The sequence below is a fragment of the Lottia gigantea genome (genome assembly GCF_000327385.1).
Source record: "Lottia gigantea unplaced genomic scaffold LOTGIsca_68, whole genome shotgun sequence".
NCBI classification, from domain to species: domain Eukaryota; kingdom Metazoa; phylum Mollusca; class Gastropoda; family Lottiidae; genus Lottia; species Lottia gigantea.
Window position 1 is genome coordinate 1,157,392 of NW_008710315.1, and position 72,089 is coordinate 1,229,480.

The window sequence follows — 72,089 nt, forward strand, 5'->3', positions numbered from 1 at the left end:
ATGATACGCATCCAACGGTACGATTATTAAGCACTTGAGAACATTTAGAAGTAAGGAATTGTGAAATAGAAATCTCAATTTTAAAAGTCAGAAATAAATTTTTGCAAATTTTGAGGTGAGAATCATACTTGAAAAATAAAAACATGACTCAATTTCTTATACACACAAGGATTCTGTGTCATTAGTTATAAAAGTGGGCTAAGAATTAATCATACCGTGATACATCACGATTATTTTTATCCAACAGAATGCATCGATAAGAAGGAAAGAATCACGGTTCGATTCATCAGTGAATCGTTGCAGCTCTACTAGAGACAGCCAAGAATCACCCTCAAAACACATTCCCCAATGATTATCATACTAACATCAGATTGTTTTTCAAAAACTGGAGATAAATCATGTTCATTAATAACACCTTCATCATAGATATTTCTTAAACCATGTACTGGACACAGATCTGGTATAATATCATTAATACTGGTACCACTAGATTGTTGTGTCACTGATCTAGGTCTCTGTTTTACTACACTCTTCTTTTTCACATTCACTTTTGGTAATCTAGACGCCATTTTGTCTTTATCATAGCCTTATATATTTTTATTCTATTACATAAAGCAATGTCTAAGAGGTAATCACAATTTTTTTGGCAAATTCATGTTTGATTTATATATGTCCTACTTAATGCTTAGCAAATCTTAAATTCCAACTTTTGTATTTGGTAAAACCAAAACGAAAGTAATGTCACAAAAACACAAAAGCATGATCACAGTGTCTGAAATTGTTATTATTGATTATATTCAGAGACTTAAATACTTTCACAAATACACAACTTATAAATAATCCTCCTTAGAATTTTATCCAGAAATGGTTCAAATTGTCACAATTGGCAATAAGAGTCAAAGTTTAAATAAAGTTGGATTCTGCTATTAGACACAATTGTCAGAATAAAACTTTTTCCAAATATATTTCATAGGTAGCTGAAATCTTGAAGAGCATTAAAATATACACATTTTGTATGTAATAAACTCAGAAGTAGTATATCCATATATCTTGTGTTATTTATACACATTTCTTTTCTTTAAGATATTGTAAAGAGGTTTTTCAAATTTCCAGTTTTAGCAAATTGATGCTATCAGTGTTCCCAATACACATAAAAAACTAGAAAAACCTCTTTACAATCCCTTTAATACATTGCATAAGCAATAATTTGGAGTGTAACTAAACACAGCACTATAAATCATATAGACTAAGTTGAACCTCACACTGATCTAATACCTTCTTAATATAATACATGGACCAAAACAATCCATTCTTAGTCCAGCAAATATTGTAAAAAGAACTATAAAGAAACTCCACACACTGAATTTCATGTAATATTTTAAAAGACTTATATACTAAAATCAAAAAGAATTATAAAGAAACTCTACACACACTAAATTTCATAGACTGAGAAGTCAAAGCTCATATATAATATTTCAAAGACTAAAATCCTATAAGAATTATAAAGAAACTCCACACACACTGAATTTCATAGACTGAGAAGTCAACCTCTCACAATGCCAGTATCAACATAATATAATATTTAAAAGACCTAAACAGATCAAGACAGTAATATATCACCATGTAATAATGATGGAAAAACCATTAGTCTAGTCACATTTCCTCACACATGCAGGCCTAGATCAGATAATTCTTATTACTAACATCTGGTCTGTTTTTAAAGGAAAAGGTCCTCATATTAATATTCTTTTTACTTACTGCTCATAATAAATTTGACCTGTATCACTTTTCTGACATTCAATAAATTTGATTTTATCTTGCTTTTATTTTTAGTCTTGTAAGTAAAACGTAAGTAAAATAAGTAAGATTCCCAGTCTGTCACTAAAAAAGGTTGTAGCTTACAATGTAAGTGTCTTAAGGGGACAGGTGTGCCACTTTGAAGGGTTGATTTTTGTCTTGAATATATGTAAATAGCCTTGGAAGTACTAGAAATGTACCAAAATCACATAATTCTTTTAAAAATACTTCAAACTAGGAATTTTACTCAATATTTCTATACTTGTCTTTTCTATATATCACAGAATATCTTAAGTTGACGAGTTGTCATTTTAACATTCAAACGCAGATAATTCTAGACACACATGGAATTGAAGGCTCAAATTTCGACAGTAAGCTGTGAACACTATTACTGATTAGCTCTGGTAAAAAATTCCAGTTTCTGAGACAAAGGTATGATTAGTCAAAAATGGCCTACCTGTCCCTTTCAACTCCGGTTGGTCAATACTATTATTTCAACCAATCAGTTAATATTATTGAAATGTTCATACAAAAAGATTTTTAGGGGTTTTTCTATGATATAGAATAGTTTGAATTAATGAAATTGGATACCTGACTGAAAATCAAAATTATGCAAATAAATGATATTAGCATTCCTGATACAAATTCAAAGTTTAAAAAATCTCTTTACAATCCCTTTAATTCATAATTCTTCTGACAATAAGACCCAAAATTTAACCTATTACACTTGATATTCTATGTCATTTCTTTAATCTTTTAGTAGGTTATATTTCAACTATTTTACATCAAAAATCATACTGTCATTCTACAAAAAAAAGTCAAAACTAAACTTTAGTTCAATCCAACTTTAAAATAATCTCTAAGAGGACTTCTCCCTTTAAAAATTTCAAAAGACATAAACTCATGAATAATACATTTTGAAAACATTCTTTACTAGAACAACAGAACAATGAAACCAAATTTACAGTCATGAGAATTGCTAAAGAATTAAAAAAATTTACAATATTATGACATCACTAATGTAAATACCATTTAAGACAAATGATTTTAGACTTTAAATTGATGTCAATTTTTTCTGGAAAACTATAACCTTGTCAAAAAAAAAATTAGAACAAGCTATAATTCTCACTGATACACATACAAAGGCTATGAAATCACTTTCTCTTAAAAGACATTCAAAAACATAACACATAGTCAGCTATCTTGTCAATGCCAATACCTTGACTGCAATAGCCACTATTCTTGTATCAGCAATTTTATTGGATTTTATGCCAGCAAATATGTGTACAGCCAATCAGATTCCTCTGCAGAAAGACTGTCAAAATTATGGCTTAGTATTTACAGATTTACAGATGGTAGTAGACCTACATACAAAATCATTTCCTCTCAAATTAATATTTACAAAATGAAATGAATGGAGTTTTACGTCCTACTCTCTGCACCATATGGACTAATGAAGACGGACAATGCCATGCAGGGTACAATGAGGGAAATTTTGCCAGGACAGCTACATTAGCCTGCTCTTTTTCGATTTCTAACTGTCGAGGGATCGTTAATGTGTACAGCCTGTAGCACCAGGTCCGCAGTTTATTGTCCCATCCGAACGACTAAATGCTTCTTCCATGTCAACCCCTCTTACCTGCATCACTGACAGGGGGAAACCGGGTTGAAATATTCTCTACCTATGCTGGGATTGAACCCTGGACCTTCAGGGATTTTTTTCAGCAAGCGTCTAACTCACTGAGCCACCGCGGCTCCAAATTAATATTTACAGCTGTAGAGACTAAGTAAATAGAACACTGTACTGACTGACCTTTCAATATAAGCTTTACTCAAATCAAACTGTTCACTTCAAAAAGAACATATATTAATGATATCACACTCCCTTCAAATATATAATGTCAATATACAGGTAACTTATTAATCAAACTGAATGATTAACTTAATAAAATTTATTCACTTACTTATAATAGGAAATATTAAAGTTTATGGTATAAATAGGTCATTCATACTCTAAACAATGTATATAAAATACTTCAAAAAGAAATTCTAGATCTCATGTGACCAAAACTTTATAAGATTTACCCTATCCAGAATTTAACTAATTGATGTAGTTTGTATTATATCCACACTCTTAAAAAATATCACATTGGTCTAAATCAACTTGGAATAATGACACAATTATTGTGGTACATTTTATCTCATACACTCCAGGAATCATGGAGGGACCTGTTCAAGAAATAATATTGTGTATTATATATTTTAATATAATATCAATCAGATACCAAGGGTCATTATCACACAAAATAAATTTTTCTTCATAGAAAATTCCAATTGTAATCCAAATTTACAGCTCCTTTTTTCAATATATCCTTGCAACACACAAGCCTAACTTCCATGAAATAGCATTTCAACAGTTTTAATTTTCTTTCAATATGTTCATAAGAACACAATTCAAAAAGCTCTTGAATTCTACTGCAATTTCAAGAACACAATTCAAAAAGCTCATTAATTCCACTGCAATTTCAAGAACACAATTCAAAAAGCTCATTAATTCCAATGCAATTTCTTTCAATAAATGTTCACAAGAACACAATTCATAAAGCTCTTGAATTCCACTGCAATTTCTTTCAATCAATGTACATGAGAACACATTCAAAAAGCTCTTGAATTCTGCTGAAATTTCTTTCAATATATATTCACTCTGTCTGGTAACTTTTAACTTTTAACTTTTACTTTACAAAATTCACCAAGTACACAGAGCTATAATTTCATTTTCAACTCTCAAGGAGAAATCAAAAACTATGTTGACTATGTTAAGTGAAGACATAAAAAATCCCGGATACACCACTTGCCTTACATTAAACAAACATTAACATGTCCTACAGCTACCTAATCAATAGTTAGTTTTTTATTGGTTAGATCAGTAGCTTGCCTTAAGTCAATCTTGATTTAGATTCACAATATCTTACACTGCCACAGACGAACACTTGATATGATCGCTTGCCAAGCAAGGTAACACACACCCACTGGCAGCTGTGTTTGAATATGAACACTTAGCACAACAAGAACCATCAAGTATCTTTCACCAGAACCATCACGTTTCATCAGAACAATCACGTTTGTTTCATCAGAACCATTATGTTTGTTTCGTCAGAACCATTATGTTTGTTTCATCACAACAATCATGTTTCATGAGAAGCATCACGTTTGTTTCATCAGAACCATCATGTTTCATCAGAAACATCACGTTTGTTTCATCAGAACCATCATGTTTCATTAGAACAATCATGTTTGTTTCATCAGAACAATCATGTTTGTTTCATCAGAACCATCATGTTTCATCAGAACCATCACGTTTCATCAGAGCCATCATGTTTCATCAGAACCATCATGTTTCATCAGAACCATCATGTTTCATCAGAACCATCAGGTTTCATCAGAACCATCACGTTTGGATGTTTAGGAAGTAAATTGAAGGCCTGTCAAAGCCGCCAGCATAGAAATTTTCATTATCCAACCCAAACATGACTGGCTAAAAACTGCAACATTAATAAGACTCCTGTCAAAAGCAAATCTATGCCACCAATAAAAGACTAATAACAGGCTTTTAAAATGTCTAAACCAATTCCCATCTCATGAGAGATAAATTCACACAGAATTACATTCAAGGCACCAAACGAACACAATTTTCCCACTTATAAGCACTGGATTAATTGACACATCTCCTAAATCTCTTATTGCTTAAAAAACCTCATAAATGACTTGTTTCTAATGGTGTAGGATAGTTTCCTATTCTCATATACAAATGATATATCATGTCAAAATTTAACCTGAGTGTATTGTTTTTATTATGACCTATATTTTAGTAATATCATTATATGTTATACTTAAATGTATTGTTTTAATAATACTTCCTCTACTGGTTTTAAAGGGACAGATGCGCCATTTTTTGACCAATTGTACCTTATTCTCAGAAACGGGAATTTTTTAGCTAAGCCAATCAGTAATAGTATTAACAGCTCACTGTTGAAATTCGAGCCTTCAAATCCATGTGTCCAGAATTATCTGTGTTAGAAAGTTGAAAAGCGATCTTGAGACACTGCCATAGAAAAGACATCTAGAAATAGGAAAAGGAATTCCTTGTTTGAGATATTTTTGAAGGAATTATGCTTTTTTCATATATATATTCAAGACTCAATTCAACCTCCAAAAAAGGTGCATCTATCCCTTTAAGGATTCACATTGTTTTTAGTTCTTCAATATTGTATGATTGCAATTTGGATTAGAAAATGCAAATTTGGACTGATGTAGATTTGAGTGAGTTCAGTGAAGAATTCCGATATTTTCTGCATGTGACAGAAGTTCATATATCATCCATCATTCTTACTTTTGAAGGAAAGCCTTCTATTAGGAACTGATTTTATTAAATTCATGTCAAATCAGCCATTCGAAATTCTTCTACATATGGTTTGTTTTGTAAATATCACCACATGCACGAAACCCGTGAATATTATGCATACAGTTTTTTCAATATTTTTTGTATATTAAGTGTCTTCATCTTTGTTCTGTTGTCTGTTAATACCAGCCTCATGACTTACCCCCTGCTAAGATATATTCTCATGTTTACTCCCTCTTCTTCATTACATCTGATGATGAAACGTGTAATTTGTGTTGAAATGCTACATTACGCACAGTATGTACTTTATTAAAGTGTGTTATACCATAATATATTCCCTTGTGTTTTCTGTTACAAATGGAACAGCTAATTAAAGAGATTGTAAAGAGATTTTCAAAATTTTGTATATGTATCGGGGACACACATAACATCAATTAGCACCATTCCAGTTTTCAATCAGATGCCTACGGTTCCTGCAATTCCACTAAAACTAAGATAACTGATACAGCATATAATGCGATTAATGACGTCATTAAACACTTATTTTTGTGGAATTGCAGGAACTACAGACGACTGCAAATTGATGCTATCAGTGTCTGCGATACTCATACAAATTTTAGAAAATCTCTTATAATCCCTTTAAAACAACAACATAGATAGTCCGAAACATCTGCCCCTATTCCAGCCTCTGATGGATATTTTCCACCCCTCCAAAGGTGCATTTTAGCTGACAAAATATTGAATTACCTTTAAGATGATTGTAAATTACTGTTGGGCATTACTGTAACTTTCGTTTTGACTCTGTGACCTGTGAACTTTTGGCTATTCACGCAATTTTAAATGGCCGATGCTAGATCAGTTCCGCATAAAAAACTTTGATGGAACCGGAGTCTCCGGTCTGGAGACATGAAATAAATGGAGTAGGGAGAAAATGATGGTATGACAGTACTACAAAAATATTCATCTTTCCAAATATATCTGGGTTTTGCAGATCAGAGGTATCTAAATAGGTTTAAAAACCCTGCACCTGCAGAGATGCAGAATATCCCCATTTAACAGGCCTTATTTTTTCTGTCCCCATACCAGCTGACATCTGTCCAAATAGCTATCAGAGGCGGGAATATAGACAGATGTTTGGGTCTACAACATAGAGAAAGTTAACCCTACCTTATTAAAAGCTGTAGTTCTATGTGTTGGTGGTGAAGCAGGGGTTAAATGAGATAAATGTAAACTCTGATCAGTTTTACTACCAGGTGTAGTATCAATAGTACCGTCTTGTTTTAAATCTACAATTTCAAAAAATATAAAAATATGAGATGTTGTCAGATCTAAATGAAGGTATAAAAATAATTTCAAGCCATCTGATTGGTCAATATTGTCACTGTAATAAGACCAACCAATCAAAGTCTTCTCATAAATTTCAGTCAGCTCCTAACAGCATGAATTTCCACAATGAAATTAAAATTAGACCAAACTTTCATTTGGTTTTTCATTAGTGTATAATTTTAATACAGCCACTTCAGTTAGGGTCTGAAGATGGCCTTCTTGAACATTCATCAGTTTGATGACACTGCCAGCCAATTAAATTCCTTCCCTTTCCATCGCTGGGATTTTGTGACAAGAACAAAGGTTGTATTCTGAGAAGCCTTAGACACTGAAACAGAACGAAAGTTTGGTCTAATTTTACTTTCGCTGTGTAATTACATTGGTTGGTTTAACCAATGGGAATTCTTAAATTGTTGTCAATTGTCAACAACTGAGCATTATTGCTTTTAAAAATAAAGAAATCAGTTCACAGAAAAACATGAAAAAGCAGGCAATACAAAAGAATATTGATGTATAATTTAGCAATATAGCTGAAACTAGACTGAAGAATATATAAAAATCAACATGCAAGGAAATGATAAAATAATTATCAACATATGGGAATTATATGGGGTTAATGTAAGTATAAAATCTGAAAAATAAATTACATCTAGCCATTTTGTTTATTGTATAAGTTAAAGAGATAGATGCGCCATTTTGGTGAGTCTTGAATATATGTTAATAGTCTTTAGAAGTACTAAAAATATACAAAAATCGCACAATTCCTTCAAAAATGTCTTTTCTATATATCATGGCAGTGTCTCAAGAAAAGATGAGTCTTACCAAATAATTCTGGACACACATGAATTTAAAGGCTCAAATTTTGACTGAGAGCTGTGAACACTATTACTAAGAAAAATTCCTGTTTCTGAGACTGAAGTACAATTGGTCAAAAAAATGATGCACTGTCCCTTTAAGGTCTATAATAATCATTTGGAATACTCAAGAGATAATTTCCAGATGGAACTCATCATTATTATCTCAGTAGACATTCACTTCAAATATCAGTTAATTCTGAGTACTTCGTTTTTGACATGACATATTCATGCTATAAGTAATGCATATTATGTATTTATAATAACCATTTGAAAAGTGGCGGCGCCATAAAAACAGGAATTATGACTCAAACCTTTCTTTTAAAGTTCAACCAAGTACAATTGGCTTTCTATTGTAAAATGTCAGTGGATGGAATAATCTTCATTTTCATTTATGCCCTATCACCTGCATCATCTGCATTATTTTCAACTCTTGATTAGAATGATATTACTATTTCAAAATGTACGTTGGTCCATGACTAACAGAAACTTGCTTCAGGCTGAACATTTTTAAAACTACATATTCTGCATTAGTCAATACCATTGAAATGATTGGAGTTTAAAGTCCTACTTTTCTGCACCTTATGGGCTAATGAAGATGTGCAATGAGGCCTGCTCTTTTTCGATTTCCAACTGTCGAGTGATCTTCAAAGTGCACAGCCTGTAGCACACAGGGCCTTGTTTATTGTCCCATTCGAACTACTAGATGCCTTTTCCATGTCAGCCCCTCAGATCTGGTTGAAAAATCTGAAGGTATTTTCTCAAACTATGCCGGCATGCGTCTAAATCCCACCGCAGCTCCCAATACAACTGAAGACCCATTAATTACAATGGAATGTAATATGATTTTATCGGAAACGGGAATGTGCGGATAAACGAGGCTCCACTGTAATTATCAGGTATACAAACATTGGAAGGGTATTTTTGTGGACCACATCAGTTGGTATTAATAGGTTTTGGGGATCACACCATGCTTATGTGATATCAATAACAAACCTGTCACTTGTGTTGTTTTCTTGGTTTTAGTCATAGTTGAATATTGTTTTCTTCCCAATGTTGGTGTTTTAGATTTACTCCTTGCTATATAAGACAGTACATCATTATGTTGTCATTCTTTGTTTTGATGATATATTATATGTTATCATGCAATGTTTTCATGATGTATTTAAAGATGGATTCCCTAATTTTTATCATTTACAAAATCAAGTCAAGTAATAATATGTTTCAAAATCAAAAAGAATCTGTTACTGTTCTTCAATAAACTGAAATGCTTAAAGTTTTTACAAGATGTTTGAAACATTCCCTCCTAGCTATCAATACAAAACTTTCCTATTAGTTGGACACACATAGCCCTTTAATATGAAACATTCCTTCATGATGCTATAAGTTTAAAACATTCCTTCTTAATAGTCAGTATGAAACATCCCTTCCTAGCTATTAGTTTAAAACATTCCTTCTAAAGATATTAGTTCAAAACATTCCTTCTTAAATATTAGTTCTAAACATTCCTTCCTAGCTATTAGTTTAAACAGTAGTCCAAAACATTTATTCCTTGCAATTAGTCCAAATCATTTATTCTTTGCTATTAGTCCAAAACATTTATTTCTTGCTATTAGTTTGAGACATTCATTCCTGGCTAATAATTCAAAACATTCCTTACTAGCTATTAGTTCATAACATTCCTTCTTAGATAATATTGATATAAATATATATCTTCTTAACTATTAGTTTAAAGCATCTTCCTCGCTATTAGTTTAAAGCATGTTTTCCTTGCAATTAGCCCAAAACATTTATTCCAAGCTATTAGTTCAAAATTTTGAGCATCTTCCAAGCATTGTAATCATACTAAGCATAGCATTGTGAAAATCTAATCTTAAAAATTAGTGTCTATAAAATGCCAAATTCATGAAATCCAAAACTTCTAAATAATCTTATAATCTGTCTTAATCATTAAACCCAATTGAAACTTGTCAAGACAACAGCATTCTCAATACACATTCCAAAATGGTACCTGGTAGGGTCTTAGATTTGGCAGATTCAGGAACACTCATACTTCTATTATAGATCTTAGACTTGCAGGCACCACCAGTTTTGGGTGTTTTCTTTGGTAAAGTTCCGTAATGTGAAGCAGGAGTTGCTGGAGATGGTTGTCTGGCTTTAGCAACTTCAGCTGCTATATCTGTACCATGTACACTGTTGCTTCTTCTCATTCTCGGAGCACCTTCGCCCATCTTCCTACGCAAAGCTGGTGATTTGGAAGACTTGGCTTCCTCAAATTCAATTTGAAAAGATGTGGCTTTTTTATGGACAATATTTTGTGTATTACCTGTTTCAAATTGAAAATGATTGGTGTCTAAGGGGCTGTTATCTTCTGAATCTAAACCACCAGTGTAATTTTGAAAGATGGGTGTTTTTGGTTCAAGTGGTGAAGGGAGAGATCTGTTGTGTGTCGAGTTGTTAGGTGAAGTCAAGGATGTTGGCGTACTTGTATCAACTGAATTGGGATATTGTGATTCCTCGCCTAGATACACAAAACACCAAAAAATAAAATAAAAAAAAAAGAGAATGGTTACTACACAGAAAATAATATATAGCAATTGATGCACAATTATCACTCAAAAAATGTGATTCTTACTTCTCAGCAGTGAGTCAGTCCAAAAAATGGGAAATACTGATGATGGATCAATATCCAAAACATCTCTTGATAAAAGGCATTTTTTTACTTTGAATTTTAACTTCGAAGAAGACTAAATATCTCAAACAGGCTCAGATTATTCATTGTGCTCCAAGCTATTTCAATTTTGTCCATTCGACTTTTTAAATTAAGATGTCTTACTCAGAGAGAGTTTTTGTGCCGAGTTATTTCACCAGATGATCCAAAACTCAGAATCAAACCAGGAGAATATTGAACATTTTTTTGAGTGATAAAAGAAGCGGTGCATAGATAAACAAAATAATATAACATACAAAAATATAATAAAAATAAATATACCACATGCAATGGAGAGAATGAATATAGGGGATATGATACATTTGGTTGAAGAATTATTTTGAAATTTTGACATCAGATTTTTCTGGAAATGTCTTTTAAGGATAATCAAAGATGCAAATTCAATTTCTGCACTTGATTAGACTGATGAAGACAGGCAATCAATGCAGTGCCCAATTAGGGAAATTTTGTTTATAATCTCAACATTGAGACCTTCCTACTTTCATTATTGAAACCAGGTTGAAATTTTTTTACCTAAACCAGAATAGAGACCCAATATCCAAATAAGCAAGCAAATGTCTACTCCTCTTAGCCAGGAACAATGACATGCATGAGATTTCTTGGTATTTAAAGTGATTGTAAAGAGGTTTTCTAACTTTCAATGTGTATCTGGGACACTATTAAGCATAGATTTGCACCATTCCAATATTCAATGTGTGGTTCCTGCAATTCTATAAAACTAAGTATTTGATGACATCATTAATTGTGAAGGTCCTTAAGTGACACAGGCATATTTCGCGATTAGTGACGTCATCAAACACTTAGTTTTAGGGGAATTGCAAGAATCACAGACGTCTGACTGAAAATTGGAATGGTGCTAATTGATGCTTTCAGGGTCCCCGATACACATAAAAAATTCAGTTAATCTCTTTAAAATCCCTATAAATTAAGATTCACATTTGCACCACTGCCATTTTACCAAACACCATTTAAACCCATTGCTTATATATACCCATACTAACACCAGACAATAAAATTAAAGACTAACTCACAAGAAGGTTGTGGTTCTATAGATGAAAACTGGTTTGATTTGGGAGATTCGTCCACAAATCTGTTGTCACTCAGTATGTTCTTCTGTTTTTGTTCTATTTCTAATAATTCTCGTTGGCATTGTTCCCGCTGTCTCTCTTGTGCTTCCAATTGTTCCTAAAAGTAAAACCATAGCATGGAATTATTTTTGACAAGAACACTATTTCTGGTTACTTTCAATTGGCAAAATACTTTAAGATAGGACTGTTGATTTGGATCTATTTGCCAGACAAGATCAACAGGGCAGCTCAAATGACTGATGGTCAATAACCTCTACCAGACATCAACCATAGGTCTGTGACGTATTTGAAAAAAATAATTTAAGTTTAAGGACTTCTGAATAAAATTGCAAATAGAAAAATTGACTAATTTTCAAATACTCTATCCATAAAACGGATTAAAATAAATGCAGCCTAACTAAAATCAGACCAAGCTTTCGTTCCATTTTTTTAAGCATTTATTTTTCATATAGCCACTTCAGTTAGGGTCTACCAGCAGCCCTCTTAAACGTTCATTAAATTAACCTATTGACCTAACCTGATAAACAATGTGTCACAAAATGCCAGCACTGGAAAGGGTAGAAATCTGATTGATTAAGTCAAAGGTTAATTTTAATTTGACCCTAACTGACATGCTTATATTGAAAATAAAAGCAAATAAAAAAAGTTTGGTTTAATTCTAATTTGACTGAAATAAGTGCAATTGGTTACTAAACTATTACCAATTCTAGTTCTGTATTTTACTAATAATCAAATAAGAATGTTTTCTTTACCTGTAATTTCTGTCTTTGTCTGTGATACTCTTTATATAGTTCATTATCAGTACTAGATCTAGGTGAGGCAGTATTTCCCTGTCCTCTATCAGCGCTGTCTGTGGATCCACTATTTCTAGGAGAGATTGATTTAATTGGTTTTACTGTTGAAGCAGGATTTGAAGAAGATTCTTGTAAGCGTCTGGGAGATTCTGATGAAGGGTAATTAGCTGGTACAGGATGTTCTGGGATAGTCTTCTGTGGTGTCTCCATTATCGAAGAGTGAGTGTTGATGACTTCTCCATGAGAAAAGAGTTTGTCAATGGACTGCAGCATTGGGTTTTTAGCTGCAGCAGAGCTTCCAGGTGCTACAGACCTTGATAAAAGACTGTAATCTCCAGATGTGTTCATGGGATCTCTTCGACCCACAATCAGCCCACTGCTCAATCCATCAAACTGTGGATTCAAAGATCTGGTCATCATTTCAGCTGATCTTGGTCTGGTGGTTGGTACAGCTGAATGTGGGAACATCTTTGGTTTAATTGGTGTGACTAGGATCTGTTCAGACCATGAAGCTTCCAACGATGGTTTGATCAGCGGTTGAACATCAATGTTGACCTGCTTCTGCTCAAATGGGCAAGAAAATGTGTCGTAAGGGATACATAGCAACCAGGAAATCAAACTCAGATCTGCATCACTGAAACCATTATCGTTCAAAACATTCATATACTTTAAATCACAGTCATCATTGGTAGCTTGCTGTTGACAATACTCTACGCAGGATTCATACAGCAAACCCTTTAGCACTAGCTGAATCAAACGATCATTCTTAGCAACTTTACTCTTATCAGATGCTCCACCATCAATAGGTAAAAACTTCTCCACCAAGGGGCAGATGTCTTTGAAGCATTCCACTCTGGCGTTACTGGGATTCCAATTCTGGTACTCAATATGGTCTGAGAGTTTTGGAAGCGACAACAAGAAGCAAAGATTACTGTATTCCTCTTTGGATGGACAGAGTTCTTCCAAGGAGTTTAAACACTTTACCACCTCATCCACAGTAAACTCATAATTCTGCATCACGTTGGGGTCTGATTTGATGCACAGTAATTCTAAATATTTATGTTTCATGATGATATACTGAAATTTCTTCATGTCAAAATGTTCCACGGTGACTAAAGGTTGAATAAAGTCTATAACATCATCCCATTGTCCATCTAATATCAACTGACGTAAAAATAACATATCATCTGAATACATTCCATTGATAATACCTACAAAATATACATATTATCCATATTAGTCATTGATAATACCTACAATATATACATATTATCCATATTAGTCATTGATAATACCTACAAAATATACATATTATCCATATTAGTCATTGATAATACCTACAAAATATACATATAATCCATATAAGTCATTGATAATACCTATAAAATATACATATTATCCATATTAGTCATTGATAATACCTACAAAATATACATATTATCCATATTAGTCATTGATAATACCTACAAAATATACATATTATCCATATTAGTCATTGATAATACCTACAAAATATACATATAATCCATATAAGTCATTGATAATACCTATAAAATATACATATTATCCATATTAGTCATTGATTATACCTACAAAATATACATATTATCCATATTAGTCATTGATAATACCTACAAAATATACATATTATCCATATTAGTCATTGATAATACCTACAAAATATACATATTATCCATATAAGTCATTGATAATACCTACAAAATATACATATTATCCATAATAGTCATTGATAATACATACAAAATATACATATTATCCATATAAGTCATTGATAATACCTACAAAATATACATATTATCCATAATAGTCATTGATAATACATACAAAATATACATATTATCTATATTTGTCATTGATAATACCTACAATATATACATATTATCCATATTTGTCATTGATAATGCTTATGCCCAGTTTTATATAAAATAACAGCTAAAATTTCCCGCAATTAGCAAGAAACAAATTGATTAATAGAAAAACAAAAATGACTTCACATATTTTACAAAAAACCCAAACACAGAGAAAAGATTTATTTGCAAGTCCTGTTTTATTGTAGATATCATGCACTTCAACCATAATCTAAGACTAACTAATTAGTGCTGTAAACTGTTCATAGCCTACCTGTTTCTCTCTCTAATGACATCATAGAGATATTCAACTGACGATTCTGTAGAAATTCTGACACTAATCTAACTATGTCAGTTTCATTAACTACAAGCTGTGGAGAAGGCATCTTGATGTGTTAATGATAATTCAATAACTTTATGAAAATATCTTAAATACTTCTGCTGGTCCTGGAAGAAAAAACAAAAATATCATTCTTGAGAAGCCAATATGATTTTGGACATATAAATAAGCCTAAGAAACAGATTCGCCATTTTGGGGTTGATAAGAGTCTTGAATATAATATATTTTTACATATTATAAATGTAAATAGACTTCAGAGGTATTAGAAAATTCCTTCAAAATTATCTCTAACTAGGAATTTCTTTTCTTATTTCTATAGATGTCTTTTCTATAAATGACAGTGTCTCAAAAAAGACAACTAGTCTTTTTAACTTTCAAATGCAATTAATTCTGGATACACATGGATTTGAAGGCTCAAAATTTGATGGTGAAAATATTACTGATTGGAAAAAACAATGACGCACCTGTTCCTTAATAATCAATGTCCAAAAACAAATTAAAAATTTCAAATTGATTGGGTTGATCAACAAGGTAATATAACATGCAGTTCTATACTTCTATCCTGCTCTTGATTGGACCATACAGTGTGCAATTTTTGCCAGGATAATGACATATGAATCATTATGAATTTAGACTTTTAGCAGAGGAATTTATAACGTGAACTTGAGAATGTCACGATCCAAAATGCAAGACATTTTATACACAATCTTTCATACTGCACAAATTCAACTTAAAATAACTTAAAAGTTTTTTTTTTTTAGTCTTTGGATTGAAATTTTGAAAAGTTGAATTGAAAATACACTGGTACTTGTGGTGGTAGGTCAACTTACACACTATCAAGATCCCCTTCGAAATAGGATTGCAATTAGGCCTACTTAATATCTGAAGAAAGAGTATGGATTTAAACCTGCATCTTTATAAGTAATTGCATGGATTGCATCTTATTGCCATTTTCGTTCTTGAATTCTGATGATTAATAATTTGTTTACCATTTTGCAATGCCATGGAAGCAGGGCACAAGTCAACAGAGTTTAACAGGGCGTCTGCAATGTTTTTGTCGAGCTAAATTAGTATTTGTTATTCGAAAATACATCTCAAAGGACGAAACTTACCCACTGGTGGGTTGTTATCATTACATGTCGACAAATAATGCAAATATTTCAGAAAATAACACTGTAAATATTTTGATGGATTCACATTCGGCCATCTTTTTAACGGAATTTGCCGGAAATCACCGAGACATCACGAAAAATTTAAGAGGGGACATAACTTCTGATAATCAACGACATTTTCAGACCACAAACAAATAATTTCGCTACAAAACATCCAGTCATTTCAGTTAATTGGTCTAATATTTATCTTGACCAATCGACGTTCAGTCTTCAATAACTGAATTACAATTCAACATAGTTGACACTGATTGGTGATTGGTCTAATCAGTCGGCACATTCTAAACCTAGGAGTCATGGTTTGTTCGGAATTACTCGTATCTAACTGGAGAAAAATCAACAATTTTTTGTCCAAAAAATCTTGATTTTGAAGTCGAAATTTTTGTGAAAAATTGCATTTCTATTTGTTTGTAAGTGTGCAAAAGGCTAGAGTCTGAATATTTTTGGTTCGTGAGATATTCGACTAAGTGTAAGATTGGGCTTCTGTACTGTGCGCTATTTAGAAGATTACACTGAAAGTCGCGGCCTAAACCGAATAAAATTTGCAACACTTGGACCTAATCAGCCATAGCCAGGATCACCCAGATAATCCACGTTGAATTGTAGACGTTCTGTGAAGGTTCTGATTGGCTGTATTAATCTAATCATTGCTTGCACAATCCCATATTCTCACCATTAGAGACTTATAAGCTCTCTTTGCAAACCGTACGCTAGCATTCAATTTATCTAATCAGGAATCTCGTAATATTTGCAGTAAAAGGATGGTGATTGAAAATGGCGGCCTCAATTGAATCATCGGAAACTGTTGCTGATTCGCACCAACCCGCTTCTCGGTGTGAAACTTGACATAAGGGTACCAGTACTTACACAGGCCCTTGATATTCATCAAACATTTCAGAAAATTCGAACTATTCCTTCCTTTATATATCAGTTTTCAAAGTTTTCAGGTGGGATATTTCCCGTCAATGACGAAATGGGTACATAACTCATACTTGCAAATTGTAAGTCGTATAGTATAAATGTGAATATTATTCAAGGATCGAATAGATGTAGATGATATTTTTTCATTCTTACTCTGAAAACTATTAAAGCCGTTTGGCACTTGGCATTTTATGACAGTAACTCAGCCATAATCTTTGAGTTTTAAAAGAAAGTAAATTGGTACCAAAAATTTGGCGTCTGGTTATTCTTACATTTCTCCGCAAAATTCTATTTGAAAGAACGTACTTTGTCAAGAAGCAAAGCGACCTTCTCGAACCAGAACAGATTATCGCGTCTTCGTGTGTGTTTTGAACGTATTCAAAATAAACGCAGTGACTCGGGGAATAGCGGCGACAATTGCACGATGTCTGGTGTGTTATACTCGCCTAAAGCACGCTAAACACACTCGGAGCCAACTTGCCGTCACAGTAGCAGTGCAGTAAGAATGCTGTTCCGATTTGACGGGGCCATACGAAGACTCAATATTTGAACAACTTTTGTAGACCTTCTAGAAGCCTATTGATATAATATAAGCTTACATACAATTAGGCTACATACATGTGCTTGTATAATAGAGGTTTGAGTAAGAGAAAGACAAACGAAGATGTTTTATCAAAAAGGACTGTTTGAAAATTCTTTTTCTTTTAATTGTCTGTTTACATAATCTAATGTTCCAAAATTCGAATGCTACAGCTTGTCCATCTTAGATCTTTATGTCGGTATCACTGTCATTAAAATCTCCACTCACGCCTTCCGTTAACGTTTCAATTGTTTAGTCATGCTTCTTGTAATTGGTGTATGAGCTTCAGGACTACTATACTTGTTCCTTCGTCGGAATTTGTAGGGCTTCTTCAAACCTTGCACCATTCCATACAAAGCACTGAGAAATAGGGAGGCCGAGAAAACCACCCAAGTAGTTAACTTCCAATCTTCTACCTCGACGCCTCCCAACACTACATTCTTCATCATACACGGGAGGCGATCATAAATCGGAAACCAGAAGTAAAACATGAGCACCACTGGCAGAGTGATGTACATCGCCAGATTGATCAAATCGCTCACGTATCTTCGTTCAAACAGCCGATCCGTCTTGGAATAGGTCATCAAGTATTCAGTGGCCATTAGGGATAGCAGCGTCAACAGAAAGATCCCCGTGTGGATGTAGGCTAGACCGAGATTGGTAAACTCACTCCGAAAATAACCGACCACAGACGTCCACAAAAATACAGCCACTGTCTTTAAAGTTGGAGTTCTGTTAAAGTCTTGCATTGTAAACCGGAAGGGCTCGTACAACATCTTTCCCATTCCTTGCACAAAAAGCATTTTGTCCGGACAAGTCATTTTGAGTGTAAACACAGCCTATTCCTATCCCTGTGTCGTGACTGTTGAAAAGTTATCTTAGTTCCGGTATTCCTGCTGCCATAGCTCATCATAACGTCAATGACGTCGTTGGATATCTCCTCATAACATTCGACGCCAATAACGTCAACGTCGCGGGAAACTGCACGTTATCTTAACATGACGTAATAGTTATAATCATTTGGATTAAATATAAAGGGGCCTAAATTTAAATTTCCTCGAATTTGGTGTATACATTGTAAAATTGCAATAAAACAGGAGCATCTAGATTTTCTGCATCTACGTTAGACTAAAATTGTCAGGAATAACTGAGTAACATGAGCTATGGGATAGCCTAGTATGTTTCGGACTGTTTTGACCTCACAGAGCACGGAGCAGAATAAGTGTGGTGAGAGCTGTCGTCCCATAACCTGACTTCCTGTCACCGAAAAAAGTTTTCAGTAGGCCTACAACCAGTGTCGCTCTTAAATATGCCAATAGCATAGACCAAGTTGAAAATTCATACTTCAAAAACAAAAGGTCGAAAATTTAAAAAGAACATGGTGCGCTTACTTTAATTCACTTAAAAAGACACCGCCAAACTTGATGCTAGTAGAATCACAAAAGATTGGCTTATAGTGTGGTATTTGGGGGTGAAAGCCGACATCTGTCCGCCTCTCGTTGCATAGGCACAGGAATCCGAAATTTTCTTACCTTGACGAGGACGACAATCCTACTCGCTACCGACTGAACATCATTCTTTAATCTCGCCAAATTTCATTTGTCAGGGGCAAATCGACAGCCATCAGTAAATAAAAGGTCTACTGTCTTCAGCTTTACGAAAACTGTCGTTTGCCAAATCAAAACCTGGCCAAGTCTTCTTGAAATTCAACCCCTTAAATGCCATAATTCGGAAGGAGAATTGGTTTGAAGAAATACGATGGAGCATATCATCTCATCTGAGAGAGACTTGCTCCTTTTTATGCATATTATATCTTATATTATGAAATGAAATGAGTTTACGTCATTGGGCAAGTGTAGACAGGCATGCCATGTAGTGAACAAGAGGGAAAGTATAGTGGACAGCGGTATTATCCTACTCTATTTACAGCTGTCGATGGATCTTTAACGTGCACAGTCTGCTGCACACGGGGTCTGTTGCATATATCTATCAACACTAAACCACACCACATTTGAATGTGAAAAGTTTATTTATACAGGATATGACACGATGGTATTGAAAGACACAAGTGCAATAATATAATGTAAAAAATGATAATGTATTAATGATTGATTATTATGATAATAGTGTATTTGATTGTGAGCAGCTCATCATTCTGGGTTCTCTGTGGTTGCCTGTTGATTGGATTTGTAGTCTGTAGTCTTTGAAGATATTTCTGCAATTTAAAAAGGGTTTGAAATCAGGCCACAGGGAGTGACAAACGATGCAAATCAGTATGTAATAAGGGAAATTCCGAATTGCAAAACACAATCACTTAATTGTGGTCACGTTTGAGTTTTAATAATTACCTGGGTAACACAACAAACATGAAGGGAGAGGGGGAATTAAATAAAATAGGATCTTTCTGCTCTAGTCTCAGATATCAAACTATTCTGCTTTAGTCTCAGATATCAAACTATTCTGCTCTAGTCTCAGATATCAAACTATTCTGCTCTAGTCTCGAATATTCAACTGTTCTGCTCTAGTCTCACAAATTAAACTGTTCTGCTCTAGTCTCAGATATATAACTGTTCTGCTCTAGTTTCAAATATCTAACTGTTCTGCTCTAGTCTCAGATATCAAACTATTCTGCTCTAGTCTCGGATATCCAACTGTTCTGTTCTATTCTCAAGATACCCAACTGTTCTACTCTAATCTCAGAAATCCAATTGTTCTGCTCTAGTCTCAGAAATCCAACTGTTATGCACTTGTTTCGGATATCCAACTGTTCTGCTCTAGTTTCGGATATCCAGCTGTTCTATTCTCGTCTCAGAAATTCAACTATTCTGTTTTAGTCTCAGTCATTCAACTGTTCTGCTCTATAGTCTCAGATATTGAAAACCCCATTCCGTATGCTATGAGAGAAATTTTCGCGGACAGAGGTATTCGCCTGGTAATAACCAATATTTCATTAACCAACTCACCTTTCTCTTTTAAGCCTTTCCCAAAATTCCTCCAAACTAAAACTGAATATATGATTAATATTACACGGAATCCTAAAGCTAAAACACCACAAGTCAGTGATGCCGATTTTAAGTTTGTATCTACTTGCTCTGCCGACTGAAAATAAATACATATGATTTGTGTTATTAGGATAAACATCTGAATTAAATAACGAAAGGCATCAATGGCTAAAGACTAGCAGATATTAGGCCCTTAAATATTATTAATAGCTTTTGCTTTTATTGGAATTTCAATTACCATAGTCGTCTGAATGAAAATCTTTATGGTGCAAATTAATGCTATTAGTGTCCCCAATATACACAATATGGATTTTTAGAAAACCACTTAATGTCGCTGAAACGCATTAGCACAAAGGTGGCAAAAATTGAGTTTACGCCATTGGGCTCGTCGGACAATGCCACGAATTGTACTAGATGGACAACGGTATTAGCTTACTCTTTTTGATTTCCAACTGTCGAGGAATCTTTAACCTACACAGCCTGTAGCACACGGGGTCTGTTGCATATATCTATCAACACTAAACCACACCGCATTTGAATGTGAAAAGTTTATTTATACAGGATATGACACGGTGGTATTGAAAGACACAAGTGCAATCATATAATGTAAAAAAAAAAAAAAATATGTTATATTTTTTTTTCTTTTTGAAAGCACACATTATTTCCTATAGACAACGAAAAGAGAGAACAAGGAAATGCCATATTCGAAGAAAAGAAGAAAAAATCAAAAACACAATCGTATGCTCGGATTCCATTTTGAAAAATGATACGGTTAATTAAGTCAAACACAAATCTGACGACAATATCTTAGAGAACTAACTCACCTTGACCATTTTGTACAAAACATACGCTGGTTCTACAGGACTACCAAGAAAGAAAAATACCATCCCCACAGTGTTCTCATTACGACTCTGAAGGTATATAAAATATTGAATTGTTGAAAATCATACACAAAATATATAATTACGACATATTGAAATTATTTTAAAACGAAATCATTGCCGCATTAATTTGGTAAACTACAGAATACGGTCAGAATTAATCAAATTCGCCCGAAAAGAATTTGACAATTTGAGAAACCCATCTTAGGATACTTAAAGCTATTATGTACACACAAGGAAAAATCTTTCTAAAAATGGCGTTTTTAGTCCCACTTTTCTGCCTCTTATAAACTAGAGAACACGGACAGAATTAATAAAATTTGTCCGAAAGAATTTGATAATTGAGAAACCCATCTTCCTACTTCTGTGGAAGAGGATAGTTAAAGCTATCATGTATAGACATGTAAAAATCTTTTTATAAAAAATGCGTTTTTAGTCCAACTTTTTCTTTGACTAATGAATTGAAGAGCACGGACATCATTAATAACATTAGCTTGAAGATAATTTGACAATTTGATCTTAAAGTTATCATGTATACACAAGTAAAAGTCTTATTCTAATTTATCTTATGCTTCCTATTGAACTAAAGAACATGGGCAGCATTAGCAAATAGTAACCCGGCGAGAACTTAACAATTTGATAATCTCATCTGTGTACTTGTTTGATCCTTCAAGCTTCAAGCTATCATGTATTCACAAGAAAAAAAAAGTTTATCTTTATAAAAAATGCGTGTGCTGAGAACTTACACTGAAGAATCCTATGATGAACCAAATAATACTGAAAACTCCACCAACAGACAGAATGATATAATCATCTAATGCAACATCAACAGTTGAATTTAATATCAATATTACCATACTTATCTAAATAAAAGAGAATTTAAAAGAAAATACAAATATCTTTCACTTTAACATTCAAAATCATTGACTATACATATATGATAGGTTAAAGCATCCATAGCAAGTTCAAAAAATCTTTTCTTCCAAAAATCTCTTCTATTCATGTGCTTTGCAACTTGGTCGAAAGATGATTTATTCAAGGCCAACGGCGATTGAACAAATGAGTTGTGCCAGAGGAATATGACGTCATAAATTTTAAAACGCTTTAATCGGCTGGGCTACAACCCCCTCGATGAATGAAACAAGAAACTTACCCCTAACTGTAGATCCAACTTTAATAAGTCATGGAATAAATACAGAGTTTTACAAATTCCCTGTAAAGTTGCATTGGCACCAATTGTTCTGAATATCAAATTTCCAGAGCGGTAATAATCCAAACCGTATTTCACACAGAATAGCATTATTGGTGGACTCATAACACATACTATAACTAACCGTGCCTGAAAAATAATCGCTTCAAAATGAAAACATAACCTGCATTAACTAGGTGAAAAGAAGTACAAAAATCTTAATACTGGTCAACTAATTTGAACTATATACGGTGGTAACGTTAACGGTGACGGTAGGACTGGTATCTGGCACCTTCATCTCGGACTGGTAACCAAAATCTGCATCTGAGACTGCTCGAACTTATATCTAGAACTACTGCATCAACTGTATCCACGACTTGTTACCAGAGCCTGTATCTGGAACAGGTAACCAGAACCTGTATCCATGACTGGTAACCAGAACTTGTATCTATGACTGGTTACCAGAACCTGAAGTCAGGATTTGTTATCAGAACAGAACCTATGACTTGTAACCAGAACCTGTAACCAGGACTGGTATCCAGAACCTGTATCAATGGCTGTTAACCAGATCCTGTAGACAAGACTGGTAACCGGAACCTGTAGATAGGACTGGTAACCGGAAACTTTAGTTAGGACTGGTAACAAGAAAAAAAGCGTAACAGCAAAATTGTTACAATAGGACTAGTAACCAGAACCTGTATCCTTGACTGGTAACCGAAACTTCTGGTTAGGACTGGTAACCGAAACCTCTAGTTACGACTGGTAACCAGAACCTATATCTCGGATAGGTAATGAAAATTTTTTATCTAGGACTACAAAACAAAACCTGTATCTAGACCTAGTAACCAGGGCCTGAATTTGGAACTTTGGAACCAGTGCATGTATCTGGAACTGGTAACAGGAACTTGTATCAAGAACCAAGGCGAAGTAACTAGTAGGCTACTTGTTACCAGGACTGGTAACCGTTACCTGTTGCTTGGAAGATTATAAAAACCTGAATCAAACACTGGTAACCAGAGGCTGCAAGTATGAATGGTAACCTGTAAATCTGTATCTTGAACAGGTAACCGTAGCGTTTATCATGACTAGTAATTGTATAATGTTCATTGGCTATACTCACAATTTTGACTGGTCCTCTTTTATCGACGAGAGAAAAATTTAAAACGGAATAGAGCACAATACCAACAACAGCTATCAATAGTATACCAAGTTCATATGCCCTTTCTTTAAGAACACCATGTATTACATAGAATATACAGAACCCTGAAATATATAACCATTTCTATTTAAAGGAATACTACCTCTTAGAATTGAGATACAATTTAAAGTCTTAAACTTGGTCGATTATAGTATATATTCACCAGTTGGACTTACCAGGTACCATGACTAAAGAATAGAATCTCTATATAACACGATATATCCATTAATTATTGAAACACCTTCTAAGCATGTATCAAATTGCGAAGTCTAATGAATTATTACTTAGTTTTATGGATTTATTGAATTATGAAGAGATTCTTTTGTATAGTTTTGGAACGAGGTAAGTCCACTGATGAACAAAGACTCAATTAACCAAGTTTAAAATTTTCAATTTTTTGGTCATCCTAAGAGGCAGCATACCTTTAAGTTCTTTCAGTATAAAATGTGGCGTTCGATTCGTCTACATAAAAATGACTACCAATTATTGTATTGATTGAAGTGACGTCATCACACTAGGCTTATTAGAATATGGCCTACCTGCATTAACCAAAAGAAGCAATGCAAATGTGAAATCTGTATCGGTGACCGACGTAGTGGCCATTTTGTAAATTGACAGGACGGCAGTGGCTATTATAGACAAGCATGATAGGACAACAAACAGTATTTCAGTTTTCTCTACGTCTTGAATTCTTCGAGCCTGAAAAATAAGAAGATAGATATGCTAATTTTGTTTTTAAAGGGTTATTATAGTCGTCCATATATCAGCTTTGGCTATAATTTTATAATTTCCACTCGATTGGTTTGTGTATGATGGGTAACTGAAAGTAGGAAGATAACACTGAGCTCCTTCAGATGGCAAGGATGGTGTTATTAAAGAGATTTCGGTCGCCAACTTTAGAAGTGTCTTGAGTTTCACAGACATCGTCGACAAAAATCTCCGACCAAGACAGCTCGTGTGCCTGCATCTTTAATTGAAGCGTGCACATGAGACGAAATAGTAAAATTCCGTTATTATATTCAATCGATATTATTAATGAAATACATTTTTCTTTTGTCAGACCAAAACATGGGGGGGGGGGGGTGCTGCCTAAGCAGGTCAGTGGATGATGATGATGTTAAGGCTATATTATTAACAAGGGACTATAATGTGTAAATGCATTGACGCGGAAGTAAAGTCAAGTGTTATTTAAATGGATAAGACCTATTCAAATTTGCTTTATCAATTCCAAATTTCTACTATGTATATCCCTTTTTAGAAATATAATACGAAATAATAAAATCTGCAAAGTGACCCAGGTGCCTGAATTTACATTTCCTTTAACTATCATTATCCCTTTTCAAAACGTGAATCGATTCTTTGGCGTCAAATTATGTGACGTCATGTCAATGTTAAGGTTAAGGTTAGACTGCCCTAATCTTCAACAATTAGTTTTGTGTTTATTGTATACGAATGATATGTATGATATATATTTTTTTGAAAACAGCTAAGGTATGGGGAGTTAAAATACCTCTTATCAGTCGTCACTTCAGTCAATAACATGTATTCGATTGAAGATTACAGGAATAATGATAGGCCTACAATTAGCATTACTAGCTTTCCTAGTTTTCAAGAGGAGCTCAATTTCAGCTTCCGTATCATTAAAAGAATGATAATCTAGATTCTAGTTCGTCTGCACTCCGAAAGATGATAGGAATACGTGAACCGTTATCTGAATATTAGGTATATTAGCTGGTAAAGATAGTAGCTCTAATAAGACGACTGTGTCTTTATTAATACAGTGTAATAGCCAACATAGGCTACGCCCCTTTAATGTGCCAATGTCATATACAACAGATATAGATCTAATCATAAACTATCAACTATATAATGAAAATGCTAAAGAATACAATATCTTTGTACGACAACTAAGCACAATTTCATAGCCAAGTTGACATAAACATACTCAAATTTGACATTGAACGAAACTGAAAATGAAATCACATGTTTAGAGTAAGTAGTTTTATTTCCACAATTCAACAGTATTCAATGTTTTTATTACGTTCTCGTACTCACCTTTCCAAGGAATGTATCCGTTACTTGAGGTCCAGTGGGTATCCCCAGATCCGCAAAGGACAGGGGTTGATCCCCGAGTTCACGGGCCGGAACAATTTGGTCCGTATCCGACATGTCCTGTCGTTGGTAGCGTTGAAGATCCAGGTTTATTTTGTATTTAGGTCAACCCGACTTATAAATAGAAATTTACATAGATTTCAGCTTATCATTTACCGTAGTAGGTCCGAACTTAACTCGCCTACAACAAACGACACATTATCACAAGATTGTTGCGCAATTTGAAAAGGATATCACGACAGAATTTTCCTACAAATTGCAGAAACAAAATACTACACAATATATAATTGATACGGTACAATAGTTTTGTTAATATTATACACAGCTGAAGGAGAGAATGTTAGGCCTAGAGTATATCAATGTATTATGCGATATACACTCTATGTATGTACTGTATATACGCTTTGCAATTATAATTAACAATAGTTATTGACCCGAAGACCTACATTATGTATTTACCGTTTGATACTAAACTATTACATATTTCAATAAAAATGAGATTGATATTCACACAGCATAATGTCATATTGCCCCTGATATTGACTGATACCGATTAATGATAGTCGTAGAATGAATGGCTTTTCATTGATTGAAAAATATTCTTTTATCAATTGCACTTTTTTTAAAGTTTGTTTATTATGACAGGTTATTTTTTTTCACGTAATTGAACATTTTGGAAGTTCATCAAGAATTCTTGGATTAAAAACAAATAATCAGATCCTTTATTATCCATTTAAGCTAAGTGACAAATTCAACTGACTAGATGGCATTTCTACGGGGGAGGGGAGGGGGGTATAGAAGTCAAGAAGGTAAAGATGTGTTTTAGCTTTTGGACAGCCCACATAGCTAATGTGTTTATAGCTTTTGGACAGACCACATAGCTAATGTGTTTATAGCTTTTTGACAGACCACATAGCTAATTTGTTTTAGCTTTGGGTCAGCCCACATAGCTAATGTGTTTATAGCTTTTGGACAGACCACATAGCTAATGTGTTTATAGCTTTTGGACAGACCACATAGCTAATGTGTTTATAGCTTTTGGACAGTCCACATAGCTAATGTGTTTATAGCTTTTGGACAGACCACATAGCTAATGTGTTTTAGCTTTTGGACAGCCCACATAGCTAATGTGTAACGGCGTTGGAGCAGTCTACGAAGCTAATGTGTTTATAGCTTTTGGACAGACCACATAGCTAATGTGTTTTAGCTTTTGGACAGCCCACATAGCTAATGTGTAACGGCGTTGGAGCAGTCTACGAAGCTAATGTGTTTATAGCTTTTGGACAGACCACATAGCTAATGTGTTTATAGCTTTTGGACAGACCACATAGCTAATGTGTTTTAGCTTAGAAGCAGTCCATATAGCTAATGTATAACAGCTTTGGATCAGTGCACAAAGCTAATGTGTTTATAGCTTTTGGAGAGTCCACATTAACTAATGTGTTATAGCTTTTGGAGAGTCCACATAAACTAATGTGTTTAGCTTTGGGATCGTCCACATAGGCAATGTGTAACAGCTTTGGATCAGTCTACGAAGCTTATGTTTTTAGCTTTGGGACAGATTACAAAGCTAGCACTAGCCTAATGTGTTTTAGCTTTTGGATAGTCCACATAGCTAATGTCTTTTAGCTTTTGCATAGTCCACATAGCTAATGTCTTTTAGCTTTTGCATAGTCCACAAAGCTAATGTCTTTTAGCTTTCAATCAGTCCACATTGCTAATGTCTTTTAGCTTTCAATCAGTCCACATTGCTAATGTGTTTTGGCTTTTAATCAAATATCTAGATATAACAATTTCTATTTATGAAATAAATATATTTATTATATAATCAAGGTGATTCTTCCAAATGAAACTTTAATCAATGAAAACCATGATTTCTTATAGATGTTATAAATCTCAAAAAAAATATATCCAGTTGCATTGAAACAATATCATTAAAAAGATTCTGTGGACTGCTCCAGCTTACAAAATTTTAGTGCAATTTATTTGTAAAATTCAACTTTTCCTAGGGATTACGACAAAGTAAATGTAAAAATTGTTAGACAGCAGTTAGAAATTATCTATATTTGAAAGGTATGTTAGTCAATTAACTGACATATGCCCCTTGATCCAGGTGTATGATATATTTCATCAGTATTAACATAGAGTACAGTAGATCTTACAGTTTAAGGGCTAGATATCTCACGGACTCATCCACCTTTGCTGAATCAAGGAGCTCAAAATAAATTAATACATAGGCCATGTTACAAGACATTCACACCTTACGATTTCCACATTAAAATAGTCTTAACATAGGTTTCTATCAATGTTCTTATGTCACTGTTCACAAATGATATGATATTTACTTCATCCACCATGTAAAGTTGATATAAAAACAATCTTATCTTTATCTTGTATTTCATAATCTAATTCTCCCTGAAATAAAAGAAAAACTCTTTATTGTTTTTCAAATAATGTATTATTTAGTATTATTATTGATCTCAAGCCAAGAGTAACGTACTGCAGTAGAATGTCAACCTTATAATGGTTTTAATTTATAATGTGAACAATTCTTATTTGAGAACTGATGATTTTGATGGGACGCTTTTTGAACAGAAAATGAAGGTGTAGAAAAGTTACACAACTAGTTTTAACAATGCATTATAATAATAATAGTTCACTCATGGCGCAAATTACTTTTCAGTTCCTAATGCACCCTCGATCAATAAATTTCTGTGAATGAAATAACACTCAAGAATCATTAAACAAGAAAATTTTTAGGTTTTTCTTGAAGATGTCGATAGATTCTGAAAATCGTAGTTATCTTAAACACTAATTCATTATTGAATGTTTTAACTTGTATTTTGCTCATTCCATTGAGGCTTAAACTCTAACCTCCACTTAAACTAGCAATACATTAAAACATAAAAAGAAACACGAAAATATTTACCACTAATTCCCAATCTGCTTCATTGACTAAAACTAGAATACCAGGTCGTCTAGATAATATAAAAAAATAAAATGTAAGTCTCAATGTTTGGGCTATGTTTCTTTATGATTTCAAGAGCTCTTCAGTTTAAGCGACTTCAATTCTCTCATACATGAACAAGGAATAGGTTGATATAGATATGCAATGTCATGCAGTGTGAAATTGGCATTAGCTTACTCATTATTTGATTTCTAACTATTGGGCTCTTTAGCTATCAAGCTAAACCTCGAACCCTACAGTAGGGGTGGGAGGAGGACTCTTGCTAACTGACCCATCGGCAGTTCCTTCCCCCTCCCTCCCTCCATGGTACATAACAAACACTATATTTTCTAAACTTACACTGTTTCTCCTTGTAAAAACAATTCAGGTCTTTCTTTTAATAAATTATCTTTCATCCATATTAATAACTTCTTGATTGTCCCTGAAACAAATAAATCTAAATGTGAGATGGAAATAATCTACATTTTGTTTGAATTTATATTCTTTATTACAAAGATTGCATTATAATCAATTTTAGTCTGCTACTTTAAAGAGGACTCAAATAATTTTTAAGAATTTAATTGCAAAAACTTACATTTATCATTTTGTTGAGGTAAAGAAACTTGATGTTTTTTAATATGGTCAAACAACAATTCAGCACCACCACTGAAATAGAACAAAATAAAAAATGTTGTCTGCTCCTTATTGGTCTAGTGTGACAGTGAAAACAGCATGACGAGTGCAATGAGGCAAATTTTTCCAAGGCAGTAGCATAATCCTTCTCTGTCCAATGTCAAGAAATCTTCAAACTGCATAGCCTGTCGCACATTGGACAATTAAATAAACTAAGTGCCCAAAACCAGGTTAAGGTTTGCATTTCACAGACACCTAACCTCATATAAAAAAAACATATTTGTCAATAGAAATAAGCATAATTATAGATACGTAGTTAGTACGTCACTTATAATAACTTTTTTCATCTCACATATGAAACCATGGAAAACATAATCACCTGAATTCAATAGAAATTGAAATTTCAGTCATTTTGACGTCGGTTTGTTTGTAAACAAAACCACGTGTTTAATTACACGAGTTATCTACCTTTACTGTGGCTCTGTACAAAAAAATGGCAAACAGTAAACGAATTATTTATTCATTTGTAGTGAGTGGTAGTGGGCGATGTTCTACGTTATTCTTTTCTACACCATACTGGACAGGGGAAATCCAGTGTATGATGAGGGAAATTTGTCAGTACAGTGGCATATGTCCTTTTCGATTTCGGCTTTACCGGGGCTGACATGGAAAAAGTGTCTAGTCGTTCGGATGGGACAATAAACCGAGGCCCCGTGTGCTACAGACTGTGCACGTTAAAGATACCTCGACAGTTGTCGTTGCCCTGGCAAAATTTCCCTCATACACCCTGCATGGCGTTGCCCGAATGCCCGTCTTCATTAGCCCACATGGTTCAGAAAAGTAGGACGTAAAACTCCATTCATTTCATTTCGTTTCTCAATTTTGTGGACCATCTCACCTTCTGGACTAGGTCTGAATGAGTTCCTTCCCTCGACAGCGAACTTCTCTTTCAAGGAGGTAATGGATATCTAAATGAATATTTTGCCTGAAAACAACTTTTTTTTAGTAAAATAAGTTGAATTTATTTATAACATTATGATAACAAAGAGGACTAACAATGGAATTATAATTATTAAGAAGTAACAAATAAAAAAAATTAAAAACATTTTTGCACCTTAACAGTGGATTGCATGTTGAGAAATTTTAAGATAACAAGATCCTTTATTGATTTAAACATAGGCCTATATATTTCAAGGCACCAAATTTGTCACTGAAAGATTCTCAAAATATTTCATTGAAAAATCTATAGATATTTCATTGAAAATATATAAATATTTCATAGAAAAATATATAAATATTTCATTGAAAATATATAAATATTTCATAGAAAAATACAGGTTGTTATCGAGCCATTTAATTAAAGACATTAAAAAAATATATTGACAGATCTAAATATTTCCTCGGAAGTCCGCGAAAAATATAAAAATATCTATTTATAATTCATATAAGATATAAAAATATCTATTTATAATTCATTATAAGATATAAAAAATATTTCATTGATGATAACAAAATATTTCATTGATGATAACAAAATACCTTAATGAACTTTGTCAACACTTTTTGGTATTGCAAATTTAGCCTATTGGTTTCATTGAAAACCTTCGACTTACGAAAACGAAAATAACCGAAGGTTATTCTAAAATGATGATTTCAACAAAAACAAAAAAGCTGCAACGAACACTGCTAAACCACCAAAGTAAGGTCTAACACCGCCCTTCTTGACTTTTCATTCTATTAACCTTTGCTTGACCTCCGAAGCATATTAGACTAGCTTATCAAGTCCGCTAGTCTCGAAATGCACCTATTGTTCGTGTCACGTTATCCCGTCACTGGAAAGAGCAACCACGTTATTGGTTAAAACAGAGGTCAAGCAAAGGTTAACAGAATGAAAAGTCAAGAAGGACAGTGTAAGACCTTACTGAAATGGTTACGTACAAAGTTAATAAGTAATGAAACATTCGAAACGGAACTAATAAAATACCAACGGAAGTTAGGTCTAATTTTAATTAGACTGCAAAAACTGCCAAAATTTAGATATAGGCCCACAATGTTTTACTTTCCGAGTTGATTGATTATCGTGTTTCTGCGTCAATGGAAATATCCATGCTAAAATTAACCAATAAGCGACCATCTTGCATCAGCCGAGACACTTTTGTGCAATATTTTGTTATAATGAATCTTATTGGCCTAGAATTTTTCAATCAATCAAATTTAGGCCCATGAAAACCAGAGTGTTATACTAAGGCCTAGGTGGATCAAGAATTCAGAGTATGTACCATCAGCCATGAATCTCAAAAAATGAATGTATCAGTGACAATCCCAGTGGCAGAGTGGCATTAGGTGATTCGGCAGGATGAATATATGACCTATAACCTTTTATTGACTTCGTATAACAATAAAGCAATAACAACAAAAATCCATATATATCTAAATATAAACACAAAGAATAAAGTTAAAGAGTAAAGAAGAATATTTGGCTCGCTGGGTTGTCGACGATGGTTTGACGTAATATTACTGTTTCTATCTACAACATCATGATCTCCGGCACTCCCCAATCTCTCAGCTCGAGTTAGTAAGGTTTTCTGAAAAATAATAATACAGTTATAAATTTATCCGATATAAATATACTACCCCATTGGCAAACGAACTCAATACTTCCTCAACGACCAAGGATTGTAAGGATTATACAACAAGGAGATCTTTGCTATAGTGGAAAGGTAGTTCTTGGAGATGACGAGGCGATGTAGAACTTGTGTACGTTTTGTTGTTAGCTATCATCAATGCCTATATAAATTGAAGTAGTCTCTGCCAGAGTGACATCATATTCGGTTAAGAATTTCTATAATTACAGGAACCACAGACATTTGGAATGTGCAAGTACAAGAAATGGTGCTGATATGCATAAAAAAAGCTGGAAAAACCTTTCGACAACCTCTTTAATTTTGTTCAAAGCAATCAAGTAATTAAAGGGATTGTAAAGAGTTTTTCTGAATTTTTCATGTGTGTATCAGGGACACTGATAGCATCAATTTGAATTATTCCAAGTTTTAGATAGAAGTCTGTGAATTCTACAATTCCACTGAAACTAAGTGTTTGATGACGTCACTAATTGCAAAATATACTTTATCACATAAGACCCTTTGTGATTAGTGACGTCATCAAACACTTTGTAACAGTGGAATTGTAGGAACCACAGACGTCTGATTGAAAATTGGAATGGTAAAATTGATGCTATCCGTTTCACTGATATACATAAACAATTTGGAAAACGTTTTACAATTACTTTAATGACTCCAACATTTCAACGTTCAAACCTACTGAGCTACAACTCAAATAGAATTCTTACATTCATTTCTTATGTCATTTACATAATAACTGTCAGTGTAGTTAATCAATACAATAGTATAGTATAATATAAAATAAAAGTTAAAATCAATCTGTATAGTTCTACCTTTAATGTGCCGTCAACACCTTGAGGATATTTCTTAATGAATTCACCAACATAAGTTATTATAGAAACTTCATCAGGCTTATCTACATCTATATCTGTAATTAAATGAAAATATAATTAGTAAAATTAAATGAAACGAAATGAAAGTATTATTAAATGAAAAATGAAACGATAGAAAATTAAGTGAAATGGAATAAAATAAAGTTTAGTTAATAGTAATAAAGCAAAATTAAAAGAGCATTATCAGCAGAATTCCAATGAGTGACCGATCAAGAAAGGTCAAAAAGTCTTTTTTTGTTTTTCCAGACTGTACATACATGGTCAATTATGATTGGTTAAAACTCTTAATTAAATGCAAGAAATCATAATTTGATATGATTAAGAATACATGATAATTCATTAGAAACCCATCTTTAATTAAGTACCGTACTTCCATATCATTGCAGTAATATTGCATACCTTCAGGGTCTAATAAGCGGGGTATATCTAATTTTTCCTCTGCTATATTAAAAGCCATCTGAAGATTTCGTTGGTTATTTTCTTTAACCATGACATCTGTATCAACTAATCCTGGTTGGATAGTATTTATCAGTTTACTAAATAGTACACCATTTCTCCACGATCGTCCAAAATCTTTAGCGTCTAATACTGTATTCCTAGAAGTAATCAATGTGGAGGGGTCATGATTCCATAGAAAGCGGTCAATGCCGATCTGATTAATATCCAGATCTACCGTTGTTCCAATTAATGTTTTTCTATGACTGACTCGTTTAGCTTATTTGCACAAAGCGATTATTAAATGCAACCCTTGATCTGAAGATATTGTTAAGAATCATTTCTTCTATGCCACATATTAAATCAAATCAAATCAAATACCTTGTTTATATAAAATCTAGTCTACCACATATGACTTGTATATCCAGCCCACTTTCAGTGGTGCTTTGCGGTTGATTAGCATAACAAGTGACATGTTCCTTAAGCACCGGTAGCATATTGTTTATAATATATAACATAAACAATAATTATGCTACCGGTGCTTAAGAAACGTGAATAGGTGAAGACGCTATTACTTTTTAATCGAGAATTCCCCCAGAGATCATTGTTCGCGAGAGGACACTAAACATCTAGATGCACATTCTAATATACTAGTATCAATGCTTATTCATATCAATAGTGTCCCAACACCCAAACCAATCTTCTGATTATAGGATAGGCCTATATGGTGCAAGTGCTGGGCATCTGGTCGCAGAGAGGCTATACAATGTACATGTGAATGCCCTTGCTAAATGATGTGGACAGACACATAACCACGACGTTATTCATATGATTAAAACGAAAGTACCTTCCAGTAAAGTAATTAAATAGACCAGTTATATTATATCCACCACGATCTAGTGTATTCTGAATCTAAAATTAAAAAGTCAAATTATTTGTACCGGTATCTTATTTGACATATTCTGTTACGATACGGCGATCTATATACAAATACAAAATAACCTTAAAGAGATCCATTTGATCTATTTCTAGCAAGTTTTTTTGGTATATCAAGAAGCATAAATATTGGAGGGAATGATGTCATCTTTAAAATAACAAGCTATTACGAACTGCGTTTAATACCTTGACTGCAATAACCACCTTTCTTGTATTATACGCTAGCGAATACAGTCACCAAAGCCCCAAATAATACTCGCAGCCAAACTGTTTACAGCCTTTCTGCGAGGGCTCAGATTGTCTATACCTGCTAGCGTACAAATCAAATCAAAGCGCATCTTTTACAAACTACAAGAAAGGTGTCTATTACAGTCAAGGTATTAGTCGCAATTCGTAAAAACATTGTGAAGATGATATTATTTTACTTTGCCCAGCTTGACTTATTCAAATTTCAAGTAGAGTCAATTCATAGTAAATATTAACATAAGCTCACGCTGCTTTCTAATGTTAACTTAGTTAAAAACCATTAATATTATAAGTAACTATCTAAAATCATATGAATATTCGTCTGGGAAACACCTGCTCGAAATATTTATCAACAATATAGATCATGACGACCAGCAACAAAATAAAGATACAAGAATGTTTCACCCGAAACAATTATCACCTAACGGATAGTTTCAATGGTTATAGCATTCGAAACAATGTACAATTCTTACATGGATATCTCACACGAACGAAGTTCACAACCATATTGAATCTCTTTCTCAACTAAATAAGTCGAATTTTGATAAATGCTAAAATATTTTAACAAAGCCATCACATTTAAAGCCATTTCTTAACCCTAAATGTGATTTGAAGGCTTTGTTGAAATATGTTAGCTTTCATCAAAATTAGACTTATTAAGTCAAGGTAGGTATTCAAAACTACGTTCGTTAGTGTTATTTCCATGTAAGAACCATACGTAGTTTCGTATGTGGTTATATGTCATGGTAGAAACCATGAACGGTGCAACGACAATAGAAGCATCTATTACGGGAACGCATTACCTGAAAAAATGAATATTTCCCAATTTCATGGAGGTCAGGACGGGGTGCGCATTATAAACACATGTGCATTATATTCGCAGTTATACGGTATAACAACAAATCCATTTCTGGACGAAATCAATGGTATTTTGAGTGATATTTTTGGTTCAATGAAATTATATTGGTTCTCCAAGAGATAACAGACTCCTGTAAACGTTTATGAGCAGGGCCGGTAACTAAAAGAATTCGTAAAAAAATTCCACACTATTCTTACCTGTAAATGGAGAATAATTTTCCAGATTAAACCTAGAACTATAGCTGGTTTACCATCTACTATATCAGAACAATTTATATTCACTAATCTTATCTAGAGACAAAACAGTAAACATTTTCCAATAACAAATTTTGTTCAAGGTTTAGGGTATTGTAAAGAGGTTTTCTAAAATTTGAACACTGTTAGCATTTATTTGCATCATTCCAATTTTCAGTCTGACGTATGTGGTTCCTGCGATTCCACAAAAAATAAGTGTTTGATCTCTTACCCCCTTTGTACTAAGGAAATCTAAAGCTGTAGAAACATTGTTAATCTGTAACGGTCTTTTCGTTGAACTTGGTCTCCCTTTTGTCTGAAAATAATATAAGGTTTGTCGTCGATAATTCGGCATTAGTTGCAAAAATTGGATGAGGGGGGGGGGATATATGTCTTAAAACCGGGTAATGATAATCAACACGAGAGTCCACTACTACGAAGAAAGGTGATTATGCTTATTATAGACCCAGACTTGATTGTTCGGGGGTGGGGGGGGGGGGGGGATGTGGTATAGTGTTAAGTTGCAGTAGTATATATCTGTTATTATCCACTTGAAGAAGCTTCTATGATGTCACATACACACGTTTTAAACCCACATTATACACACAGACAAATGATTTGTTTGTATCAAGGATGTTTCGTGTGGTAAGCCAGAAACAATATTATATATTGCATGAAAACCCATACCACTTTTTCTTTGGTCAGTATTTGTATTATCTCTAATAATATAACTCCATCTTTAACCTCTTCTAGTATATCTGTCACTCTTCTACTGGAACCATTCTGAAATGTCGCCATTATGAATTGATGAATGGTGTATAGAGAAAAAGGAACATCATCACAATACTAGTATCAGAGTGTTTAAAACCATTTCATAACACGTCCCATTCAAATTATGTAGTCTGGGTTATCCCGGCACTTTAAGATTGTCAAGAATGAAATTAAAATTGGTTTCAGACTTAACTAATAATTTCATTGCAACAATTCAAAGTTTGGGATCCTGCAAAGGCCATTTCCCGAGGGATTTAAACATAGTGCCGGTGGCGACGCCAGCCTTCCAAGACTTGGGGTACAAATAGGACAGACTGACTCAATGGTGGATAACGTCGAGGTTGAATTCAAAATGCGCCAACTTTATTTCTTCACCTTCCTAGACTAAATTCCAATACATATCGCGATGCATTCGGAATTGCGGGATATTTCACCAAAGCAAATATTGCTTAGTCGACACCTACCTTTTTAAGAGTATGGTTGATCCAGTTGGTAAAAGTTTTTAGCTGGATTTTTTGTTGCTGATCTGAAAGGTATTGAATTTCCATACAAAGTTTTTCACCTGCATTGACAATCATATTTCATGAATTAGGCCTTGAATCACCCATGAGTAGGACGTAAAACTCTTCAGAGGGAAAGCTTTGCCTTTTCGGTGGTGGATTTGAGTTTTGAATATGTAAATAGTCTTCAGAAGAATTATTGCACCAATAATCAATGAATATGGGCCAAATTACGCATCTGGTCGAAAATAAATAAGGTTTTTACATCTCCAGTGTCACGAGGAAGAAGAGCACCACTGTTCCACAAAATTCACATCTGATGAAAATTGGCCTACCTTTCAAATCGTGATGTCTTCGTCTTATATCTATATCCCTACGTAAGGCGTGACGGTATCCAACGTTCTCCATATTAGATGATAATCCAAGCTGCTATATCCCACTATAATAGGCAGTTAACGACCAGTTAAGACAGGTATAAGGCCTATACCACTGAAAGTAATCCATGCATGATGTCTAATAATACTAAAATGTATTGCCCTAATTGAAAGCTTGTATTTGAAACTGTAGACTTTAATGTAATGTTATATTTAGGCCTAGGACTCGACCCTATTGTTTACGTACTGTAAATAATATGTCAAATAGTGAGAACTCGAATAAGTCCGAAAATGTCTGAAATACCATAGATAATATTTACTCTAATGATATCATATGGATGTTTTATGTATTCACTAAAATCTCGAAAACTTCCATAATTGAATGTAATGTGTGTAAATATATACCTGTTTCCCGACCGCAATGCATTTCAGACGCTCATTGCACACCTCGAACGGTTACTTTATTGTGTTCACATGTTATCTATATCCCTGAGCGGAGGCGGCGCCAGTAGGGGTACAGGTAGGTAGAGTAGGGACAGAAAAATGGTTTGAACCCCCTATTGCACCTCCACTTCATTCTTAAAAAATCAAACGTGATTTTATACGTTTTAGCCTCAAAAATATGTGTCAGAATCCATCAAATCTATTTTATTTTAAAAATATATTTTCGAGAGAGAAAGAGAGAGAGAACCGTCTCAGATGCTTCATGAGCCTATGCAGTAACTCGGAGTTGCAGAATTTTGAATCTCCACCACGACAGTTGTCCCCTCAATTAAGTCAGCCTGCCACCAGTACCCTTGAAAGCTGTGGCATTTTGAGAAAGAGAGGGGAGGGGGAAAGATACTGGCTAGCCCCAGTCCTGGGTAGCTCGATAGCCCCGTAGAAACAGTCCTTTGTCATTTACATTTGTGTAAGTTAGATTCAGCTGAGACACTAATTAATAAGAATGTTTCGGACTATAGAGATATTTATAGTCAACTGAAGTTAAAACACCTGTTACCTATATTGCATATTGACCATATATATAGCATAATACTTGCTAACTACATCTATATATACAGTATATTATTCACTGATAGCTCTCTGATTTCTATCGTTAATTGAGCTTGTCCAGAAAGCAAAGTGGTTTAAGATTTTCTTGGCAAATTACAGACGTGTGGTATGGGGAGGGGGTTAGAATTAGTGGCGTCTGTATGCGACATTAGGTGTCGGGACCGAGTAGTGGCGTTTCTAGGAAGCATAAGGTCGGGGTGCCGCGCAGGGGCCACACAATTTTCCAGGAGGGCTTCAGGCCATTCTTTCACTATACAAAATGATAACAAATAAAAGTGGGGAGGGGGGAAGGGGGCAAAGCCGGGTTAGCCTCTTTTCTGTTAGAAACGCCACTGGGGCCGAGTAGGGACTTAAGAATTGTATATAATACAGTACCAGACCAGGCCAGACAAGATTTGAGCAGCAATTTATCACACCAAATTTCAGCTTTGGCTCATAAAGTTAAATTTTGATTCGCATTTCGTTGAAATTCGGTAGCAAAATGTTCCAGTTGTAGACTACAGATCGATCTTGCCAATGACGTTAATTTCTTAAGGTTATAGAACCGGCAAAGTCAGTGCCTTAACTAGATGAGTGGGGACGTGGGAGGTTTGGGGCCTCTCCCCCGGTAATTTTTTTAAACACATTTTCTTATGGATTTTTTTTCTGGTGGTGCGGGCCTCTTAGCGGTGGGGCCCATGGTTGCTGAACCAGTCTCTTTTGCCCAAGGATTTCAAAATAGGGGGAAAGTCTTGCGTTCATATACCATTTGTTTGAAGAACCCACAAAATAAACACAAGATGTTGAGAATCTAAGATTTATTAAAAGATAAATTATCTGAAGAAAATGAAGATAACGTAATATCTTCTTTAGTACATAATCTCGTACTGCCTATTAGTACCTGAAATATATAATACAAATTAAAGCTCACTTAAAGGCTATGATTCGCCATTAACGGCGATTGAATTGGGTCTTGAATATATGTAAATAGTCTTCAGTAATACTGGAAATGTATGAAATATACCTCAAACTAGAAATTTCATTTTCTATATACAAGTATGTCCTTTCTTTAAATGGAGACCTTACCTGTATATCTGGTTTAGTTTTGTTGACAATATCTTGTATATGTTTAACTTCTGTAGGAGTTATTCCACCAATAATATACAATATTAACAATGGATGGTCACTAGGTCGTGGTTTATAAACTGTCATAAATAATCTACACAAATACAAAATATATACACAATTGACATCTTTTATAATCATTCCAGTCAACCAAGGTCTAAATGGTTACAGTTGATTTGGTAAAAATTAATGCCAAGCATTAAGACAGTCTAATTAAAATTAGACCTACTTCCGTTCGTATTTTATTAGTTTCGTTTCGAATGTTTTATTAGCTTTGTACGTCACCACTACGGTAAGGTCTAACACTTTCCTTCTTGATTTTTCATTCTGTTAACCATTGCGTGACCTCTGTTTTAACCAATCACGTGATAGCCCTTTCCAGCGACGGGATAATGTGACGCAAACAATAGGTGCCTTCCAAGGCATATTAGACTAGCGGACTACGAACGAAAGTTCTTATTGTATAACCAAGGTTTGACCAAGGTTTGACCAAGGATAGTCCGACAAGGTGGTAGAAAAGATCCTTGTGAACCCATGTCGTTATCTTCCCAAATAATTTTTAAAATAATTTTTTTTTCACCAGCAAACAGTCTTTTGAACAGTTGTTACCAACTCAGGAAGAAGCCTACACATAAGGCCATCAGTGTACAACGAGGGAAAGTACTATCAAACAAAATTATGGAATTATGGAAAACTTGTTGGAAAATCCCCTGTCATAGAAAATATCAGATTAGAATAAGAACAACCTTTAAAAACCTACCCGAATCCTGATTTGAGCAGATCTTTCATTCCACTTTGTTTATGTTTAATATCTATAAGATCAGGTTTACTAGGATTAACAATATCTTCTACAATCTGATTTAATAATGGTTTACATTCTGTAGGACTCATAACTCCCCCTCTTTCTATTATAGAACTGAAAAATTCAATGATGCAAATAAAGCTATCATGGATGCCTCACAAAACCTCTTTAAGATTCCTTTCAGCAACATACACCAACTAGCAAGGGTGAAAATTGAATTATTTGGTAAAGCCTGTCATGATAAATATCACACTGAAAGAAATCCATTGTTTATTTTCACAATTTTAAGCAACATTTTCACAAGAAAAAAGTGACTTCAACATTGATGTTCCAAGGAGATAATCATGTGAGTTATTACAGGAGTATTAAAACAGGTGCGCATTATATTCACAATTATATAGTATATGAATATGTAATAATAAACTGACCTGAATTGATCTAGATCTTCTCTAGCTGTACCTATAGCTACCAATTTACTCCATACATCTTCCACAATAGCCATCACTATACTCTTATTGACTGTTTCTCCAACTGAAAACATTGTTTGCAAAATTCAATTGAACATCGTTTTGAAAAAAATGTCTTCAGATCATGGATGAATTATATTTTTATTTTCTATTATAATCTTACAAGTTGTCCACTGAAGTCAAATTCTGATGATGCTATTTTTAACCAATCAAAGCAAGTAATGTTATGTCTGTTTCTTGCTAATAATGATGAATTGTGGGATAGTGTAACCCCAAAAAGCTGTTATATTCCTCTTTTTCCTACAATTCTTAAAGGGACAGTTGCCGGGGGTTGAGGGGGTTGAATATATATATGTAAATAGTCTTCAGAAGTACTAGAAATGTATGAAAATCGCTTAATCCCTTTAAAAATACTTCAAACTATGAATTTCTTTTCCTATTTCTATATTTGTCTTTTCTATATATGACAGTGTCTCAAGAAAAGACTTGGCTTTTTAACTTTCAAACACTGATAATTTTGGACACACACGGATTTGAAGGCTAAATTTTGACGGTGAGCTGTGAACACTATTACTGATTGGCTGAAGGTATGATTGGTAAAAAAATATGGCATCTGTCCCTTTAAGAAGGAGATAAAGAAGAATACATATGAAGATATTAAAAGAATAACTAACCTATAGATTTAACAGCAGGAGATAAATTATCTTTATCTTGTACAATAACATTGATCAATTCTTCCTGTAAAATATATATAATAATTGATTATCACTATTATTAACACTTGCTATTGTGATATCTACCAATAATTATACATTGTGATCTACAGTGCCGACACTAGCCTCTTGAGACTGGGGGTACAAATAGGGGGCAAACTGACAAATTAGGGGGACAACTTTCGAGGCTGAAATTCAAAATGCAGCAGCTCTATAAATGCATCATAGTCGCAAGCCTCTCATCGAGCATCTGAAGGGTTCTCCCAAATTTTTTCCGAAAATTGAATTTATTTGATGCATTCGGACACATATTTTGGGGCAAAAAGTATAAAAATCATATTTTTTGATTTGTTGAAAATAAACTGGGGGTACAGTTGGGGATGCAAATAATTTTTCTATGGGGGCCAAATGCCCACCCTGTACCCCTACTGGCGTCACCACTAGCGATATAGCGTTTGATTGCAAAGTGAAATTTAACGCGAAATATTGTATTAATTTCAGTGAATCCAATTTCCTTATACCTAGTGATAATAACAATGCCTACTGTAATTATATAATAGAATGTTATATTGATTTTTTAGATGATATCATTAGTAATATATATTCAATTGAGAATTTCAATGTCTATCATAATTTAATACAAATACAATATCAAATGCCATAAAGTACACAATCAGTTTCTATTTCAATTTTCAATCAGACGTCTGTGGTTCCTGCAATTGCACTAAAATGTTTTATGACATCACTAATCACAAAATCTGCTTTATCACATAAGGCCCTTAGAAATTAGTGACGTCACCAAACACTTAGTTTTAGTGGAATTTCAGGAACCACAGACGTCTGATTAAAAATTGGAATGGTGCAAACCGATGCTATCAATGTCATCAATACAAATACAAAATTTAGAAAACCTCTTTACAATCTCTTTAATATATAAGCTATCATATAATAAAGAATTCTTTACCTGAAATTGTGATTCTTCTTCTTCAATAAAGTCAGCACCACATAAAGAATAGGAATAAATTAACAAAGCTAGGATGTCATCTAAACTGAAATCTCTGAAGAAAAAAAACGACAATTGAATTTCATATACAAGCTTACATTGGCAGAACGATAGTGAATTATGAGCTCTATATCCAATTATTTTTCATCATAAAAGCTCATGAAAATGGTGAACTACCAATGGTACAAGCAGGGATCAATGTTACCATTTCACACCAGTATTAAGTTGGATTGTATCTGCTTAGTGATAAGGTATTTAAAGAGAAAGATTCACCATTTTCAGGTGGTGGTTTGCCTCTGTCCCTTTAATTCAAATTGTCAAACTAAATTTCAAATTTTCAGGTCCCAAGCGTCAACATGTTTTTGGTAATTGGACAGAAATGGCCAATGCAGACTCAGGCCCAAGTTGATTAAGAAATACAATTTTGTCGCCCCTTCTATCATGGTGAATTCATTTGGAGACATCTTACCTTTCAGAGACAGGTTTTACAGATTCTGTTTTTAATATTTTCAATATTTCTAACAGTAAACTGGGACTATCTTTATCATCGGCCATTTGTAATAATCTTTTCTCTATTCCAACTATGTTGTCATGGTGACTGGTTTTCTTAGATAGTGATTGAACAGTTGCCATGGCTACTTGTAAAATATCTAAATTTGGCTGTATAGCTCTGTAATTGGACCTGAAAAATACGCAAAGCATTTAAAAAAATGTATATAAATCAGTCCTTTCTGGTGTCTTGGAGAAAATGCGTTGAACAATTTAATTACTTCATTGAACTATGTTGGCATTGAACCCTGAAACATTAATGGCTCCTATATAATATATAAAGCCTCAAGAAGTACAAATTGTTGCATCGATTTGCACCATTCCAATTTTTAGTCAGAGGTCTGTGGTTCTTGCAATTCAACTAAAACTGTTTGATGACGTCACTAATTGCAAAATATGGTTCATCACATAAGGCTCTTCGTGATTAGTGATGTCAGCAATCATTTAGATTTAGTGAAGTTGCAGGAACCACAGACGTCTGATTGAAAATTGGAAAGGTGGAAATTGATGCTATCAGTAGCTCTGATACACAGAAATTTTTTAGAAAACCTTCAAAATCTAAGTATAGTATTTAGGCCTTAAATACTTACTGAAATAATTGTAATGTTGATGATAATTGTTGATGAGTAATACGACCAGGTTTTCCAGTTAATTTTACAGGTAATTTCTCACTTGATGCAGCTTCTACTAACTGTCTATTGACATCCATTAAACCTTCCTATAATCAATAGTATATTCAATAATTCATATGCAATATCAAAGGATGCAGTTATCAATGCATACCTAGCATACTCTCAAATCAAGGGCAATAACTTATCATCCAGGAAAGAACAAAGCCAGACTTTTTAAACATAGTATTTCTTACCTTTATTTTCACATTAACTAAAGAGTTTAATATAGAAGACTGTGGAGTTGTATTAATAGATCTTGATAGTGATCCTGGTACAATAACAGTTTTACCAACATCACTGAAAATAATATACCCTTATATATAATAAAAACAAAAATTTTTCAATGTTAAAATAGAGCTCAATATGTCAATCGTAGACATAAAGCGATACAGAAATAATGCAACAGAACCTAATAAAACATGTGCTACTTGTCCAACTTCAGTGGGGACACCGGCTAAAATAGGTCAGTTGTCTGAAGATCACATAGCATGAAACTCTGAGTTACAACATGATTTTTAGGTTCTGTTTTAATATTTCAACAATTGTATAGTCTTGAGGTTCTGATCCTTGCCTGCTTCTGTTTGGATACTTAGATGGTATTTGGCTAATAAACGATGGGGACTTTCCCACTTTCTTATCTCCAAAACATTTCCACCTCTGAAAAAATTTCCAGTAACATCATACCCTTCAAAGCCTGTAGCCCAAAGTAGAACAACTAGATGTCTTCTGACATTCTCCAAAATCGAGAGGGAAAGCCTGTGTTTCTTACCACAATAGTGTGAATAAAACTACTCAAATAGCATGTGAACTCTACAAAAGGGTAACTGATTACATGTCCCATATTTCGAAAGAAAACTGAAATGTAATTAAGAATTGAAGAAACAGAATTTACTTACCCATGAACAGAGCACAAACTGGACATATCTACCATAACATCATTATGATGACCAGGAACACGTGGTAGTATGTTCATTATCTCATCTAATAAACAATCATATTGACTAGTTGAACATGATGATAAATCTAATGTTCTATCAATAAATACTATTGATGCTCTTTCTTTAGCTACCTATAAAAACAGAACATAATCAACTAGTTGAACATGATAATGTTCTATCAATAAATACTACTGATGCTCTTTCTTTAGCTACCTATAAAAACAGAACATAATCAACTAGTTGAACATGATAATGTTCTATCAATAAATACTACTGATGCTCTTTCTTTAGCTACCTATAAATAAAGAACATAATCAACTAGTTGAACATTATAATGTTCTATCAATAAACACTATTAATGCTCTTTCTTTAGCTACCTATAAATAAAGAACATAATCAACCAGTTGAACATTATAATGTTCTATCAATAAACACTATTAATGCTCTTTCTTTAGCTACCTTTAAATAAAGAACATAATCAATTAGTTGAACATAATGATAAATCTAATGTTCTATCAATAAATACTATTGATGCACTTTCTTTAGCTACCTATAAATAAAGAACATAATCAACTAGTTGAACATGATGATAAATCTAATGTTCTATTAATAAAGACTATTGATGCTCTTTCTTTAGCTACCTATAAATAAAGAACATAATCAACTTGTTGAACATGATGATAAATCTAATGTTCTATTAATAAAGACTATTGATGCTCTTTCTTTAGATACTTATAAATAAAGATGATAAAATACATCATATAGATAAGTAAACAAAAAGAACATGATAATGAACATCAAAATCAATGAATTCATGGCCAGAACTGGAGAAATAAATGAGGAATAGGCAAATTAAAAAAGAACATGATAAGCTAACAGAACATGATAAATGAATATTTATCATTCATGCAGAAAAACATTAGTCACAAGGTAAGATGAATAAGAGCATACTTTGCAAAATTTACTTACTTTCCTTCTATTTCTTGCAGGGGAATAAATATCTAATTCATGAGCTACAAAACGACTGGTATGACCAATATAATAGATATCTTCTCTTACATCCAGTTTTTCCAATAAGCCATTCAATGACGAAACAAACATCTATATTGCAGTAAGAAAAAACTCAATAAATTTGATTAATATTTCACATAAATGAATCTTAGTAAGCCATATGCTTGAGACACTGCCTTATTTGAATTTGTTTGCTTGAATGATCCCTCAAAATTAACAGATTAAGCTTACAGAACAGTTTTCAATACTTTTGTCATATACAATCACTTACCTTTAAATTAGTTATATAAGGTTTTGGTAAATAACCATTTTCAATATCACTTAATTGATCAAATGTTTTTCTCTCAGCCTGAAAATATTATTTGAATCTACATATTATTGGAATCAAATAAGAAAACATCCACATTTTACAATATTAAAAAGTTCAAAGTTCATTTGTCAAATACTGTAGCTAAAACGCTATTGCAAGAACATTATGAAGTATAAAGAGGATGACAAATTTGTTGACCGTAGAATTGGAATTAGAAAATATTAGTACACTGTATACACAATGATGTAGTATCAGTAGATTTGTTATTATTGGAAGATACTGAACAAATCCTATAAAACATCAATCTTAGAGTTAGAGATATAGCAAAGGTATAGCGCTGAGGAAGGGTAGCTAGCTCCCCAATCATTCAGTTTTCAGGAAGCAATCAATAAAATTTGCACCTGAAAATTTTTGTAATTTTCAAAAAGAAAATAATACAAAGAAAAGAAACTCCCACAAAACAACAATCAGACACATATCTTTGCTCTTCCAAAAAAAAACTTTTTAATTTATATATTTAAACTGACCTTATTTGTAAGAGTTTTATTAAATGATAGTTCAACTCTCTTGATATCAGTAGATAGTAGAGGGTAGAGTGAGGAAAACGCTGGTGTTACAAATAGATTATTGGTAATCTGAGCAGTAAATAATGGTATTATTACTACTTCAGCTGTATAATTCTATAATAATAATAAAATAATATATATTAGTACATAGTCACTATCAGGAATAATGGAGTTTAAAGGGATTACATTTTAAAGGGGGTGGGGGTGGAATCTTATTCTTAATAAAAACAAGTATAGTTACTAAATCTCCCTGTGTTCAACAATATATGAGTTTTTTGTAATATTGTAAGTCAATTTTTGTTTTTTCCTTAACATCAGCTTTATGAACACTTCTGCCTTGGTTGTAAATATTTCAGAAAAGGGTCGATTTTCCAAAACAGAAAATAACATTAGCATAACCTAAAGATCAAAGGTCCAATCCTGGCACAGGTCAAGATTATATCTTCAGATAAGTCAATGGGGTTCCCCCTCTGTCAGTAATGTAGTTCAGAAGGTTTGACATGGAAGTAGCATCTATTTCTGCAGATAGGACAATAAGACGTCCATTAGTTGGAAATTGAAAATAAGTAGGCTAATGATGCCACGGTCTTTGTAAAATTCCCTCAGCCTTGTGCCTGATTGCATGTAAGCAAAAAGAAATTTCAACATTGATAATAATGATTAACCTACCACATTGCCCATCCAGATTAATAAGTTTTCTTCAAATTTTTCCATCAGAGTTTGTTCATTGCCTTCTAATGTACCAGTTTTATGATAGAGATGTACATGTGATCCTATTGTACTGACTACAACTACATACTGGAAGTGACTGGCTTTAATAATATCTTGTATAATTTCACCACCAACATCATACAATGGTGTACTTAATATAAACATAGCTTTTACATCACTTTTACTTCCACTCTATAATAAAACTATATAATAGTTTGTATAATTTCACCACAAACATCATATAATAGTTTACTTGATATAAACATAGCTTTTACATCACTTTTACTTCCACTCTATAATAAAAACTTTCTATAATAGTAACTTGTATAATTTCACCACCAACATCATATCATAGTGTACTTAATATAAACATAGCTTTTACATCACTTTTACTTCCACTCTATAATAAAATAAAAACTTTGTATAATTTCACCACAAACATCATATAATAGTGTACTTGATATAAACATAGCTTTTACATCACTTTTACTTCCACTCTATAATAAAATAAAAACTTTGTATAATAATATCTTGTATAATTTCACCACAAACATCATATAATAGTGTACTTAATATAAACATAGCTTTTACATCACTTTTACTTCCACTCTATAATAAAATAAAAACTTTGTATAATAATATCTTGTATAATTTCACCACAAACATCATATAATAGTGTACTTAATATAAACATAGCTTTTACATCACTTTTACTTCTACTCTATAATAAAATAAAAACTTTGTATAATAATATCTTGTATAATTTCACCACAAACATCATATAATGGTGTACTTAATATAAACATAGCTTTTACATCACTTTCACTCTATAATAAAAACTTTCTATAATAGTTTCTTGTATAATTTCTCCACAAACATCATTCAAAAAAATAAAAACTTTGTATAATAATATCTTGTATAATTTCACCACAAACATCATATAATGGTGTACTTGATATAAACATAGCTTTTACATAAATTTCACTCTATAATAAAAACTTTCTATAATAGTTTCTTGTATAATTTCTCCACAAACATCATTCAAAAAAATAAAAACTTTGTATAATAATATCTTGTATAATTTCACCACAAACATCATATAATGGTGTACTTGATATAAACATAGCTTTTACATCACTTTCACTCTATAATAAAAACTTTCTATAATAGTTTCTTGTATAATTTCTCCACAAACATCATTCAAAAAAATAAAAACTTTGTATAATAATAACTTGTATAATTTCATCACCAATATCATTTTAAAAAAAATAAAAACTTTGTATAATAATATCTTGTATAATTTCACCACAAACATCATTCAAAAAAATAAAAACTTTGTATAATAATATCTTGTATAAGTTCACCACAAACATCATTAAAAAAATAAAAACTTTGTATAATAATATCTTGTATAATTTCTCCACAAACATCATTAAAAAAATAAAAACGTAGTATAATAATATCTTGTATAATTATTCCACAAACCTTATTAAAAAAAAATAAAAACTTTGTATAATAATATCTTGTATAATTTCAAGACCAACATCTTGTATAATTTCACCACCAACATCAAGTATAATTTCACAACCAACATCTTGTATAAGTTCACAACCAACATCATATAAGCATGTACTTAGGGACACTAATAGAATCAATTTACGCCTACCACTTAAACTTCACTATCACAAAGTGACTAAGTGAACACTTGAAATGCAAGATTCACAAATGTCTGACTGAAGATGGTACAAAATGGTGCTAACTGTGTTCCTGGTACACATAAAAACTTTTGAAAATCTCTTTACAATTCCTTTAAAACATTTTTTTTCATCTTAAATAGAAAAATGAAGGCTACCATACCTCAAAGGATGAGAGTTCTCGAACATCTTTAGCACCAGCTTGTAAAAATCGTGTCATTCCACCATTCCAATGTAACAATTCTGCACAGTCATTGTCCATATAAACTATAGCATGAGACAATCTCTTCTCTATAGACGTCCATTGTTCATTACTACACTGATGTAAACTCTTCATTATTATATCCTTTTATTTTCACCTATTTTTTTTCCAAATCAATATCCTTCTCTACTAGTAATGGAAATCAAAAACAAGATTTATAAACTGATCATGATAATGAAAAAACTTAGTGAAGCTTTGATACTTCATTTTTACATTATTACAATCATTAAAAAATAAGCAGCTATTGGAATGACAAAGAGGTGGAGTTCAACACTCACGGAGTCATTTTAGCTCCATCTTGTTTTCTCAGAGCAATGAAAGAGGACTCTGCTCATTGTGATTTAATAGGAAGGACTTCTAGGGATGCTAAAATATCACGGCAGCAAAATCTCTGCAGTGGAAGTTCTACTGAATTAGGCCAAACTCTGCTGTTTTGGGTCAATGAAAAAACTGAAAAAATGCAGATCAGCATGAAGATAGTAGAATTAGAAAATTGACTACATAGCCTATTCAGTGTTATGTTTACCTTAAAATCCTCTTATTTTAGGGCTACAGCTTATCTGTTGGGCCTACATTTGACTTTAATATTGGCAGCAAAAATATGGAAAGTGAAAGTTTATTTTGAGTCTACAATGAGTTATCTGCCCTTAATCACGAAACGTGTCAGTCTAAACATGAAACATGGAGTTTAAGTATTAAAAATGTTATTAGCAAAAATTGATAGTAAAATCTAAAATGATAATTCTGATGAATTCAAGAAGTTCACCATATGATGAAATTTGATATAAGTTTTATTGGGATTTGCTCATAACAATATTATTGCACCGTCCTGAGAACTGTTTATTTTTCTTTATCCAAAATGTCATTTTAGACTTACTTGGCATCAGACAACAAATAATTAATCTATCCATAGATGTATCTAATGAGTGATCTCATTGATTTAGACTTCAGACTCTGAAGTCCCCAGTCTTGCAATTTCTGTGCTATTAGGTCTTTCAATGAAAACCTATAAAAACGCCTCGCGCACAGTTGATAAACCCTAAAGCACATTTCGTCTTATATCTCACAAACTAAAAATTTCCAAATAACATTTTTGTTGACACTAACTTGTGAATGCTTCAAAACTCAATCGTATATAAAAATTCCCACTTCAAACTATAAAATTCTTCAGCACAAAATTCCTGATTTTTCCCTTCTTAGAGTAATTCCGAATAAACCGCGGTTATTGGGTTTAGAATGTGCCGACTGATTGAAGAATTATCACCAATCAATGTCAATCAGGTTAAATTTTAACTCAGTTGTCGATTTGTCGAATGATTGTCTCGATATACGAAGGTATTTTTCCAAAGTCTCTAGTTTGCGATATCAGCATCCTCTGGAAGCGAACGTTAACTTGTCATCTACCAACCCACCAAAGTCTCATCTTGGCTATTTGTTGATAAGGACGAGGCCCCATCTCTCGAAAGTTGAGTTTCCTGGCAATTTGATAATTCTGCTGGAAACTAGTTTTGTTGTTTGGTTGGCGCACTATTCCCACAAGACAAGACCAATTTCTGATGAGTTTTTATACTCTTTCTGGAAACCCTAAGTTTACAAATGGTTGAGTCTGCCCTTTAAAATAGAACCGCCAATTTTGGAGGTTGATTTGAGAAAGTTATAGATGTCTTTTATATATATGACAGTGTCTCAAGAAAAGACGACTCGTCTTTTTAATTTTCAAACGCGAATAATTCTGAACACACATGAATTTGACTCAAATTTCGACGGTGAGCTGTGAACACTATTACTGATTGGCTAATCTAAAAAATTCCCTTTTCTGAGACAAAGGTATGTTGGTAAAAAAATGGCGCATATGTCCCTTTAAATAAATTTCTGTATAGAACCACATTACCAGCTTTATTATTTGTACATAATAATATAACCATTAATAATTTTATAACCTTATTTTAAATACGAACCTTACTTGTATCTGAAGTATATCATAAAACGTTTAGAATATGATCAACTTAGCCTAGTGTTTATAAGAAAGTAAATATTAGTCGATGTGAACAGTTAACTCAAGTATCATTTCGTTTATTTTTGATACAATAAATACATTGTAAACCATGACTACTTCAACAGTACCCTCCTGGCTTCGAAAACAGTAAGTTGATTTTTCGTTCTTGTTTTTGAATACAACAGGGGATCAGTAACCTGTCAAGAATGCGACTGTCCGTTTCTGAAAAAAAACTTTAAGGGCAATTAGTCCGATTCTTAAAGGGGGACTTTTCTCATTAAATAGGTTTTTGTCAATTTTGTAAAGTTTTTTTTAGTTCATTCTTCATGAAATTCTTATTTAAACATGTACTCATTCCAAATTCTTATCATTTTGACTATGATATGCAATATGGTTTACTTATCAACTTAAGACTCGTTTGACATCCTAGGTTTAAATTCGATCGAATAGTTAATAGAAGAATTTCTTCAGATCATGGATGAGGGAAGATTAAAATGAATACAGCACAAACAGCGCGATCATCTATAAGTCTAATTATGGATGTTGCTTCTTTGTAAGATGAATAGAGAGTTGAAAAACCCAATCGCAGAGTGATGAGATTAAATTTTCATTTCGACATAGAGTGGCATCGGATGTAGATATTTGTTGTGACTATAATTAAACATCATTTCGCTTTTATAAAACGTTCTTGTATTTCAATTGGATGGCTTAGAAAAAAACCCGTACTCTTTTCATTTAAGGATTATTCATAATGTATCAAAGTTAAGACCATAATATTTCACCCTCATAATTATAGAGATATTAAACATCTTTTCACTAAATTACAGCTTTATAAGTTGATCGATTTCGAAATAGCAGCACTTATAAAATTCCTTGTCAAAAAATGCAATGCCGAATATAGGCTAACTATTGTATTTACCACTTGATTCAATATTGCCCAATATCGTCTAAATGCAATGTAATCGATTACGAGAAGCATTGAATATAGAAATAATAGATATAATTATAGACAATATTCTCTAATCTGTAAATAACATCCGTTCATTTAATCAATATTGGTTAACGGATCGATACCCATTCTACTGTAGATGATTTGATTTTAAAGGGCTATGGTCGTTTATATGTGCTGTTTGCATGTTTTGTTCGGAGATATCAGAACACAATTTCAGCCATGCGTATCACTTTTCAGAATGAAAAATTCCACATGAAACATATCAAACCAGTGATAACAATGTAATATTCCATTAACTGTCTCAAACAATACATTATTTGGGGATTATTTGTAAGCATTGTATTATTTTAGTCTTTGCAGAATTTACATGGTTGTAATTTCTCTTTGCATCAAGCACAGATAATTTATAATACCATATCAATTTAATCTATATTACTCAAATTGAAAATTGATATAAAAGAAGTATGTTCTCTTCTTGTTACCTTGGTCAGTTCTTCTATAGGAGAGTATCTTCTATAACACCCAACACCCACACCGTTATCATTCGCACGTGTAATAATAACATTAACAAATGACGTCAAAGTATCGAGAATACTTACACTGTTGTCACTTGTAAACTATCCAGATTGACCGAGTCTACATTACCTTGATTTCTATTAACATTGCATAAAGTCCTAAATAACTAATTAAACACGATTTTAATTAAAATATAGAGATAACAGTATAACGCTTCAAATTTATCTTAATGAAATGTCGAGATAAAATCTGTAGCCAACCCATAGTCAATTCTGTATCCATTTAACTTAATAAAACTTCAACTTGAAGGTTGTCAAGCAATTTGTGCTTGGACGCAGTTTGTTAAACACCCGGAAATAACAATTATGGCTTCAATAGGAAGACCGAGAAATCCCGATGATTGTGATGACGAAAATATCCAAATGTTTGTTTCTTCAGCTGCCATGGAAACCGAAATAATTATCAAAACTAAAAACGGTGAAACATTTTGTAAGAGAATGGAGCTGGAGAGAGAATATTCCGAGGAAACGAAACGAAAACATGAACAAATTATTCGAAAATTATTGGAAGAGTTCGATCTGGAACAAACTAAGGATAAATATCGAACAGGGAAAAATATCGAATACAGACCGCCATCAACTGGGTAAGATAATATTGCATGTTGCATGGAACATTTTAGCTTTTTAACTACGCTCAAAAGCTGAATAAGCTCTAGATATACGTGACTTTTTAATTCTTATTATCCTGTGTCATTTGCTTTCATCAATATCATAATATATTTTTTTCTTATCCAGATAATAGGTATATACTGTCTTTTATCTTATCGTTATACCAGATATATACTGTCTTCTATCTTATCTATATACCAGGTATATACTGTCTTCTATCTTATCTATATACAATGTATATACTGTCTTTATCTTATCTATATACTAGGTATATACTGTCTTCTATCTTATCTATATACTAGGTATATACTGTCTTCTGTCTAATCTATATACTAGGTATATACTGTCTTTATCTTATCTATATACTAGGTATATACTGTCTTCTGTCTAATCTATATACCAGGTTTATACTCTCTTTATCTTATCTATATACTAGGTATATACTGTCTTCTATCTAATCTATATACCAGGTTTATACTGTCTTCTATCTTATCTATATACAAGGAATATACTGTCTTTATCTTATCTATATACTAGGTATATACTGTCTTCTATCTTATCTATGTACCAGATACATACTGTCTTCTGTCTTATCTATATACAAGGTATATACCGTCTTTATCTTATCTATATACTAGGTATATACTGTCTTCTATCTTATCTATATACCAGATATATACTGTCTTCTGTCTTATCTATATACCAGATATATACTGTCCCTTATCTTATCTATATACCAGGTATATACTATCTTATATCTTATCTATATACCAGGCTTATACTGTCTTTATCTTATCTATATACTAGGTAAATACTTTCTTCTACCTTATCTATATACAAGGTTTGTACTGTCTTTATCTTATCTATATACCAGGTATATACTGTCTTCTATCTTATCTATATACCATGTATACTGTCTTTATCTTATCTACATACTAGGTATATACTGTCTTCTATCTTATCTATATACCATGTATACTGCCTTTATCTTATCTATATACTAGGTATATACTGTCTTTATTCTATCTATATACTAGGTATATACTGTCTTTATCTTATCTATATACCAGTTATGTACTGTCTTCTATCTTATCTGGATGCAAGTTATATACTGTCTTCTATCTTATCTGGATGCCAGGTATATACTGTCTTCTATCTTATCTATATACAAGGTTTATACTGTCTTTATCTTATCTATATACTAGGTATATACTGTCTTCTATCTTATCTATATACCAGATATATACTGTCTTCTGTCTTATCTATATACCAGATATATACTGTCCCTTATCTTATCTATATACCAGGTATATACTGTCTTCTATCTTATCTATATACCAGGTTTATACTGTCTTTATCTTATCTATATACTAGGTAAATACTTTCTTCTACCTTATCTATATACCATGTATACTGTCTTTATCTAATCTATATACCAGGTATATACTGTCTTCTATCTTATCTATATACCAGGTATATACTGTCTTCTATCTCATCTGGATGCCAGGTATATATACTGTCTTCTATCTTATCTATATACCAGGTATATACTGTCTTTATCGAATCTATATACCAGGTATATACTGTCTTTATCGAACCTATATACCAGGTATATATCTATATACCAAGTTTGTACTGTCTTTATTTTATCTATATACTAGGTATATACTGTCTTTATCTTATCTATATACCAGGTTTATACTGTCTTTATCTTATCTATATACCAGTTATATACTGTCTTCTATCTTATCTATATACCAGGTTTATACTGTCTTTATCTTATCTATATACCAGTTATATACTGTCTTCTATCTTAGGTATATACTGACTTCTATCTTATCATTATACCAGGAAAATACTGCCTTCTACTTCATCTGGAAAGGTATATACTGTCTTCTATCTTATCTATATACCAGGTTTATACTGTCTTTATCTTATCTATATACCAGTTATATACTGTCTTCTATCTTAGGTATATACTGACTTCCATCTTATCATTATACCAGGAAAATACTGCCTTCTATTTCATCTGGAAAGGTATATACTGTCTTCTATCTTATCTATATACCAGGTTTATACTGTCTTTATCTTATCTATATACTAGGTATATACTGTCTTTATCTTATCTAAATACTAGGTATATAATGTCTTCTATCTAATCTATATACTAGGTAAATACTGTCTTCTATCTTATCTATATACCAGGTTTATACTGTCTTTATCTTATCTATATACCAGTTATATACTGTCTTCTATCTTATCTATATACCAGGTTTATACTGTCTTTATCTTATCTATATACCAGTTATATACTGTCTTCTATCTTAGGTATATACTGACTTCTATCTTATCATTATACCAGGAAAATACTGCCTTCTACTTCATCTGGAAAGGTATATACTGTCTTCTATCTTATCTATATACTAGGTATATACTGTCTTCTATCTAATCTATATACTAGGTATATACTGTCTTTATCTTATCTATATACTAGGTATATACTGTCTTCTATCTTATCTATATACTAGGTATATAATGTCTTCTATCTAATCTATATACTAGGTATATACTGTCTTTATCTAATATATATACCAGGTATATACTGTCTTCTATCTTATCTATATACCAGGTATATACTGTCTTCTATCTTATCTATATACTAGGTATATACTGTCTTTATCTAATCTATATACTAGGTATATACTGTCTTTATCTTATCTATATACTAGCTATATACTGTCTTCTATCTTATCTATATACTAGGTATATAATGTCTTCTATCTAATCTATATACTAGGTATATACTGTCTTTATCTAATCTATATACCAGGTATATACTGTCTTCTATCTTATCATTATATCAGGAAAATACTGTCTCTTATCTTTATACAAGGTATCTACGTTTTATTATTCGAACCATTCTAGTCTACGTTGGTCTAAAAAGGTTTTAACTGAAGTCTTCAAACGTTGTAGTGAAAGAAATGGTTTATTTAGGAACGTCTACATGTATTGAGCCCCTTTTGAAGTTTAATCCTCCATAAATCTCACTTTGATCTTTTAACATTCCCACATCAAACTTCTTACCAATTCTATTTATGATCGAATTATGTGTAACGTAACTGTGGTCTTAGGGACATTTGAAAAGGCCATATCATTTATTTGTGAACATGGGTAGGTGCTCAAGAGTGTTCGTAAATACGAAACTACATAAGGTACATGCAAATAACACACACGGACATGGTTCACAACAATTTTGAATCACTTCTTCGACTGAAGTCCAATTTTTAAGAGGGTTATAACATTTCAACTCTAAATCATGTTAAGAGCCATTTTTAAACCTTTATATGTGATTTGAAGGCTAAGTTGAAATAATTTAATGTTTATCAAAATCGACTAAATAAGTCGAGGAAGAGATTCAAAATGGTTGTGAACTAGATTCGTGTGTGTTATTTCCATGTAAGTACGTAGTTTTGTATGGTATTCGCAGTTACACGTACAATGAGGACATCGGCATTAGCCTATTCTTTTTCGGTCTTCAACTGTCGAGGCAGCCCCAGTTTATTGTCCCATCCGAACATGAGAATGTTATGAATGTTGTAAGATCTGTAACAATGTTACTATATTCTGTATGTACGTGATATTATTCAAATTCAACAGTAATCCTCGGCGGTATACTCATTGAATACAATAGAGAACTAATAATAAAGAACCTTATGAAACTGAACAAGTGTATTAAGTGATCTATACATGTTCAGTGTATCAAATTAACATATTGTTCAGTATTAGATAGATATTAACAATGTTGTATTACAGGTTGATTTATATACTCAATTAGTGTGAAGGTTTTTACATGTTATTAATCTTCTTTGTTTACCTTGTGATTCATTTGTATTCTGTACTCAATCAGATAAAGGGGAGTTCAGATCAACCTTGCGAATGGCAGAATCTGACAGCAACTTAATTTTCAACAGGATCTGATTCACCACTGGATTTAGTCGACCTGAACGTTGACGACTGAAAGATTACAGTTGTTGTCAGCTCCCATCAGTTGCAAGTGCTCTATTTACGGTAGAATCTGCTACCATCCAGCTTTTTAAACATATCCTCTCTTGAATTCCGAGACCTCTCTGTAAGTCAATTTAATGTCTGTTAATGGAAGATTTACAGATTTATGAACCATTTTATATTACATATTCAAATACTTACTTTGGTAGGCCTTTTTTAAAATTTGGTACTTTTTTTTTTAAAATTGGATGTCCCCTTTGAATTTTGGGTCAGCCCTTGGACTTGGTTCAACCACTCACTGTGGTATTTGGACTGAATCAGAAGGTAGAACAACCAGTTCAAAGCCCAAACCTTTAACTTGGGTATTAACAAGGATTCAATGTATATTGTACTATACTTTCATGTTTAATCCCCATTGAAGGGTGATCATGTGAATAAAGCTCTGATCAGTTAATAACTGAATAATATATCATAAAGCATGCAAAAGTCAAATAATAAAAACTAATATTACGACGGGCATATCAATCATAGATACTCCACGATCAATTCCCAGGAAGTTTACTAAATGATATAGTTCACTTTTTCATCATTTAGTAATATATAGAACCAGCAAACTCAATTAGTGTCCATAGACATATATGGATATAAATGAATAGACACACGAACAGAAAGATTATCATGATAAAGGATTAGGATTAACACTATTCGAGAATCATTAAATCTAACACCTTGTCCAACATGGATGTACGTTGTTTACTAGGGTAGGTTGAAAATATTGTCTATTTAGATGGATGTGCTTTGTTGACTAGGGTAAGTTGACAATATTTTCTGTAAACATCTATGTACATTGTTTACTAGGATACGTTGACAATATTTTCTCGTAAATCAAACACAATGTCCATCATGGATGTACTTTGTTTACTAGTTTACGTTGACAATATTTTCTGTTAAATCAAACACTTTATCCTACCTGGATGTACGTTGTTTACTAGAGTAAGTTAACAATATTTGTCCTACGTGGATGTAGTTGTTTACTGGGGTAAGTTGATAATATTTTCTGTTAAAACAAACACTTTGTCCTACATGGATGTACGTTGTTTACTCGAGTAATTTAACAATATTTTCTGTTAATACAAACACTTTGTACAACATGGATGTACTGTGTTTACATTAGTAAGTTGGCAATATTTTTTATGTTATTACAAACACTTTGTACAACATGGATGTACTCTGTTTACATTAACAAGTTAACAATATTGTTCTGCTATAAACTTTAACTCTTGTCTGTTATCTTTATGATCTCAAGTTCATAAATTTTGTAACACTTTGGCAGTTTATTAAAGTGCAAGAATGCAGTATTAAGTATGCAGGATACATAATTCAAATTTCAAGTGTTCTTCTTTTATGGCTAATAAATCTTGTAGAAAAGTGGAATTTACAATCAGTCAATGAGGGGTTGTGCGTTACATACAATTTCTGTCAGTAAAACCCCTCATTCACAATCTGCATATATACGTCCACAATCTTTGAATTATTCAACAATCTTGCATATTATCCAACAATACTGAATATTATATTCTACACACAATATTGTATATTGCTCTGAAATCTTGTTTATATTATTCTCCAATCTTGTATATTCTTCTCCAATCTTGTATATTATTCTTCAATCTTGTATATAATTCTTCAATCTTGTATATTATTCTACAATCTTGCATATTATTCAAAAATATTGTTTATCATTCTTCAGTCTTACATACTCTTCTACAATCTTGTATATTATTCTTCAATCTTGTATCCTATTCTTCAATATTGTACATTGTTCTTTAGTATTGTATACTATTCTAAAATGTTGTATATCATTATTCTTCAATCTTGTATGCTATTGTACATTGTACAATCTTGTATATCATTCTTCAATTTTGTATCTTATTCTTCAATATTGTACATTGTTCTTTAGTATAGCCTACTATTCTAAAATGTTGTATATTATTCTTCAATCTTGTATACTATTGTACAATCTTGTATATTATTCTACAATCTTGCATATTATTCAAAGATATTGTTTATCATTCTTCAATCTTGTATACTCTTCTACAATCTTGTATATTATTCTTCAATCTTGTATCTTATTCTTCAATATTGTACATTGTTCTTTAGTATTGCATACTATTCTAAATGTTGTATATTATTCTTCAATCTTGTATGCTATTGTACATTGTACAATCTTGTATATTGTTCTACAATCTTGTATACTATTGTACAATCTTGTATACTATTGTACAATCTTGTATACTATTGTACAATCTTGTATACTTTTGTACAATCTTGTATACTATTGTACAATCTTGTATACTATTGTACAATCTTGTATGCTATTGTACATTGTACAATCTTGTATATTGTTCTACAATCTTGTATACTATTGTACAATCTTGTATATTATTCTACAATCTTGCATACTCTTCTACAATCTTGTATATTATTTTACAATCTTATCATTTTATTCTACAGTCTTGTATATCATTCTACAGTCTTGTATATCATTCTACAGTCTTGTATATCATTCTGCAGTCTTGTATATCATTTTACAATATTATGTGTGCATGATTCTTGATCCTGTTTTTTGTTCTACAATGTTCTCAAAATTCTACAATTTTGTATAAAATATTCAATTTTCTATGTGACACCATCTGGTATTTCATTCTACAATCAGTCACTGTCTACAATTCTGTATACCATTGTATAATCCTGTATACCTTTCTTAAATATTGTATATCATTCTTCAATCTTGTATATATATTTTATATCTTGTATAAACGAAACAAATCTAAACTAAAGCTATCACAAGAAAACGAAAGAGTCTGTTTTTATATATTTAATGCAGAGCCCTTACTTCAAACGGGATTGTGCAAGAAAAGTACAGTCTTACTTCTTAGAAAGGTCATTAATATGTCTGTGACCTTATGTCAACCAAAGTTCGTGATAATCTTACCAATGACACGAACATAATGGAATTACCGACATTAAAGGTACAGGTTCGCCATTTTTAGAAGTTAATTTGAGTCTTAAAAATGTGTAAATAATCTGCAAAAGTACTAGACATGTACGAAAATCGCATAATTCCTTCTAAAATAAAAAACAATGAATTTCACTTTCTAATCTCCAGAAAAGACGAATTTTAACTTTCAAATGCATATAATTCTGGACATACGTGGAATTGAAGGCTCAAATTTCGACGGTGAACTGTGAACACTAAAACTGATTAGCTTAGCTAAAATTAAACCCTGTTTCTGAGAATAAGGTGCGATTGGTCAAACAGATGACGAACTTTAACAAATTCTTTCTATCTAAAGGAAAATACAGGTGACTTCTCCATAAAAATGTAAATACTATTTACAATATTGCCCGCTCTTTTCCAATAAGTGTAAATAATGTGTTACATGTGTCTGTGTACTTTTTTGAATTGTAAATAATATTTACACACACTTATACTTACTTCTTTAAATTTTAAAGTAAAGTATGTTTACTAGATCCTATCCCCTTGGTGTAAACACTTTTTTTGATAAACATACATCTGCTTACTTTAAATTGTAAATAGAATTTATACATACTGGTGTACAATCCTTTAAATTGTAAATTATGTTTATACTTACTCATTCCTTTCAACTCAGTATCAATATTATGTCAAATGTTTCTATCTGCTCTTTAAATAGTAAATGTAATATATACATACTATTGTAAATAATGTTTATACTTACCCAATCCTATCCACTAGGTGTAAGTAATGTATTACATATTTTGGCAAGTGTTCATATGAATAATGAAATAATCTTAGTTGAGTAGTCTTCAATCTACTTAAGATCTTATCAACGACAATAATTCAATCATAAAAATCTTCGTTCTTATTACATTTCTATTAACGTTTATTGTGATACTACAAATGCGTCTACGAATTTAGAAATATTCCACATCGAATTTGTATCGTGTCGGATTGTATTCGGATTTCGAAAGTGTATGATTAATTTGTATCGTGTATGGCCACACCTGATCGTGTATGACCAATTTCGAATATGTATGATTAGTTTAGAGTGTGAAAAATTAATATTTGACAGGACCAATTTCGATCCTGTAGAAATAATTTTTAGTGTGTAAACGTGATACTCAAATTCGATACAGTAAAAAATCTTATACGGGGTTAGATAATGGAAAAACTTCAAAAGCATTCGTTACTTCAAAAGTTTTAAATACTGTATGATCACTTTACATCGTGAAGGACCAATCTTCAACGTGTATGACCGATTTCATCGTGAAGTCATCGTATATACGAGCACTTATCATCGTGTGGGACGATCAATACTATACTTACAATATCCATCTCGGAATTAATTCTTTTATCGTTTATGATCGATTTCTATCGTTAAAGATCAATTTCTATCGTAAAAGGACAGATTTCCATTGTAAAGGATCAATTTCCATCGTACAGAATCAATTTCCATCGTACAGGATCAATTTCCATTGTAAAGATTCAATTTCCATTGTAAAGATTCAATTTCCATTGTACAGGATCAATTTCATTGTAAAGGATCAATTTCCATTGTAAAGGATCAATTTCCATTGTTAAGGATCAATTTCCATCGTACAGGATCAATTTCCATCGTACAGGATCAATTTCCATCGTACAGATTCAATTTCCATCGTCCAGATTCAATTTTCAACTGTAAAAATAATTTCCACCTTGTAAAACGAAATTCTATCGTGTAGGACCGGTGATAGTGGACTAAGATAATGTAGGATTAAATTCCATTTTGAAGGAACTTGCATGTGGTGGTACAAACAATATACATACTCGCTTTAACTTTGGTTTAAGCTTTAAACCTTTCTATTTGAGCAAAAACACATTAAAACAGCAACAATGTATATTATGTTATTATGCAGATTGGAAAACATCAAATTCCGAGAGGAACTTATCAGATTGATGGGAAGTGACGTCATAAGAATCAATGATAGAAAATGGAATGAAGAATTTCATCGTAGAATACAAGAAGAACATCATGTAAGTGGATTTAACATCACCATCCTTAGAGCTGGCATTGAGCATGGATAAGCCCTATCCCTCTCTCTCCCCCTCTCCATTAAAATGGAGCCTGCTCACAGAACTGACCTTTTGGCTCCTATATGACTATATATGTATTTTGTTGTCCTTAAAGCGTGTGGTCATGTACTTTATCACACTAGCATTACTTGTCTGTAAATGTATTTTCTTACTTCAAAATTGGCAATTCGTACCTGAATTTCTCTGAAATCTCAGATTTCTTATAGGAGTCGATACGTTCTGGTACGAACAATGGGCCCCTAGAGCGTAATACATCGTGACAGATCGCAACACGTCTAAACATAGCATTGTGTTTGTCTTGTTAATATCGATCCCGATTTGGAAGCAGGATTAGAAACAATACGATATGATACAATGACCCAGATTGTCCATTGATCGTTCAAATTTTGAACTGTTCAAAAGATTTCTACAATTGTCAAGACAGATTTCAAGATCAGATATGATCACAACGAACAAAATCACGATTCCAATCGTGCCGATTATTGAGATATTGGGAACCAAGCATAACAGAATCCAACAAACTTGCTTCGAATTCGCCAAAAAGCCTCGTATCACTACTCGTAAGAGATAATATCTTTTTATATATTTCACAGAGAAACCTAGATCATAAAGAGAAACTGTTAGCTGATGCAGAAGAAGAAAGGATTAGAAAGCTGAAGTTGGAAGGGTTGATGCCTATGACAGACGACGATAATGAAGACCACAAGATTTCTGGTAAAAAATCTAACAGAAAAAAGAAAAATACCAAAAATTCATCTTCCGTGAGTAAAAAGATTTAACTATTATACTTTGTCTTACAATTTTTTCTTGAAGAGATTGTGGGAACGTTGGGTTGATTTTAATTACCAATCACCAAACCGAACCAAACCGGAAGTCTTTAGGTTGTAGACCTTAGCGTTAATACAATTTCATTAAATTGTTAAATGGTTTGTCCAGTTGGTTCGATTCGGTGCTGGCATCCGTAACCAAGCAGACAAAGGGTACCACAGAAGTTGAATGTACATGTATTGTACTCTTCAAAATATGTCTGCCTCACGGCCATTGAAAGTTGCTGCAAACTCCTACGGTTAAGACAAAGTTCAATGGGTGGTTAAAATAGTTGTGAAAAGGTCATAGAGTTATAAATAGAACATGTGTCTGGCATACGAGGGCCAACTACTTATAATGGTGCGGCGATTTTTATCGCTGACTGGAGTTTTGTCATGGGTTTCGTCGGTTTTACAGGTTTTACACAAGATTCTGTGTCAGTTCCCTTGAAATCTTGAAATATCGTGTTAACACTTTGAACAGAGTTATTTCCCATTTAGCACCATTAAATAAATATATATCATATAGCTTTGGTATATATCTGACTTTAAATCTGATAAAGTTTGAACATGAGCTTTAATTGAAAATATGGACTATGGATACCACTCTCCAGAATGAAAATGACAAACCCGTTTGTCTGCAATTGTAAACGAAATAGAATAGTTTGAGGCTGTTCAAGCAATAATAAGATTATAAGAAAAGATTCGAGAAAGTGAGACTCATTCCGCTGTTCTCTTTGTACACTGTACACCAGTGCTTCTCAACCGTCGTCTTTTTGCACTTCAAGGTTGAAATCTGGAATGAAGGGGACTTTGGGGAAGAGGGTTTATTCACAAAGAGGGGGAAATTAACAGCAGTTCCAAAATCAACTCACTGATTGTCGGAATGAGTCATCATCTGAACGTATCCACGGGTAACTTTTCGAATTTGAGAGCACAAGCACAATCACCTGATAAACACTGCGTCATAAAATACCAGCGCTGGAGAGGACAGACATTTGATTTGTTAAAGCAAACGAGTTAGGTCAAATGGTTAATTTGAAAAACGTTCAAGAGGGCTGTCGACCATAACTGAAGTGGCTATATTAAAATTAAAAGCTGATACAAAAAAAAAACGGAACGAAAGTTTGGTCTGAGTTTGAACAATCTAGTAATCACCTTAATGGTATGTTTCAATATAGTTTTTGAATGTAAATGACAGAAAATGTTTTTTTTCGAGTGGGAATGTGGTTGAATAGGACCACAGGAACAGAACAAATGGGCGTAAAAATCGATTATTTCATTTCCTGATTTGAACTTTTAAAGTTCTCGATTCATCATCATAAAAAAAGGGAATGAAACACATGTCTCTTATGACAACGAACATAATATTTCATCCTACTAAAAACATAACGTCTATGAAGATCAGACGTAATAGGTCTGAGACAAATAAGTCAATTGGATGAATACTTCCTTCTATTTTTGTACAAAGAAAACATGAAATAGCCGTCTTGGGGGTACATATACAATACAGACTAGTCGACGGATATTCTTAAGCTATCGACTGACACAGTTATCTTTGCAATAAAAAGATATAAAAGAATCTTATGACAAGATAAAGAAAAACCTGCAATTGATTTGTAAAGTAAAGCCTCGTTCACAATATCATTTGACTTCCGGTATCGGTAAGGCAGCTTGTCGGGGTAACCAATAGGTACCAATAAGTTCCTATTATAAGGCAATCGTCGTAACTTGTCTGGGTAATTCTTATTAAAACATTTGGCTGGGTTAAAAGTCCTTCGTGGATATTTTTATTTTTTCTTGGCTGTCCCAAAGGATTGTTCAGAGTGTTTTCAGGTGTTCTGTTTCGTTGCCTAAGAGTAACTTCCGGTATCTGTGTAATTTCGAAGTAACTTGTCGTGGTAAAGTATTTGAGTAGATTAATAGTGCTTCATAAATATGGATTGCTGTGTTGACTGTTAGAAAGGGTCCTGGTAGGGTAGTCCTATGGTATGTCTAATCTCACTATGTGAATCTGGTTGCTTTCAGAATAAATAAAACAAGTACAACGGTCCGAACCGCAAAACAAAACCCGAAATCCAAACAACATATCAGCAAGCAATCGCAAAGAGTGTTTAAACCGGTGAAATGAACCCAAGAGCAAAGCAAACGCAGTAGTTATTTAAATGAAGTGGGAGATTAAGCCCAGGGTTTGCGGAATGTGCCTCGTTTGAATAGCGACAGTCATTTATTTTCATGTACAAATCTTGATTATGATTATGATTCAATATAGCTGGTGTGTACAAAGAACAAACCTACACAAGAACCCGTTATGAATAAAAGTGGTAAAACGAATGCACTGACAGCCATAAAAAGTGGTCTGAGAACTTGTCCATTGTCCCAACATTTCCATTAAGACAATTTCTCTTACAGATTTTTTTTCTTCGCGCTGTAAGAGGTTGTTACTCGCGGTGTACTTCAAATAGAATTGTTAAGAAATTAAAAACTGTAGGAGACTTTAACAATACAAATAGAAATTGAAAAAGGCTTTGATAGATTAGGTCTTTAAGGAAATGAAAAGCGCAGGGGTGTTAACTGGTTGTTGATTGGGGCGCTTCGTTTCTCACATCCACAGATTTTGATGTATCAACAGAGAATTCGGCCAAATGGTAGCTGGTAGCTTTATGACGGAGGATGGTATTCTCTAATCCTTTGAACACAAAGTCAACGCCCATTATCATGAAGGCCCGTAAAAATAATAATTGCCAAAATTCTGACAACCGACCAATTCCGCAACTAAACACCATACATAACCCCACTTGATAAATGACTTGTTCCTCCGAAAAATCAAGTCAAAATGTTTCAAAATGCTCAAACTTAAAAAGAAAAGCCGAAAAGCGAAACCTCGTGTAGGAGGAGGAGGTCGTCGAATCCTAGAACCCCTCAGCATACGCCATTGATATTATATAAAATTTGAATTGGACTGATTAAGATCTTGCGACAATGAAAGACGTCTGCGAGAAACTTTCTGAAATCGATAGTTATAAGTATTAAACATTAAGTTTATATAAGAAAATAAAGTTCCAAATATCATTGAAATTCAATTCAAAGTAAAGAAAATTGATCTATCCTGAAAGGTTATGGATGCACATGTACCAATTAAAATTTATTACCTAATTATAGATATATTGTCGCTTTAGCAATTGATACAGCTTCATATAAATGTCGTGGATGTTTAAACTGTCCCGAAGTTCTTGCTAAGCATTCTCATGCGCAGCTATGCCCGATGACGTCACTTCCAGTTTGTTTAGCAGAAGAATCTAACGTAGGAAAAATAGCTAAAATTGTGCTTTAGTAGCTGGTAGACCCTCGTGTATAAAGAAATGATGTTCCAGCTGTTTTTTCATCGAATGGCATAGGTCGAATTAACTGTTTTCAATATACATGTAATTTAATTGCAGAAGAATCGCAATCAGACTGGAACACATGATAGATATTCCGTACCATTACTACATAACCATGAGGGACGCTACAGATCATCTGAGGTACGTTCGCCATCAACAGCTCCAGTGGGTGTACAGAGTACAGGAGGACATTCCTCCTTAGTTAAGTCGTTTGTACCCCCAATTGCCAAAAAACTAGTCTCCGAATGCACCAAATTAATCATATTTTTACAAAAAAACTCTTGCGACTACTGCTCTTCCGCAAAGCTGTCGTATTTGGAATCTAAAAAAGTTGTCCCCCATTGAGTTACCTTGCCCCCTATTCGTACCCCTAGTTTCGGAAGGCTGGCGCCGCTACTGACCGTTAGAGGCGGTACGATCTAGAATAAATTCATCCCGAGCCCGTGCTGTGTAGGAGCCGGAATGTTTGTAAATGGTTGTCCAAAGTTTTCTTTCGCTGTTCCGACCTCTGCTCAGTGCCCATGTATACTAATAATTTTCAAGTCATCGCAAGACTTGCGACCCAGAGTGCGGACAGAAGTGCCCAGCGAATTGCTGCCAAGAGTACAGCATACTTTGTAAGGTTAAGTATAAGTTTTGCCCCCATTTGGTTGGTACCAGAAACATACCCCCAATAGATTGTCCTCATGATATCTGTCTATTTCGTACCCATACATAACCCATCAGATCGGTTCCTTAAGTTTGTGCTGTGATGAATCCGGAAACCTATATTCACAGCCCCTATATATATCCATTTTAGCGAATTGAAACACAGATTGAGAAAGAAGGCGAAGATACAGAAAAGATCTCAGTAGATCAAGTTGATGATGTTAAAGAAGTAAATGATAGCATTAAGACAGATGAAGGACAACCAGTAGCTGAGGTTGGTGTTGATCACTCTGCACAGGGACCAAATATAACGATTCGCCCTTGGGAATGATATGAATCTTTACATCCAACATTTCTGCTTAAATCAAAACATACATCATGCAGTGTGCAATGTGAAAATGGAGCATTAGTCTTGTCGACTGCAATGAGAAGCCAAGCATGCATATCGCTATGAAATCATTGGAAGCTTTTTGTTATGTTTTTCCTATTTGGACCTGCATCGTAAAAGTTCATCAGTTCGTAAAGGTATTATTCATCTGTACTTCTCAATTACAGCCCGAGGAACCGGTTAGCCGAACACCAAGACATTACAGAAAACACAAATTACCACATGAAATGACATCATTATATGAAGAAGAGGTAAGCACAAATTTTATTTTAGCTATGAGTCGCCTATTAGTATATCAAGATGACTTAATGAGCACGTTCCAGTGCCTAATACATGTATTTCACAACCTTCTACGAACGTGGAATGTCTTTGATAATGATATGCCATCTGCTTAGCATCAGGTTCTTGACTAAGATAAAGTCTTATCTACAACGATTACTATCCCTTTAGTATAAGTTCTAGGATACTTATAGCATCTGTTTTCACCATTGCATCAGTCCAATCCAACATACAGGTCACTGCCACTTATACCACGTATGACTATTAAGCTATGTTGCAATAGTCGTACTTAGACCCGTGTATACATGTTTTCTTTGCGTCAAACTTTGAGTTTTTAGAAGATCCAGAGTTATTCAAGAAATAAGCCAAGTACTAACGATCCATACCGCAAAACGTAACGCGAAATAATGTTTTCTATTTCAGAGTGTAAATGGTTTATACTCATTGGCTGCCAGACTTATACCATCAAAATAATCTACATGTATAATATATATTACTTATTACTAAGACCTCCGCCATATGGTTGATACTGCTTGACTACACTGATGTCTGTCCTCTTGTTCTATCAAGCGTAGTTCGAGTTATTGAAAACCAACCTTTGATCGAGCGAGTCCAAATTCACGCCGATCATGGCTTCTACTGTCCCTTTCTGGCTATAACCGATTACATAGGAAATCTCTATAGAGTTGTAAATCAGTGACAGATAGCTCCAGATAGTTTTTTTTACGACATTCCCCAAACAATCCGAAGGAAACAAACAACACAAAATCGTACATTTCTTTACCCGAACAAAATAGTTCTCAGATTAAAACGAACCGAAATAAAACACATGATACGATATTCAACCCACAGAAAAATCGAAATCAGTCTCAACGTTTCCAAATGCACCCAAAGAAGAAAAGAAACGAAATGAATTGTAACATAACTGTACTCAACCTACAGGGAAAAAAAGAAACAAAATATCTAGAGCTGTATTTAACTCAGACCGTCTAACAAGCTATTAATATGTTTTTTTTTTTATTCTATAATCAAAATAAATAATTTAATCCAGTCTAAATGTTTGTGTTTATTTAACATTTTGATAACATTTATTGAACATAAAGATAATCATAAATAAACAATGTTTTGTATCACAACGCCTTCACAATGTTTAATAAGGTTCTGAGACGTCCTTGGTGAAATAGAGTCAACAGACAAGCTATGATTTTAATAGACGAGATTGAACTAGACCATATTATTAAACCCATTGCTCCACTGAAACTGAAAGTGTTTAACTTACAAATAAGACAGAAAATTAAGGAAAAATCAAGTAGAAAAGTAAGACAAAATAAAATAAAAACTTGTCTACTACTAAAATTGAAAAGATAGCTAGACAAGGTTACATACGCCCACTACCAGCTGTCAGAAATGATAACGAAGTCTTAAGTGGATTAATAATGAATTTTCAAATAATCTTAAAAATATTCATAAGTCTAGCCAAAACTACAAAAACAGTTCATCAAATTATCATCAAATTCAAACATGAACAAGGTCTCATTGACGCACACAAGGGCAATAACCCCGAAACCGTTCACCCGATTGTTACCAATTCCAAACTTGACCGAGATAACATCACTTAATACATGCATACCAAGTTTCATCAAGAGCGGATAAAAACTGTAGTCTCTATCGTGCTTACAAGCCACAAATTTAAAATTAAGAAATTAGACTTAAATAGAAGATTAAGATTAAACGCGCCTGATATAGAAAATTAGCAAAAAGGGAAAATTAAGTAGAAAATCTTTATACACATACATGACAAAAACAAATAGACTTATATAGAAAATTAAGACAAATGATAAAGAGACCAATATAGAAAATTAAGACAAATGATAAAGAGGCCTATAGAGAAAAATAAGACAAATGATAAAGAGACCAATATAGAACATTAAGACAAACGATAATGAGATAAAAAGGCCTATAGAGAAAAATAAGACAAATGATAAAGAGACCTATTATAGAACATTAAGACAAATGATAAACAGACCTATATAGAACATTAAGACAAATGATAATGAGACCTATATAGAACATTAAGACAAATGATAATGAGACTTCTATAGTAAAATAAGACGAATGATAATGAGACCTATATAAAAAATAAGACAAATGAAAATTAGACTAAAATAGAAAATTAAGACAAATGATATGGAGACTTACTTAGAAAATGAAGACAAAAGAAAAATGAGACCTAAAAAGAAATTTAAGACAAAAAGAAGTGTGACTGTTCAAAGCTCACCGTCGAAATTTGAGCCTTTAAATCCACGTGGGTCCAGAATTATCCACGTTTGAAAGTTGAAATGACGACTCTGCCATACATAGAAACGACTTAAATCGAAATGAAAAGTGAAACATAGTATAAAGAATTAGAAAGTGAAATTCCTAGTATTTTTGAAGGAATTATGTGATTTTTGTACATTTCTAGTACTTCTGAAGACAGTTTACATTACATAAAATACAATACCCAAAACAACCCCCGAAAATGGCGAATCTGTCCTTAAGTTAAACGGTTCCAGGGCTTAGAGGAAAATCATCATAAAAGGTCATGTGATGTTATTTGAACAGTCCTGAAAGCTTATCAATTCCATACTAATGACATAGTGCTTGATATAGATGAGACATTTGTTGCTTTGAAGTCCTCTTGGTATTGAAACGTGACAAGGAATTCTAGCAGAGAATCAAAGTAATTTACAAGTATCAACTTGGCAAGACAAAACAAATTCCCTCCTACAACTTTCCTAAGTGAATGCTAGGTCACAGGCAAGACATTCTAATTTCACAACAGGGTCAACGCCGATAGGAAAACAAATTTCTATGATAGTTGGCTTTTGGTCTTCTTAGTTTCTGTGTAATTGAAATCTTGGAAATATAGGCCTTGATCTGATCCTCATTTTCCCCGTTACTTCTCATCTTTTCTGTTGTACAATTCATAAACATTTTGATCTTATTTTTTAAAAGGAGTAAGATTGTATCATATGATAAAGAACAGACATCCAATATCCGGCTCACTTTCAACTTCAATAGAAAGAAAGGGATTTATTTCTACATTTTTGTTCTACTTTAAGCTAAAGGGGTCGAGTTAAGCAGCTATATATTGTGTATTGAGAGTAGTTTTGCAAATACAATGGCATCAGCTTTCTCTCGTTCCACAGGGACCAGTATCATACTGTTTGTTGAATTTTTTAAACTTATATGTAGGCTAATAGGAAGAGAAAGAGAAATAACGAACGGATGCGAGGAAAAAATGAAAACCATTAGAAAAAAATCGTTTTACAACGTGAAAACAACTTGTATCTGTACAATAAATGGCTGAAATTGTTCATAATATGTTATTATTCTTTAAATAAAATACAACATTCACAACTTCCATGGCCATTTTAGTATTTCTACAGTCCAAAACGATTCCTCCCGGTCTATTTTACCAGAGCTCGCCAGTTAAGTCGTTCAGATGCAACGTATTTTCACGTATTTAAGCCACTTTATTCACTAGCATTTGTTGTTTTGCTTTCTCTTCTTATAACATATCAGTGCCATTTTTTTTTTCTTTAACAACCAGTATGATACCGGTTCCTGGTTAGATGTCAAATTGGATCTTTTACGTGTACAGTCTGTATCACACAGAGCTTCGTTTATCATGCTAGATGAATATTCCATGCCAGATCCTCCGACCTTCTCAAACACAGCTGAAAGATTTTTTAAGCGTCCACTTGTTACATGCCCATCGATCTTTTCAGTGTACAGC

The 72,089-nt window shown here is 33.1% G+C and overlaps 7 protein-coding genes across 7 annotated transcripts; 2 read left to right on the top strand and 5 right to left on the bottom strand.

The window, feature by feature from the left end:
• Positions 1–12,917: 12,917 nt before the first annotated feature.
• Positions 12,918–15,243, bottom strand: LOTGIDRAFT_130238 (hypothetical protein; the record flags this gene model as incomplete). The annotated part of the gene is made up of 2 exons (XM_009065188.1): positions 12,918–14,200; positions 15,132–15,243. 2 exons carry the CDS (start codon positions 15,241–15,243, stop codon positions 12,918–12,920), a joined length of 1,395 nt encoding a protein of 464 aa, XP_009063436.1.
• Positions 15,244–19,877: 4,634 nt separating this feature from the next.
• On the bottom strand, positions 19,878–26,405 carry LOTGIDRAFT_235699 (hypothetical protein). Its single transcript, XM_009065189.1, has 8 exons — positions 26,193–26,405; positions 24,677–24,836; positions 24,060–24,202; positions 22,904–23,089; positions 22,497–22,613; positions 21,694–21,780; positions 20,831–20,966; positions 19,878–20,082 (listed from the first exon to the last, which is right to left on the bottom strand). Exons 1-8 carry the CDS (start codon positions 26,304–26,306, stop codon positions 20,018–20,020), a joined length of 1,008 nt encoding a protein of 335 aa, XP_009063437.1. The 5' UTR covers positions 26,307–26,405; the 3' UTR covers positions 19,878–20,017.
• Positions 26,406–28,595: 2,190 nt separating this feature from the next.
• On the bottom strand, positions 28,596–29,867 carry LOTGIDRAFT_130181 (hypothetical protein; the record flags this gene model as incomplete). Its single annotated transcript, XM_009065190.1, has 4 exons — positions 28,596–28,664; positions 29,179–29,227; positions 29,557–29,638; positions 29,792–29,867. Coding segments are annotated over 4 exons (276 nt in total), but the record flags the coding sequence as incomplete, so codon positions are not given.
• Positions 29,868–33,223: 3,356 nt separating this feature from the next.
• Positions 33,224–37,371, bottom strand: LOTGIDRAFT_130126 (hypothetical protein; the record flags this gene model as incomplete). Its single annotated transcript, XM_009065191.1, has 6 exons — positions 33,224–33,378; positions 33,743–34,044; positions 36,006–36,109; positions 36,285–36,368; positions 36,734–36,835; positions 37,288–37,371. The coding sequence occupies 6 exons, from the start codon at positions 37,369–37,371 to the stop codon at positions 33,224–33,226; spliced, it is 831 nt and encodes a 276-aa protein (XP_009063439.1).
• Positions 37,372–39,534: 2,163 nt separating this feature from the next.
• LOTGIDRAFT_235701 (hypothetical protein) lies at positions 39,535–49,626 on the bottom strand (the record flags this gene model as incomplete). The annotated part of the gene is made up of 15 exons (XM_009065192.1): positions 39,535–39,630; positions 39,816–39,948; positions 40,615–40,770; positions 41,085–41,187; positions 41,798–41,861; positions 42,801–42,894; positions 43,309–43,521; positions 43,979–44,106; positions 44,254–44,356; positions 44,956–45,128; positions 45,967–46,098; positions 46,280–46,357; positions 46,846–46,998; positions 47,554–47,787; positions 49,453–49,626. The coding sequence occupies 15 exons, from the start codon at positions 49,624–49,626 to the stop codon at positions 39,541–39,543; spliced, it is 2,028 nt and encodes a 675-aa protein (XP_009063440.1). The 3' UTR covers positions 39,535–39,540.
• Positions 49,627–53,380: 3,754 nt separating this feature from the next.
• Positions 53,381–56,696, top strand: LOTGIDRAFT_167694 (hypothetical protein; the record flags this gene model as incomplete). The annotated part of the gene is made up of 6 exons (XM_009065193.1): positions 53,381–53,658; positions 54,221–54,288; positions 54,688–54,821; positions 55,123–55,190; positions 56,279–56,312; positions 56,514–56,696. 6 exons carry the CDS (start codon positions 53,381–53,383, stop codon positions 56,694–56,696), a joined length of 765 nt encoding a protein of 254 aa, XP_009063441.1.
• A 2,683-nt stretch (positions 56,697–59,379) lies between these two features.
• Positions 59,380–60,255, top strand: LOTGIDRAFT_73774 (hypothetical protein; the record flags this gene model as incomplete). The annotated part of the gene is made up of 1 exon (XM_009065119.1): positions 59,380–60,255. A coding segment is annotated over one exon (876 nt), but the record flags the coding sequence as incomplete, so codon positions are not given.
• Between the last annotated feature and the right edge of the window lie 11,834 nt (positions 60,256–72,089).

Excerpts from the sequence above, each read along its gene's own strand:
- LOTGIDRAFT_235699 (XM_009065189.1), bottom strand. The coding sequence starts at position 26,306 with ATGTCGGATACGGACCAAATTGTTCCGGCCCGTGAACTCGGGGATCAA. Across the intron at positions 21,781-22,496 it reads TCATCATAGGATTCTTCAGT|AGTCGTAATGAGAACACTGT; the intron begins GTAAGTTCTCAG and ends ATATACCTTCAG. Across the intron at positions 20,967-21,693 it reads TTTTGTACAAAATGGTCAAG|TCGGCAGAGCAAGTAGATAC; the intron begins GTGAGTTAGTTC and ends ATTTATTTTCAG.